Below are 71,509 nucleotides of genomic sequence, written 5' to 3' on the forward strand. Positions count from 1 at the left end.
CGCACTTTTTGTAATTCACACACATATATTCAGTCGACCGCCTCAGGGCTCCGAGACGTAGGGTTGTTACTTCCTCTGAGAAGGGCCTGAAGTCGTAAAACTCGTGTGTACAACTCCTCCATAGCTAGGATCTTGCCTCTACATTCCTACCCCCCTATTCTACTATCAGTCTTAGAACCACGACAGTTGGCGCCCACCGTGAGGCAGGTGTCTTAGCGACTTGTTGGAGAAGTTGCAATTTTTCCGATCCCCTTCATCATGGTTTTAGGCGGAGGTTTGGCTGAGGGCCGCGAGATCTGTCTCGGCGCGCTCGTGTTTGTCGCCGATGACTCCTCTTGGCTTCAGGAGGCTCCACTCGACGTCGACGTGCTCCCCGCTCACGGGGCGACGCACTTTCGCGCGTGCATCCACGGCGTCCTTCTGCGGCAACCGTCGACCCAGTATCAGTCGACTCCATCAGCTTTCCCCCTCCCTGCGGCTCGCCGGAGCAAACGCTTCGGTCGGTCGAGACTTCAGTGGTGGGCGAGGCATGCGGTGGCCTGCCAGTCGGCCACCCCTCAAGTCATGGAGATCAAGCCCGACGAAACTCTCTACGGCCTGTTCGATCTGTCGACTGGCTTCGTAGAGACCGCATCCGAGTGCGACAGCAGCGACCCAGCGGCTGAAGTTCTGATGGTCAATGGACCATGCAGCCCTCCTGGCTTCACCGTGAAGACGGAGGCGACGGGAACGGCGATCCGTCACGCGTTCACGAGGAGTACCGCCCCAAACCCCTCTCCTCGCAGCAGAGGAAGGAACTTCGCCGCCGGAACATGGATGCATTGCATACTCCTATAGTCGGAGAAACCCCTGAGGCCCAGGCCTTGGAGCAGGCGCGCTTGGCCAACCTGGCTGAGCACACTCAACTAGAGAACCTCCAGCGCGCACTCGACGATCGCGCTCGGCAGCGCGCTCCCGAATCTAGTCGATGCCAGCTTTTTCCTCCTCCGACTCAGGTATACCGAACCCCGATCCAGAATCTGGCTGCTGCTGCCCGGATAGCGGAGTCGATCCAACCCTCCCAGTCAGAAGCTGGTCGAGGTCTGGTGCAGATTCGAGCCTTGCTCCGGGCGGCGGGAGAACAAAATATGATTGTATCTTAGTCGTGGGATAGGATCCACAGCAGATCAGTGATGGCAACACAGTTCAGTCGGCCCATAGCCCAAGATTGCCTCTGAGGCATGAGGGACGTGGAGATCGACGAGATCAGTACATAAACTAAGAGCAGTATGATTGCCGAGTCGATTGTGAGGATCGCCGTCGAGTGCCCACACCTCCCCCAAGGAGCGGGTCATACGTGCCTCGGCAGCATGAAGACAGACGCCCTCATAGTGTTGGGCGAGGTATTCCAATCAACCCTAGGGAGCCAGGTTTTGATGCGGGATCTATTCTCGTGCAGGGCTTGGTCGACAGAAACAGAGCTCACCGAGAGGGCCATGATAGAGATCCACAAACCAGCAACAGGGTGCATGTCTCTGGTCCAGAGTGCTTCAGCAGAGCTATCAGAGCTGCGGTGATTCCCCCAACTTCAGGTTGGCGTCTGGAGTTAGTAAGTTCACCGGAGAGTCCAAGCCTGACACTTGGCTTGAAGACTACCGAGTGGCTGTCCAGATTGGTGGCGGCAATGATGAAGTGGCCATGAAACACCTTCCTCTGATGCTGGAGGGCTCAGCTAGAGCATGGCTGAATCAGTTAGCGCCTGGTAGCATCTATACTTGGGAAGATCTCGCCCGAGTGTTTGTCAGAACATTCGAGGGCACTTGCAAACGGCCGGCAGGTTTGACAGAGTTACAGTGTTGTGTTCAGAAGCCGAATGAAACTTTGAGGGATTATATCCAGAGATGGATCACCCTACACCACACGGTAGAAGATGTGTCAGATCATCAGGCAATTTGTGCCTTTAAGGAAGGCGTCAGGTATCGAGAGTTGAATATGAAGTTCGGCCGGACAGGAAATATGACTCTGGCTCGGATGATGGAAATTGCCACCAAGTATGCCAATGGTGAAGAAGAAGAGCGACTCCGGAGCGGCAAGCACAAAGCAGTCGCCCACGAAGCCGGAGGAGGAAACTCCGGTCGGAAACAGAAGCGCAAGGCCGAGCCAGCTGCTCCGGGTGAAGCCTTGGCTGTGGTTCAAGGAAAGTTCAAGGGGAAGCCCAAAGGGCCGTGGAACCCCAAGAAAGTAAAAGATCAAGATGGGAATGACGTGTTGGATCTGCCGTGCCATATCCACACCAAAAAAGATGAAGAAGGTAATTTCATTTACCCGAAGCACACCACTCGGCAGTGTCGGCTCCTAATCCAGCAGTTCCGAGAGAAACAACCCAAGGAAAAGGAGAAAGAAGCAGACAAGGCTGAGGATGAGGAAGAGGATGATGATGGTTATCCCCACGTGAATTCCACTCTGATGATTTTTGCTGACGTTGAGAGCAAAAGTCGATTGAAAGTCATCAACAGGGAAGTGAACATGGTCGCTCCGGTGACACCCAGTTACTTGAAGTGGTCACAGACTGCCATTACATTCGACCAGTCTGACCATCCAGCGCACATAGCCACCCCTGGGAGGCAAGCACTGGTGGTCGACCCGGTGGTCGAAGGCACTCGACTGACAAAGGTCCTGATGGACGGTGGCAGTGGCCTGAACATACTGTATGCAGAGACGTTGAAGGGAATGGGCATTCCGATGTCCAGACTCAGCGAAAGCCATATGAGTTTCCATGGGGTCATTCCAGGCAAGAAGGCTGCATCCCTCGGTCAGATTGCACTCGACGTGGTTTTCGGTGATTCCAAAAATTACCGCAAAGAAAAGTTGACATTTGAAGTTGTGGATTTCCAGAGTGCTTATCATGCAATTCTGGGCAGGCCAGCTTATGCACGGTTTATGGCTCGACCATGTTACGTGTACCTCAAACTGAAGATGCCTGCACCCAGAGGAGTGACCACTACCTCTGGTAATCGGAAGAAGGCAGAAGAGTGCTTCCAGAAGGGCTCAAAGATCGCCGATGCCCAGATGGCCGTGGTAGAATTGCAAGAATACCAGAAAAATGCAGATCCGAGTGACTTGCTGCGAGCCAAGAAGCCAACCACAGATTCAGCATTCCAGTCGTCTGGTGAAACGAAGTCGATTCACATTCACCCGACAGATCCCAATGCAGCTCCAACTCACATTTCAACTACACTTGACTCCAAATAGGAAGAAGCGCTCATCCAGTTCCTCCGTGAGAACTGGGACATCTTTGCATGGAAGCCTTCTGACATGCCGGGTGTTCCCAAGGGACTGGCTAAGCATCAATTGCGAGTCGACCCGAAGGTGAAACCAGTCAAAGAGAATCTTCGAAGGTCCACCGTCCAGAAAAGAAAGGCAATCGGCGAAGAGGTGGCTCGGCTTTTGGCAGCTGAGTTTATCCGAGAGATTTACCACTCCGAGTGGTTAGCCAATGTTGTCATGGTCCCAAAGAAAGACAACTCACTTCGTATGTGTATTGATTTCAAGCATATCAATCGGGTCTAGCCAAAAGACCACTTCCCTCTCCCTCGCATCGATCAGATAGTCGACTCGACTGTAGGGTGCGAGCGTTTTTCCTTTTTGGACGCCTACTCCGGGTACCACCAGATCCGTCTGTACGGACCCGACGAAATAAAGACAGCTTTTATCACCCCGTTTGGGTGCTTCTGTTATGTCACAATGCCATTCAGTTTGAAGAACGCCGGAGTCACATTCCTGCGGATGATTCAGAAGTGCTTGCTCACTCAGATCAGTCGGAATATGGAAGCATACATGGATGACATTGTGGTCAAGTCACGTAAAGGTTCCGACCTACTGACTGACCTTGCTGAAACCTTTGCCAACCTCAGAAGGTATGATATCAAGCTCAATCCATCAAAGTGCACGTTTGGAGTTCCAGGCGGAAAGTTACTCGGTTTTCTTGTTTCCGAACGAGGAATCGATGCTAACCCAGAGAAAGTAGGCGCTATACTCCGAATGAAACGCCCTGTGTGTGCATGATGTCCAGAATCTTACTAGTTGCTTGGCCGCCCTAAGTCGATTCATTTCTCGCCTCAGTGAAAAGGCGCTGCCTCTTTACCGACTGATGAAGAAATCAGACAAGTTCGAGTGGACCCCAGAAGCTGATGCAGCATTTGCAGAGCTAAAAGCCCTGCTTTCCACCCAGCCGGTGCTTGCTGCTCCAATCAGCAAAGAGCCTCTACTGCTTTATATAGCAGCCACTGGACAAGTCGTCAGTACAGTACTTACGGTCGAGCGGGAAGAAGAAGGAAAAGCTTATAAGGTTCAACGCCCAGTTTATTATATTTCTGAAGTCCTGACCCCGTCAAAGCAGAGATATCCTCATTATCAGAAGCTTGTCTATGGGATTTACATGACCACGAAGAAGGTTGCACACTATTTCTCGGATCACTCTGTTACAGTCGTCAGCGACGCTCCATTGTCAGAGATTCTGCACAACAGAGATGCAACTGGTCGAGTGGCCAAATGGGCGATTGAACTCCTTCCCTTGGATATCAAGTTTGAGGCAAAGAAAGCTATCAAGTCCCAAGCAATAGCAGATTTCCTCGCCGAGTGGATCGAACAGCAACTGCCGACTCAAGTTCACTCTGAGCACTGGACCATGTTCTTTGACGGATCCAAGATGCTGAACGGTTCTGGTGCTGGAGTAGTTCTGGTATCCCCCCGAGGAGACAGGCTCAGATATGTCCTCCAGATTCACTTTGATTCCTCCAACAATGAAGCAGAATATGAAGCACTCCTGTATGGGTTGCGCATGGCCATCTCACTCGGCGTCCGTCGCCTCATGGTCTATGGCGACTCAGATTTGGTAGTTAATCAAGTGATGAAGGAGTGGGACGTCAGAAGCCCAGCCATGACTGGTTACTGCAACGCGGTGAGAAAGCTTGAGAAGAAGTTTGAGGGGTTAGAACTCCACCACATACCCCGACTGAAAAATCAAGCAGCCGACGATTTGGCAAAGATAGGTTCCAAGAGAGAAGCCATTCCCAGCAATGTGTTTTTGGAGCATATTCACTCGCCGACAGTTCAGGAAGATCCTTTTACTGAAGAGCCCCCGCAACCTAAGAGCGCCACAGATCCGACTGAAGTCGAGGTCCCAGCCGTGGTCGACCTGATCATGGAGGTTCTGGCCATTACTCCCGACTGGACGGTGCCCTACATTGCGTACATCCTCAGGAAAGAACTCCCAGAGGATGAAGAAGAGGCTCGACAGATCGTCCGTCGATCCAAGGCCTTTACTGTGATAAGAGGGCAGCTGTTCAGGGAAAGCGTGACTGGAGTCGGTCAGAAATGCATAACACCAGAAGAAGGTCGAATGATCCTCAATGACATCCACTCGGGGACCTGTGGTCATCATGCGTCCTCTCGGGCCATCGTGGCTAAAGCATACCGAGCTGGATTCTATTGGCCACGAGCAAATGAAATGGCGAAAGATATAGTCGACAGATGTGAAGGCTGCCAGTTTTACTCCGACATGTCTCACAAGCCAGCGTCAGCCCTGAAGACCATCCCCCTCATCTGGCCCTTTGCTGTTTGGGGACTGGATATGGTTGGACCACTGAGAACTGGCAGGAGCGGCTTCACTCATGTGCTCGTTGCAGTCGACAAGTTTACCAAATGGATCGAAGCTAAACCTATCAAGAACCTTGATGCTAGCACCGCTGTCAGTTTTATCAGAGAATTGACATTCAGATATGGAGTCCCACACAGCATCATCACGGACAACGGATCGAACTTCGATTCCGATGAGTTCAGAGCTTTCTGCGCCTCTCAGGGCACTCGAGTCGACTATGCTTCTGTCGCTCACCCGCAGTCGAACGGACAAGCAGAAAGAGCCAATGGCCTAATTCTCAAAGGACTGAAACCCCGACTGATGCGTGATCTCAAACACGCAGCAGGCGCTTGGGTTGATGAACTTCCGTCAGTTCTGTGGGGTTTGAGGACAACTCCTAATCGGTCGACCGGACGAACTCCTTTCTTCTTAGTCTATGGAGTCGAAGTTGTTCTGCCAAGTGATCTGCTCCACAATGCACCCCGAGTTGAGCTCTTCTCCGAAGAGGAAGCAGAGCAGGCCCGACAAGATTCAGTCGATCTCTTAGAGGAGGAAAGAGAGATGGCCTTGATCCTCTCGACCATTTATCAGCAAGACCTGCGTCGATTCCACGCCAGAAATGTGAGGGGTCGAGCCTTTCAAGAAGGAGACCTGGTTCTTTGAGTGGATCAACAGAAACCACACAAGCTTCCCCCGACTTGGGAGGGCCCCTTCATCATCACCAAAGTTCTCCACAACAAAGCATACCATCTTTACAGTATTGAGCATCAGAAAGACGAGCCACGAGCTTGGAACACGGAGCTGCTCCGTCCCTTTTATACTTAAGCACTCATTCGAATAAAATGTAATAAGAAACACCTATGTAATTTGTTTATCAAAGACAAGAGCTTATGGTCCTATCATTCGATTGTTACGTTCTTATTTACTTCTGAAATCCCCCAGTGGGTGGGCTTAGTCGCCAATCCGTTTCTCCTAAGTTCGAAAGAAAAAATCCTACCGAGTGGAGAGCAATCCTCCCACTCGGGGGCTTAGCTGCAGTCCAGCACTCGCCTAAGTTCTCTCACTAGGAGACTTAGCTGCAGTCCAGTACTCGCCTAAGTTCGAAAAAATCCTACCGAGTGGAGAGCAACCCTCCCACTCGGGGGCTTAGCTGCAATCCAGCACTCGCCTAAGTTTTCTCACTAGGAGACTTAGCTGCAGTCCAGTACTCGCCTAAGTTTGAAAAAATCCTACCAAGTGGAGAGCAATCCTCCCACTCGGGGGCTTAGCTGCAGTCCAGCACTCGCCTAAGTTCTCTCACTAGGAGACTTAGCTGCAGTCCAGTACTCGCCTAAGTTCGAAAAAATCCTACCGAGTGGAGAGCAACCCTCCCACTCGGGGGCTTAGCTGCAGTCCAACACTCGCCTAAGTTTTCTCACTAGGAGACTTAGTTGCAGTCTAGTACTCGCCTAAGTTTGAAAAAATCCTACCAAGTGGAGAGCAATCCTCCCACTCGGGGGCTTAGCTGCAGTCCAGCACTCGCCTAAGTTCTCTCACTACGAGACTTAGCTGCAGTCCAGTACTCGCCTAAGTTCGAAAAAATCCTACCCAGTTGAGAGCAACCCTCCCACTCGGGGGCTTAGCTGCAATCCAGTACTCGCCTAAAGTTTTCTCACTAGGAGACTTAGCTGCAGTCCAGTACTCGTCTAAGTTTGAAAAAATCCTACCGAGTGGAGAGCAGCCCTCTCACTCGAGGGTCTTAGCTGCAGTCCAGTACTCGCCTAAGTCCGAAACATATCCCTATCGACGAGGACGACGAAGTGCAGGTCGACTGCAACCTTCCTCTTCGGAGCTACGGCACAAGTACAACATCCATCCCATCCCTATCTGCAAGGACGCGGAGATGCAGGTCGACTGCAACCTTCTCCTTCGGAGCTACGGCACAAGTACAACATCCGCTCCATCCCTATCCGCAAGGACGACGAGGTGCAGGTCGACTGCAACCTTCTCCTTCGGAGCTACGGCACAAATACAACGTCCGCTCCATACCTATCCGCAAGGACGATGAGGTGCAGGTCTACTGCAACCTTCTCCTTCAAAGCTACGGCACAAGTACAACGTCTGCTCCATCCCTATCCGCAAGGACGACGAAGCGTAGGTCGACTGGAGCCGCCACCTCAGAGCTGCGTCTCCAGCGCAAAGACTATTCCAAGCAGTGAGCAAAGTCCATTCGAAGGCAAACGCAAGCACATTAGGAAATAAACCAAATTCAGATAAATCCTAAAAAGTCCAAGCAGCAAATCAAAAGTACTCAAGCATCAAGCCCGAAGGAGTTCAACGGTTACAGCAATCACTCGGCATTCCGAGGCAAATTTAAAGCAGATTCAAGTTTCATAAGTTTGTTCACTCGACCGGAGGAGGGCTGGCAGGCTCCACGAATGAGTCCAGGTCGATCCCATCAGCTATCCGAGTGGCGGCAACAATGAAAGTCTCCATGAAGGACTGGAAGTCATGCTTTTTGGTGTTAGCGACTTTGATCGCAGCCAGCTTGTCTTCACGAACTTTCTTGCAATGGACTCGCACCAAGGACAGCGCCACATCAGCACCACACCAGGCGGAGGATTTCTTCCATTCTTGCACTCGGTCAGGGATTTCGTTCAGTCGAGTCATCAGGGATTCCAGGTCATTCTGAAGCATCGCCTCCGGCCAAAGCGATGAGTCGATTCGGGAGACTACCTCCTTCAGGCGCGCGAGGTAGCTTGTGGCGCTGGTGATACGGGACTCCAGTCGGAGCATGTTCATTGCAGTTTCGTCGTAGACAGGGGAAGCCATAGGGTCCAGACCCGCCTCGACCCTTCCAGTTTCCTTGTCGAAGTCTTGGAAGAATTCTACAGCCAAAAATTAGTCAATCGACCGAGCAAGATCTGATCACAAGCATCAACACAGTCGGATTAAAAGAAATACCTTCCAGCGTGAGATAAAGCTTCTTGGCAAGAGTCCTCAGATAAGCTTCTATGTCATTCCTCTTGCGGATCGCAGACTCCAGCTTTTCATTCAGGGCGACCTTGTCCTTCTTCAGACTGGTCACTTCGCGGTTAGCTTCATTAAGACAAGATTTCAGTTTGGTCACCTCTCCTTCTAGCGTTCCGATTGAAGCAAGCTTCTGGTCTGCGAGCACAGTTTTTATCTTGGGCTGCTTTTTGCGCGGCGGCAAGGTCCGAGTCCTTCTTCTCCAGAGCCAACTTCATTTTCTCTGCAAAAGAAACAATCGAATCAAAGAAGAGATCAAAGAAATATATTGAAAATCAGTCGACAGTCAGTTACCTTCCATACCAGCGGCTTCGTCCTGAGCTTTCTTCAGATTCTGCTGGGCTAATTCCAAGTCGAGGTTGAGTTGCCTCTACTTCTCCTCAAGTTCAGCAAACTTAGAAATAAGAGTACAAGACTTCTGCAGAAGGCAAAAGATGGATCATTCGATAAGATCAAAGGTTGTTTACTTCCGAGTGAATAAAACCTAAAGAAGTTCGCTTAGACCCCAGCCGACTGCACATAGTCAACTGTGGTCTCAGGGGCTACACCCAGCGGGTGCACTTGGCGTGCCCCCGCTGACCAAAAAAAAGCTGTTCAGACCCCAGTCGACTGCCAGCAGTCGACTGCGGTCTCGGAGACTACACCCAGTGGGTGCACTTGGCGTGCCCCCACCGGTTCAGATCCCACTCGCCCAGACCGAGTGGAAGAACGAAACTACTTGACCGGTCTGCCTGAGTCGAGTGTAAGGAGTAGAAAAGAAAGGAAATAAGAACTCAGACCCCAGTCGACTGCCAGCAGTCAACCGCGGTCTCAGGGACTACACCCAGTGGGTGCACTTAGCGTGCCCCCACCGGTTCTGATCCCACTCGCCCAGACCGAGTAGAAGAGCGAAACTACCAAAATCAACAAAACACCCAGTGGGTGCTCTAATTCGACGCAAACAACAGGAAATTGTGTAGAAGAAGATTTTTCGAGTAACAGTTCCTCATAGAGAAAAACAGAAGGAAAATCTACTCACCTGGACAATGGCCCGAAGAGCAACGCTGGCGTCGTAGGCAGCCTGGCTGTTCTCATGCACAGTCTTCACCCGCTCCATCATCATGTTAGCTTGTCGGATGGCTTCCGCAGTCGCTTCCGACTGGTTGTCCGGGACGGGGTAGCTGGTGAAAAAGTGAGCAGACGACCCAGGTGCGGCGGCTTGGAGCTCCGTGGCGTGGACTTGGACAGCTGAAGGAATCACAGGTGTAGTCGACGGTGCGGGATGCCCACTCGACAAGGGTGCAGCGAAGGTCACAGAGGCCTTGCCCGCATCTTCAGGTTGACGGACGGGAGGTGTTGTAGTTGGTTCTTGCCGAGCCATCCTGCCAACTGCTACCTTCTTTCTCTTCCTGGGCTTAAGAGCCACATCTTCATCGTCATCTGGAAGATCAATGATGTTGGGTGGAGCTGCAAGGTAGATCATTCGACCCCAAGTGAACCACTAGAACACAATCGACCAAAGAATCAAGAACAAAATCGCAAGAGTTGATACTGTTGGAAATATGCCCTAGAGGCAATAATAAAAGTATTATTATATTTCATTGTTCATGATAATTGTCTTTTATTCATGCTATAACTGTATTATCTGGAAATCATAATACACGTGTGAATACATAGACCACAATATGTCCCTAGTGAGCCTCTAGTTGACTAGCTCGTTGTGATCAACAGATAGTCATGGTTTCCTGGCTATGGACATTGGATGTCGTTGATAACGGGATCACGTCATTAGGAGAATGATGTGATGGACAAGACCCAATCCTAAGCATAGCACAAAGATCGTGTAGTTCGTTTGCTAGAGCTTTGCCAATGTCAAGTATCTCTTCCTTTGACCATCAGAGCGTGTAACTCCTGGATACCGTAGGGGTGCTTTGGGTGTATCAAACGTCACAACGTAACTGGGTGACTATAAAGGTGCACTACAGGTATCTCCGAAAGTATCTATTGTTTTATGCGGATCGAGACTGGGATTTGTCACTCCGTGTGACGGAGAGGTATCTCTGGGCCCACTCGGTAATGCATCATCATAATGAGCTCAAGGTGACCAATGTGTTGGCCACGGGATCATGCATTACGGTACGAGTAAAGTGACTTGCCGGTAACGAGACTGAACAAGGTATTGGGATACCGACGATCGAGTCTCGGGCAAGTAACGTATCGATTGACAAAGGGAATTGTATACAGGGTTTGATCGAATCCTCGACATCGTGGTTCAACCGATGAATTCATCGAGGAGCGTGTGGGAGCCAACATGGGTATCCAGACCCCGCTGTTGGTTATTGCCCGAGAGTGGTCTCGGTCATGTCTGCATGTCTCCCGAGCCCGTAGGGTCTACACACTTAAGGTTCGGTGACGCTAGGGTTATTAGGAAGACTAGTATGTGACTACCGAATGTTGTTCGGAGTCCCGGATGAGATCCCGGACGTCACGAGGAGTTCCGGAATGGTCCGGAGGTAAAGTTTTATATATGGGAAGTTGTTAAACGGGCACCGGAAAGTTTCGGGGTTATACCGGTATTGTACCGGGACCACCGGAAGGGTTCCGGGGGTCCACCGGGAGGGGCCACCCCTCCCGGGGGGGAACTTGGGCTGCGTGGGGATAGCAGCCAGCCCCTAGTGGGCTTGGTGCGCCCCCCTCCTTGGGCCCATGCGCCTAGGGGTGGGGGGAAACCTAAAGGGGGCGCACCCCCTTTGCTTGGGGGGCAAGCCCCCCACCCCTTGGCCGCCCCCCCCCCTAGGGTTTTCCCTAGAGGGCCGGCCCCCCTTGCCCTTTCCCCTATATATAGAGGGGTGAGGGGAGGGCTGCAACACACCGTAACTCAAGGCGCAGCCCCTCCCCTCCCCAACACATCTCCTCCTCCGTACGTGCTTGGCGAAGCCCTGTCGGAATACTGCCGCGTCAACTGCACCACGCCGTCGTGCTGCCGTTGGAGCTGCCTTCCTCAACCTCTCCTTCCTCCTTGCTGGATCAAGACGGAGGAGACGTCTCCCGTCCCGTACGTGTGTTGAACGCGGAGGTGCTGTCCGTTCAGCACTAGGACATCGGTGATCCGAATCACGTTCGAGTACAACTCCATCATCACCATCTCCTTGGCAAGCTTCCGCTCATGATCTACAAGTGGTATGTAGATGCAAACTCTCTCCCTTGACTCGTTGCTTAGATGAACTCATAGATGGATCTTGGTGAAACCGTAGGAAAAAATTTTAATTTTCTGCAACGTTCCCCAACAGTGGCATCATGAGCCAGGTTTATGCGTAGTTCTCTTTGCACGAGTAGAACACAATTTTGTTGTGGGCGTGGATCTTGTCATCTTACTTGCCTCTACTAGTCTTTTCTTGCTTCGGCGGTATTGTGGGATGAAGCGGCCCGGACCAACCTTACACGTACGCTTACGTGAGACCGGTTCCACCGACTAACATGCACTAGTTGCATAAGGTGGCTGGCGGGTGTCTGTCTCTCCCACTTTAGTTGGAGCGGATTCGATGAAAAGGGCCCTTATGAAGGGTAAATAGAAGTTGACAAAATCACGTTGTGGTTATTCGTAGGTAAGAAAACGTTCTTGCTAGAACCCAATTGCAGCCACGTAAAAGATGCAACAACAATTAGAGGACGTCTAACTTGTTTTTGCAGCGATTGATCAAGTGATGTGATATGGCCAGAAGTTGTGATGAATGATGAATTGTGATGTATGAGATCATGTTATTTGTAATAGGATTCACGACTTGCATGTCAATGAGTATGACAACCGGCAGGAGCCATAGGAGTTGTCTTTATTTTGTATGACCTGCGTGTCATTGAAGAACGCCATGTAACTTACTTTACTTCATTGCTAAACGCGTTAGTCATAGAAGTAGAAGTAGTCGTTGGCGTGACAACTTCATGAAGACACGATGATGGAGATCATGATGATGGAGATCATGGTGTCAAGCCGGTGACAAGATGATCATGGAGCCCCGAAGATGGAGATCAATGGAGCTATATGATATTGGCCATATCATGTCACAACTATATAATTGCATGTGATGTTTATTATGTTTATGCATCTTGTTTACTTAGGACGATGATAGTAAATAAGATGATCCCTTACAAAAATTTCAAGAAGTGTTCTCCCCTAACTGTGCATCGTTGCTACAGTTCGTCGCTTCTAAGCACCACGTGATGATCGGGTGTGATGGATTCTTACGTTCACATACAACGGGTGTAAGACAGTTTTACACAGCGAAAACACTTAGGGTTAACTTGACGAGCCTAGCATGTGCAGACATGGCCTCGGAACACGGAGACCGAAAGGTCGAACACGAGTCGTATGGAAGATACGATCAACATGAGAATGTTCACCGACGATGACTAGTCCGTCTCACGTGATGACCGGACACGGCCTAGTCGACTCGGATCGTGTAACACTTAGATGACTAGAGGGATGTCTAATCTAAGTGGGAGTTCATAATTTGATTAGAACTTAATTATCATGAACTTAGTCTAAAACCTTTGCAAATATGTCTTGTAGATCAAATGGCCAACGCTCATGTCAACATGAACTTCAACGCGTTCCTAGAGAAAACCAAGCTGAAAGATGATGGCAGCAACTATACGGACTGGGTCCGGAACCTGAGGATCATCCTCATAGCTGCCAGGAAACAATATGTCCTAGAAGGACCGCTAGGTGACGCTCCCGTCCCAGAGAACCAAGACATTATGAATGCTTGGCAGTCTCGTGCTGATGATTACTCCCTCGTTCAGTGCGGCATGCTTTACAGCTTAGAACCGGGGCTCCAAAAGCGTTTTGAGCATCACGGAGCATATGAGATGTTCGAAGAGCTGAAACTAGTTTTCCAAGCTCATGCCGGGTCGAGAGATATGATGTCTCCGACAAGTTCTACAGTTGTAAGATGGAGGAAAACAGTTCTGTCAGTGAACACATCCCGAAGATGTCTGGGTTGCACAACCGTATGACCCAGCTGAACATTAACCTCCCAGATGAGGCGGTCATTGACAGAATCCTCCAGTCGCTCCCACCAAGCTACAAGAGCTTTGTGATGAACTACAACATGCAGGGGATGGAAAAGACCATCCCTGAAGTGTTCTCAATGCTGAAGTCAGCAGAGGCTGAAATCAAGAAAGAACATCAAGTGTTGATGGTCAATAAGACCACTAAGTTCAAGAAGGGCAAGGGTAAGAAGAACTTCAAGAAGGACGGCAAGGAAGTTGCCGCGCCTGGTAAGCCAGTTACCGGGAAGAAGTCAAAGAATGGACCCAAGCCTGAGACTGAGTGCTTTTATTGCAAGGGGAAGGGTCACTGGAAGCGGAACTGCCCCAAATACTTAGCGGATAAGAAGGCCGGCAACACCAAAGGTATATTTGATATACATGTAATTGATGTGTACCTTACCAGTACTCGTAGTAACTCCTGGGTATTTGATACCGGTGCCGTTGCTCATGTTTGTAACTCACAGCAGGAGCCACGGAATAAACGGAGGCTGGGGAAGGACGAGGTGACGATGCGTGTCGGGAATGGTTCCAGAGTCGATGTGATCGCCGTCGGCACGCTGCCTCTACATTTACCTACGGGATTAGTTTTGAACCTTAATAATTGTTATTTAGTGCCAAGTTTGAGCATGAACATTGTATCTGGATCTCGTTTAATACGAGATGGCTACTCATTTAAGTCCGAGAATAATGGTTGTTCGATTTATATGAGAGATATGTTTTATGGTCATGCTCCGATGGTCAATGGTTTATTCTTAATGAATCTCGAGCGTAATATTACACATGTTCATAGTGTAGATGCCAAAAGATGTAAAGTTGATAACGATAGTCCCACATACTTGTGGCACTGCCGCCTTGGTCACATTGGTGTCAAGCGCATGAAGAAGCTCCATGCTGATGGACTTTTGGAGTCTCTTGATTATGAATCATTTGACACATGCGAACCATGCCTCATGGGCAAAATGACCAAGACTCCGTTCTCCGGAACAATGGAGCGAGCAACCAACTTGTTGGAAATCATACATACCGATGTGTGCGGTCCAATGAGCGTTGAGGCTCGCGGAGGATATCTTTATGTTCTCACTCTCACTGACGACTTAAGTAGATATGGGTATGTCTACTTAATGAAACACAAGTCTGAGACCTTTGAAAAATTCAAGGAATTTCAGAATGAGGTGGAGAATCAACGTGACCGAAAGATAAAGTTCCTACGATCAGATCGTGGAGGAGAATATTTAAGTCACGAATTTGGCACACACTTAAGGAAATGTGGAATCGTTTCACAACTCACGCCGCCTGGAACACCTCAGCGAAACGGTGTGTCCGAACGTCGTAATCGCACTCTATTGGATATGGTGCGGTCTATGATGTCTCTTACCGATTTACCGCTATCATTTTGGGGATACGCTCTAGAGACAGCTACATTCACTTTAAATAGGGCACCGTCTAAATCCATTGAGACGACACCGTATGAATTATTGTTTGGGAAGAAACCTAAGCTGTCGTTTCTCAAAGTTTGGGGATGCGATGCTTATGTCAAGAAACTTCAACCTGAAAAGCTCGAACCCAAATCGGAAAAATGCGTCTTCATAGGATACCCTAAGGAAACTGTAGGGTATACCTTCTACTTAAGATCCGAGGGCAAGATCTTTGTTGCCAAGAACGGATGCTTTCTGGAAAAAGAGTTTCTCTCGAAAGAAGTAAGTGGGAGGAAAGTAGAACTCGATGAAGTACTACCTCTCGAACGGGAAAGTGGTGCAGCTCAGGAAAATGTTCCTGTGATGCCCACACCAACTGAAGAGGAAACCAATGATGATGATCAAGGTACTTTGGATCAAGTTGCTACTGAACTTCGTAGGTCCACAAGGACACGTTCCGCACCAGAGTGGTACGGCAACCCTGTCCTGGAAATCATGTTGTTAGACAACGGTGAACCTTCGAACTATGAAGAAGTGATGGCGGGCCCAGATTCCAACAAATGGCTAGAAGCCATGAAATCCGAGATAGAATCCATGTATGAAAACAAAGTATGGACTTTGACTGACTTGCCCGATGATTGGCGAGCAATAGAAAACAAATGGATCTTTAAGAAGAAGACGGACGCGGATGGAAATGTTACCATCTATAAAGCTCGACTTGTCGCTAAGGGTTATCGACAAGTTCAAGGGATTGACTACGACGAGACATTCTCTCCCGTAGCGAAGCTTAAGTCCGTCCGAATCATGTTAGCAATTGTCGCATACTATGATTATGAGATATGGCAGATGGACGTCAAAACGGCATTCCTTAACGGGCATCTTAAGGAAGAGCTGTATATGATGCAGCCAGAAGGTTTTGTCGATCCTAAGAACTCTAACAAAGTATGCAAGCTCCAGCGATCCATTTATGGGCTGGTGCAAGCATCTCGGAGTTGGAATATTCACTTTGATGAGATGATCAAAGCGTTTGGGTTTATGCAGACTTATGGAGAAGCCTGCGTTTACAAGAAAGTGAGTGGGAGCTCTGTAGCATTTCTCATATTATATGTGGATGACATACTCTTGATGGGAAATAATATAGAATTTCTGGACAGCATTAAGGCCTACTTGAACAAATGTTTTTCAATGAAGGACCTTGGAGAAGCTGCTTATATATTAGGCATCAAAATCTATAGAGATAGATCGAGATGCCTCATAGGTCTTTCACAAAGCACATACCTTGATAAGATTTTGAAAAAGTTCAAAATGGATGAGTCCAAGAAAGGGTTCTTGCCTATGTTACAAGGTGTGAGATTGAGCTCAGCTCAGTCACCGACCACGGCAAAAGATAAAGAAGAGATGAGTGTCATCCCCTATGCTTCAGCCATAGGATTTATTATGTATGCCATGCTGTGTACCAGACCTGATGTAAACCTTGTCGTAAGTTTGGTAGCAAGATACCAGAGTAATCCCGGCAAGGAACACTGGACAGCGGTCAAGAATATCCTGAAGTACCTGAAAAGGACAAAGGACATGTTTCTCGTTTATGGAGGTGACGAAGAGCTCGTCGTAAAGGGTTACGTCGACGCTAGCTTCAACACAGATCTGGATGACTCTAAGTCACAAACCGGATACGTGTATATGTTGAATGGTGGAGCAGTAAGCTGGTGCAGCTGCAAGCAGAGCGTCGTGGCGGGATCTACATGTGAAGCGGAGTACATGGCAGCCTCGGAGGCAGCGCATGAAGCTATTTGGGTGAAGGAGTTCATCACCGACCTAGGAGTCATACCCAATGCATCGGGGCCAATCAAACTCTTCTGTGACAACACTGGAGCTATTGCCCTTGCTAAGGAGCCCAGGTTTCACAAGAAGACCAGGCACATCAAGTGTCGTTTCAACTCCATCCGTGAAAATGTTCAAGATGGAGACATAGAAATTTGCAAAGTACATACGGATCTGAATGTCGCTGATCCGTTGACTAAACCTCTCTCACGAGCTAAACATGATCAACACCAAAACTCTATGGGTGTTCGATTCATCACAATGTAACTAGATTGGTGACTCTAGTGCAAGTGGGAGACTGTTGGAAATATGCCCTAGAGGCAATAATAAAAGTATTATTATATTTCATTGTTCATGATAATTGTCTTTTATTCATGCTATAACTGTATTATCCGGAAATCATAATACACGTGTGAATACATAGACCACAATATGTCCCTAGTGAGCCTCTAGTTGACTAGCTCGTTGTGATCAACAGATAGTCATGGTTTCCTGGCTATGGACATTGGATGTCGTTGATAACGGGATCACGTCATTAGGAGAATGATGTGATGGACAAGACCCAATCCTAAGCATAGCACAAAGATCGTGTAGTTCGTTTGCTAGAGCTTTGCCAATGTCAAGTATCTCTTCCTTTGACCATGAGAGCGTGTAACTCCTGGATACCGTAGGGGTGCTTTGGGTGTATCAAACGTCACAACGTAACTGGGTGACTATAAAGGTGCACTATAGGTATCTCCGAAAGTATCTATTATTTTATGCGGATCGAGACTGGGATTTGTCACTCCGTATGACGGAGAGCTATCTCTGGGCCCACTCGGTAATGCATCATCATAATGAGCTCAAGGTGACCAATGTGTTGGCCACGGGATCATGCATTACGGTATGAGTAAAGTGACTTGCCGGTAACGAGACTGAACAAGGTATTGGGATACCGACGATCGAGTCTCGGGCAAGTAACGTACCGATTGACAAAGGGAATTGTATACAGGGTTTGATCGAATCCTCGACATCGTGGTTCAACCGATGAATTCATCGAGGAGCGTGTGGGAGCCAACATGGGTATCCAGACCCCGTTGTTGGTTATTGCCCGAGAGTGGTCTCAGTCATGTCTGCATGTCTCCCGAGCCCGTAGGGTCTACACACTTAAGGTTCGGTGACGCTAGGGTTATTAGGAAGACTAGTATGTGACTACCGAATGTTGTTCGGAGTCCCGAATGAGATCCCGGACGTCACAAGGAGTTCCGGAATGGTCCGGAGGTAAAGTTTTATATATGGGAAGTTGTTAAACGGGCACCGGAAAGTTTCGGGGTTATACCGGTATTGTACCGGGACCACCGGAAGGGTTCCGGGGGTCCACCGGGAGGGGCCACCCCTCCTGGGGGGCCACTTGGGCTGCGTGGGGATAGCAGCCAGCCCCTAGTGGGCTTGGCTCGCCCCCCTCCTTGGGCCCATGCACCTAGGGGTGGGGGGAAACCCTAAAGGGGGCGCACCCCCTTTGCTTGGGGGGCAAGCCCCCCACCCCTTGGCCGCCGCCCCCCCCCCCCTAGGGTTTTCCCTAGAGGGCCGGCCCCCCTTGCCCTTTCCCCTATATATAGAGGGGTGAGGGGAGGGCTGCAACACACCATAACTCAAGGCGCAGCCCCTCCCCTCCCCAACACATCTCCTCCTCCGTACGTGCTTGGCGAAGCCCTGTCGGAATACTGCCGCGTCAACTGCACCACGCCGTCGTGCTGCCGTTGGAGCTGCCTTCCTCAACCTCTCCTTCCTCCTTGCTGGATCAAGACGGAGGAGACGTCTCCCGTCCCGTACGTGTGTTGAACGCGGAGGTGCTGTCCGTTCAGCACTAGGATATCGGTGATCCGAATCACGTTCGAGTACGACTCCATCATCACCATCTCCTTGGCAAGCTTCCGCTCGTGATCTACAAGTGGTATGTAGATGCAAACTCTCTCCCTTGACTCGTTGCTTAGATGAACTCATAGATGGATCTTGGTGAAACCGTAGGAAAAAATTTTAATTTTCTGCAACGTTCCCCAACAGATACCTGGGTTGGAGGTTACCGCATCTTCCATTTCCTCGTCCCGGTACTGGAAAGAAGAGGTTCCTGACATGGCAGCACTGCAAAGACCCGCATTCAATCGGTTACGTTCGATTAACCGAGTCGACGAAAAGGACAAGTTAGATGGTTACCCGGAGATAGTAGGAACGGTCACTTTGATCCTGGGAAAATCTTTTGGCGGTTTGGAGGAGGTGGCTTTCAGCGCTTTCGGCGCTGGGGGCGGCGCAACTTTGGACTGCTTTGGAGCCTTCTCAGTCGGCGTTGGGGAAGACGTCCTGGGACGCTTCGAAGACTGATCAATCACCGGGTCATGAGCGTGTTTGGATCTCCTCTCCCTGCGAGGAGGCGAGTCGACCTCTTCGTCATCAGTCGATTCGTCGCTCTCCTCTTCCTCCTCGGCATCCGAGTGCTCCTCGCCGCTCTCGCCACAGCTCGCTTCTTCCTCGGCGTCTTGGTCCTGCACTTCGTTGGCCATTGAGTACATGTCGATGAGGGCCTGAAAGGACAATGATCAAAGGAAATTCAATCGACCATAAACAAGATATCACTCGGTGAATCGGAAAGATACTTGATAAGACAGAATTATACCTGCTCCGGCTGGTGCAAGTTGTCGAATGGAATCACCCTCCTAGACCCCCGAGGGTTGTCTTTGTTGCTGGTGATCCCCATCAACCACTTCTCCAAGGTATCCTCACTGACGTCCTCCGGGTGGATCCGAGTGGAATCCTCGAGCCCAGAGTACATCCACATTGGATGATCACGCGCCTGAAGAGGTTGGATGCGTCGACCGAGAAAGACCTCCAGCAGGTCCATCCCGGTCACCCCGTCGCGAACAAGCTGGACGACCCACTCGACCAGCACCTTGACCTGCGCCTTCTCTTCTGGAACTACCTTCAGGGGGGCGGGCTTCTCCACTCGAGCCAAGGGAAAGGGAGGAAGTCCAGTCGACTGACCCAGGGTCGGCTGATCCTTGCAGTAGAACCAAGTCGACTGCCAGCCCCGGACCGAGTCGGGAAGAATCATGGCTGGGAAAGTACTCTTGCTCCTCATCTGATCCCCAGACCCCCGCACATCTGGATCACTTGTGTCTTCTCGTCACTCGACTTGGCCTTTTTGACCAACTGGGAGCAGCAGGTGAAGATGTGTTTGAAAAGACTCCAGTGCGGTCGACAGCCCAAGAAGTTTTCACACATCGACATGAAAGCGGCCAGATAGACTATGGTATTTGGAGTGAAATGGTGGAGTTGAGCCCCAAAGAAGTTCAAAAAACCCCAGAAGAAAGGATGGGGAGGCAGTGAGAATCTGTGATCTACGTGGGTGGCGAGGAGAACACACTCACCCTCCCTTGGCTGCGGCTTGGTTTCGTTCCCCGAGAGCCGCGCCGACTTGTGGGGGATCAGTCCCCCCTCCACCAGGTCGTCGAGGTCATCCTGGGTGATTGTCGAGCGGATCCAGTCGCCCTGGATCCAGCCCACCGGCAGGCCAGACCTCGACGAGGATCCGCCCCGGCTGGTCCGCTTGCCCTTCGCCTTCGCTGTCGCCTTCTTCGCGCGTTCCAGCACCACCGTCCTCTCCTTCCCCATGGCGACGGGTCGAGCTCGAGCAAAGGTCCGGCGACGAGGGCGAAAGCGAGCGTGGCAGAGAGATTGGGAGAAGAAGAAGAGAGAATGGGAGCGCACGGGGCAGAGGCCTGGTCCGGGGCCTTTTATAAGGTCGTCACCCGAGTGACTGACTGGTGGACCCAGGCGATCTAAACAAATCCTGCAACAGTCACGCGCGCAGTACGTGGCGAAAAAGATGGCACGGGGATCGAGGAGACTTGCCTAATCCGTCCCGATAACCTCGGTTCCGTCTGTCTGGCGCACTTCCCAAAATTCGAATCCCGCGAGATCGCGGAGAGCAGAACAACCTGTCAGACTGAAGACAAACATCCTCCACATCATCATTCGTAATTCTACCGTGAAAATTCACTCGACAAAAAACCAAGAATGGACCAAGGCGACTGAGAAAGGAGTCGACGTCGTCACCTCAACTCATTGTTCCAGAACAGGATATACTCATAGCACAAAGAATGGGTCGGAAGTGTTCCCAACTCCTTCCCCACTCAAACCCTGATCCATTCGGGGGGCTAATGATGAAGTTATGTACCTAGGATAGGGTCATGGATCTGTCCGACATACCCTCCCCAAGGACATCTCTACAAAGAATCAGAAACAGTCGAAGAGAAACCATCATCCACTCGACCATGAAGATGTGCTCACTCGACCACCAGAAGATGAGAAGCCCTCCACTCTGTAACGGTCAGAACATAAACCATAGATTTATGGGCATTTACACCATTTTATTGCAGACGTTACCAGTAATGCTCCTCCTTTATGAGCATTGAACCTTGTGTAATGGAGGGGAGCTGGGGTCCTCGCGTACTCTATATAAGCCACCCCCTCCTCTGGGACAAGGGTTCGCACTTTTTGTAATTCACACACATATATTCAATCGACCGCCTCCGGGCTCCGAGACGTAGGGTTGTTACTTTCTCCGAGAAGGGTCTGAACTCGTAAAACTCGTGTGTACAACTCCTCCATAGCTAGGATCTTGCCTCTACATTCCTACCCCCTATTCTACTGTCAGTCTTAGAACCACGACAAGAGCAACTCTAGCAGGCCCCGCAAAAAGCTCTGACCCATAAAATAACCGTCAAAATGCGGGTCGGTGCGGAAAATCTCATTCGAACAGACCCCGCAAAGGCGGCTGGCTCGTAAAAAATTTTGATGGGCGTGGCAAAATCTCGGCCCCAACCTGCGAATACGCAGATTTCCCCCTCACCGCTGTGGTGCCTTACATATAAGCGGAAGCGGTTGGTGGGGGGACATTTCAGCCCGCGCTTTCCCCATCAACCACCTCCCCTCCCCCCTCGCCCGGCCGCTGGGCCGCCGCCCAAAATTCCGGCAAAAGCAGCCGGCGGGAGCATGCCGAAAGGCCGTCACACGCACGAGGCCTCCCCTCTCCCCCCATCCTACGTCGGCGGGTCGAAAAGAGTGCGGATCTGCGGCCCTTCATCGCGGGCCGTCGGTGGCTGCGCCAAGCGATGGAATGGTCGAGGAGCATCTCCCGTGGCCCCGGCAAGGTCGCATCGCCGCATGCAGGTACGGGTTCGTCCTCCTGCCGCCGGCGACGATTTGCGGGCATGGATTCGTCCAGCCGTCCACCAGGCTCGGCGCTCGTGCAGCGGCTCTGTGGCTCGCCGATGCCGCTCATACAATGCGACGACCGTACGCGGACGGTGCTGTGGCTAACTTCGGGCACGCCGAAGCACCCTGGATGGGTGTTATTCAAATGCGAAAACAATGGGGTACGTGCTGTTTTCGTTTGGCTCATTTTTGATAGCTCATTCTTTGGTTCAATTGCAGTAGCTCATGTCGAACATCATCATGTGTGTAGGAAGATGGATGCTTATTTTGATTTTGGGAAGGCGAATACATTGATTTATTTATAGGAAGAACCTTAATAGACGTTGACACACTTCTTAAAAAAACGAAGGCAATGATGCGGCTACATGTGCAATTAGAGGGGAAGCAACGTCTACTTTTTTGAACCAAAGATGAAGAAAGAAGAATGCAAAGCAAGAATCCACAGATCAACAACGAATGCATGGAGAAGATATTAATCCAACTAGTGAGAGCAGTTATGAAAGTTGGAAATCTTCTAAAATGCATACTTGTGGTTCTTATTTTCTTTCGTCTTGCTATTCTAGCAAAGATTTAGAGATGGCTTATGTATCCAATGTTGTTGAAAAGACAAAGAAATGCATTATGTTGGATCAAATTAAGTTGTAAATTTAGATTTTTCGGGTTGGTAGGAGCTGCGTCAGATTAGACCCTGCAAAACCGACCTGTACGGGTCTATTATACGGAGTCTGCATCTGCGACCGTCCGTGCCGGCCCGCAAAGCCGTTTTTTTGCGAACTGCAAACACGTTTTACGGGCCGACCGAATACGGGGTCTGTTAGAGATGTTCGGCGAGAACCCTGTAAACTCGGGTCCCTAACTACTGACCGCTGTGAGCATGCCCAATTTTTCAACTTGGCAATGCCATGCGTCCAGCCCACGGATAAAAGCCTTTTTTCTTGCTATATTTTATCAAAAAGGAGATTATTCTTCGGCCTCATGCATGCGGCTATTTTATTAAAAAAATAAACAGTTCAACAAAGTCTTCAAGTCCCCAAAAGTAAAAAGGCTCTCAAAGAGAAAAAAAAAGGCAGGATAGCCACAACCGACAAAAAATTAAACATTCAATATAAAAGAACATATATTCTATTACATGACCGACATCCAAATAAATTAAAGATAATATATGCTCTCAACAAATAGATCCAGTAACCATAGGTTTCATGACATCCGTTGGAGTGAGTAGCCATCACATATACTCACCGTAAACACGGGGCCGAAGTGAACAACCGGAGACCGGCAGGCAGCATCAGCATCTATCGGACGTATCCACGGGAGGCATGGGAGAGGGGAAGGAGATACGTACCGGCCGGCGTCGGCGAGCGGCAGGCCTGGTGTCCAGGGCGAACTGGCCGGCTCTCTAGCCGAGCCATGCTCACGCCGCCACCTCGGTTTCTCCACGTCGACAGCGCGCGCGGCACCAAACCTACATGCACGCGCGCCTTCCTCGATCCGGCCGGCGAACCATCACGGTCCGGCACGCGTACGTGCGTGCGTCTCCACCGACTCCCGCCGTCCGGTTCTCTCTGTTTTATCCGCGGCACCGCTGTACGGACCTAGGCGAGGCGACACGGCCGCGTGCGCCGTCCTCGGGTGAAAGAACGGCGGTGGGGAAGGTACGTGTCCCCATGGGCGATCGACATGCATGCCTCCGCCCTCAAACCGCGTCCCGGAGACGAGAAGCTTTAGTCCGAGCGGCGAATCGCCGGGCTAGCTCTAGGTGCAAGGCGCTTGCCAACGGAAAATGTGTGTGCTACGCCGCGCCATGGACCATGGTGGCCTTTTTCACTATGTAGCCCGGCACCCTTTTTCGACACTACTAGTAATCGCCTAATTGGTACTACTACTTGAGACACTAATAATAACTCCAAGATGAAGAAAATCTATTTTTTGCAATTAGATGCACACAATATTAGACTCTTAGTTGCGCCCTCAATCTACGGGTTGTGATGGATCGTGAGTGTTCCTCTCTTCGGATCCGATGATTGTTGTTGGCGGCTCATCGATTGCAGGATGTAGCCAAAGGACTCCTGTGTGAGTTTTAACTGCTCTCACTCTAACTAGTTCATCTTCGACAGTAAGATGCAATCTATGCACTAACACAGAGGGTATAGTTGTGCAACGATGCGGTGGAACTTTTGACCCACCGCATTTAGCTGCTGGGATCGAGTAAAGTGACGGCGACAACACTTGATTGTCTCTGATTTGATGATGCTTCTCGAGTACCCAGTCTAGAGCTCCACGCTGAAAACCCTAGACATGAACCGAGTTGGTTTTGCCTAACAATGGCAATGTTTTTGGGTGAAAACCTTGAATCTTTCCATTGATAGTTGGATCTGGTAACGACAACGCTTCAGCGTCGCTCCCTTCACGATGTTATTGTTGTTGAATACCTTTCTGAATCGTACTTGGCGTTAAAAAATGATTAGTGCGGATATGATCATTGATACACCTTGTGGATCGTTGTTTTTGTTGCTTCTGATTTTTTTTCACGCTTAGACATAACTTTGATCTTATATATGATTTTGTGATTTGCCGATGTGTTTATATGTATATGCTTTGATGTTGGTTGTGTGTATTTTAGCTATTTAGAGGCCAGATATACACTCTTTGTACTTGTATTCCTTTAATGCTTCACTTTTAAGTTAATAAAATTATCTCCCACAAAAAAAAGTTAATAAAATTCATTCCCTGTGGAAGAAAAAGATGTGAGGACACTTTGCCTGAAAGGTGTAAGAGCATCTACAACCGCCTACATCAAATTAGGCCCCTCACACATCCGCAAGCGGCGATTGGTCACCCTTAAATTTTTGTTTCCACGGTCATGTCCCTCACTTTTCCCCTATACATCCAGTTACATGCATATGATTGGTGGAGATGTAGAGAGAAAAACCAGAAAGAATAAATAAAAAGAACAAATGATCCGTGATGGGTCAATTCTATGTGGTGAACGCTGGACCACTGACCGGACATGCCCGAACACTCCTCATATTGCCCCATATATGGGTTGAGTATGAGGAGTGCTGGACAACCGAGCGTTCAAGGAGTCTTTGCAAAGTCTGGTTGGGTTAAATTTTTCTCTCTCATATCCGGTCAATTTGGGGAGTCATTCAGGCTCCCAAAACCATCCTATACGCCTGAGCGAACGGTTCAGTCGCTGACTGGTAACAAACCGACCCAGACGAAAATCTTATACCAGCCCTATACATTCGGGCTGACCTGCACCTCTCATATCTAGCCCAAATCTAGGATGAATATGGGAAGGACCGGACACATCTGTCACTTCGAATCAGGCGCACGCTGGCCCACTTCGACCCCACATATGTTCGTCCTCATCCACTCTCCGGACGAAACCCTAACCACTTCACTCCACTCTGCCTCCAAGCCCCATTTCAGCGATCTCCGGTATGGCAGGTAGTGGATCCGAGTCCTCGGTCACCCGATCCATGGACTGGGAGCTCTTTCATGTGGGCCCGAGGAGGAGATGGTTGTCCACATTACGCTCCGCCGCTCACGGGAGGAGTCCGCTTGACAGCGGTCGGACTCGACCCGACGGGAATCCGTAACTCCCGCCCAAATGATGCTTGAATCCGGCGCGAGGAATGTTGCCGCTGCCTCGCCAGAGGCGGTATGGTCCGTCTGGCATCCCAACGTCGTGGCGGAGGCGCAACCCCTTCATTGGTGCGCCGAGTCGAAGGTAAACACTCGCACTTATGGCACGTCTGATGGGGAGAGGCTAATATGGCGCAGCGTCTCTGTCGTGTGAGCCAGAGGGCGTGAGAGGCCCTCGCGGCAGATGTCGGCGAGGCGGAGTCGCACGCCATGACGCCGCTACGGGTGACCAACAACCCCTAGCGCCGCAATTGCGTCATGCTGGACGTGTCGGCCTCCCACCACGACATATCTATCGTGGACCTCACATCGCCCGGCGACGTGTAGGTCACGGGCTTCGATGAGGAAGAGTAGATCATGAAAGATAGCGGTGCCTCGACTCCCGCGAGCTGGTCCGCCCATGTCCTACTCTACCTCGTCGGCGAGAGCACCATCACTCCAAGAGGCTCAGCCGGTCGCCGGACATGGACACGGCCTTGGAATCGGACGAGGGCCGTGGAAGATATAGATTAGATTTTACATTGCATGTAATTATATGGATTTAAAAATTCATAATTGGAGTATTCGGTTGTGGAAACGAAAATTTAAGATGTGAGAGCAACTCCAATGAGGCGACCCATTTTGTCCGCGGCCGTCCGTTTGGGTCGGCGTGGAAACAAAAGCCGGCCCAACGCGCCGACCCAAACGGATGCGTCCGCTTTCGTCCGCCTGCCGACCCATTACCGGCCCATTTTTTTAGCCTGATTTGCGTCGGCGCGAACACAAGACGGGCGCACGCGCTCGCCCTCTTTTCTCACCGGGCCCGCTGGTCGGTGGCATATTGGATTCACACCCTCGCCCGCTTGCTACGTCGCCGGCCATTTTTTAGATAAAAATGGATACATAGATAATTCCGAAGCGCCCAGGCGGCGGATCGACATGGTGGCGCAGAGGCGGCGAGAGTGGGCGGCGGACAGAGTGTGGAGGGAGTGCCTTCTTATAACGAGCGCCGGCCGCGGCGCGCGCGCGAACCTTTCCCGCGCGCTGGAGCGCCAAAACCAACGAGTGCTAGGCCGCTTTCCCCCGCGCGTGCGAACCTTTCCCGCGTGCTGGTGCGCCAAAACCAGGGCGACGGCATGATCTAAAACGCGCGCGATCATAAAATGGGTCGGCCCGTTGAGCGCACTGCCGACCCGAAACTAAAAGAGTACGGACGACGGGCGGACGGCCGACCCAAATAGATAAAAAACGGACAAAAACGCCGTCCATTTAGATCGGTCCGTTGAAGTTGCTCTGATCAGTAGACACACCTGTGCGTGTCCGCGGACATGTGAGAGGCCGGACGTGGTGTATCCGGATGCTCTAATACTGGTTGTGTGCACCGTAGGCTGTACCTGATCGACGGCGTACCTAGCAGCATGCGGTTCTACGTATCCGGAGAACACCGAGGGGATCATCCGCACAAAGAAAAGCCAATGGCCATGTGCCGTACTGCTGCGCGTCTGAAAAGGCAACGTTCCCGAAGCAGCAGCCGGGGCGCGCGTCAAAGGCTCAAAGCTTGTTCCCAGGCAAGGAAAAACCGGTGGTCAAAAGCCTAATCACCCTTCTGATGGCGCTGGACTCTTGTTCCCACGGAGGCTGCAGTGCCCCAGGCGATCCATGTGATCCTCGCTTTCGATCCATGAACCCCTTTTGGTTTGCTCTTGGACTCTTGGTAGTACTTACAGCAAGTTGCAAAGCTGGACCGGTGTGAATCGTGCTGCTGCTCGCGCTCCTCTCGGTGGTTTCGCGGTAAATGCAGTAAAAAGTACTAGCAGCAGCGTTCACTGCGTGTTTTCCTCCTCCTCGTGATCGAGTTACCTAGTGCTGATATGGGAGATCTCTCAGCCTGAAACTCTTGAAAAGTAAAAATGGCATTTATACTTTTCTCTTCTATTCAGCAGATGGGAGGTTTAATAGTGTGTAGAATGGTGGTGCGTTGCACTTCCTTGCTCTGTCGCAAAGGGGCTGGAAGTGAGCGACCAGAAAAACAGGACTAAAATTAATCATGCAATGTAACAAACGCCGTTGTTGAGCTGAGCTTGTAAAGAGGTGATATACCTAGTATTACTTCCTCCGTCCCATAATATAAGAGTGTTTTTGGTACTAGTGTAGTGTCAAAAACGTTTTTATATTATTGGACGGAGGGAGTATATTGATACTGATAGGGTGTAGAGGAGAGCTATGAAGACCTTTAATTTAAGTGTCTCGTGAGCAGTTGAGCATTTCAAAAAACACGCACAAATATATGGCCGCTTCTTGTATCTGATAGGCTGTTAGCACAGCACGCGCGCTCATACTGTTCAAACTTTAAGCAGAATGCCATCTGATGCGACATCCCTGATCCCCTCAGAAGATTCAAAATACTATCCGCACGAATGGATATGGACCATATTATCATCACCGCAATGCAACAGTCGCTGATAGCAATCTTTAGCATTTGCTTATATGTCATCTTTGGGGCAGAACCAATATTCTGAACGTTCGTCAAACAGTGCATTTGCCTGCATGTCGTCTTCTGAGAGGTGCTAGTTACAAACTGCCGATCCATAGAGCGTTGGCGAATGTGATCCATCGTGAGGAAGCGCGCGCATGAAAACTGCACCAATCGAACGGCCATAGAGACAATCAATCAATATAGCAAACATATGCTGCTCAGTGGGCTCGTCTGGTTCCATTACGATTGAGATGTTACAGTAGTGCATGATCACTCCTCACTTACAGGGGAAATAACCAGGACTTCACCAAACGAATCCACATTACTACAGTACCTTCTTACAAAAGTGTAACTGAAAGATGAACACTGCTAGTGCTACCATAATAACTGCGTAAGTATATATCCTAAATTAATCAAGCTAGTAGTAATAACATTTGGTCAGGGGGCAAAATTTGCGTGCACAGATGGATCTGCACGCCGGACGCATACATACACACACATACTACTAAAGAAGTAAGAAGGAGGATTAGGGGAGCTGAGAGCTTCTTCTCGATCGCTAGCTGAATCCAGAGCTTCCCCTGCTAACACATTTGAGCAGACGGTCGCTGCTGAAGGAGCCAGAGCCCGGAGACAAGAGGCTTTCTTCTAGCTAGCTATAGCTGAATCAGTTGTGCTTGGGCGTGCGGCGCTTGACGCGGGTGTAGTCCATGGTCATGTAGGACCTCATCTGCATCCTCTCCTCCGCCCACTGCTCCCCGTGCGTCCTTCTGTCGTGCAGCCTGATAGCACCTTCACCATCCACAAGAACAAAACAAGTTTCAGAGCACACTCATCACCAAGCAAATCGCAAACATCAACACTTCAGAATCCAGCAAAAGAAAGTATGACAGATGACTTACCAACTCCCACCGCCTGGTGAACCGACGAACCGACGACCAACATCAACACCAGAGCAACAAGCCTCACAATCCCACCTAGCAACCTCATGCCTTCTCCACACCCGTTGCGCGCTCTGCTCCTCTCAACTGATTCTCACCTCAATCCAGCTAACCTGCTGCACCTGAGTGTCTATGTATGTTCGGTGCATATATATAGCCGATCAAGGGCATTGGAGCGAAGACAGCTCGCAGGTCAAAGGACAGGAGATTTACACGGCTCTGAATTTTAATACCTGCGTCCGTCCTGTCCCCCTCCCTCCTCCTCCTCCTTGCCTTGGTCCTCGCATGGCATCCCACGGGAAGAATCTATAGTTCCTGGAGCTCCCGGCCTTGTTTAACCTCCCCTCCCTGCCTTTCTTTCTGGGGCCGTGAGCTGATGATCAGCTAGTTTAATGGCGCCTCACGTGAGCTCCACTCGGCCGCGCCACATGGGATTTGTTTAACCAGCTCGGTCACGCGAATACCGAAGCCGCGATTAACTAGTGATTGGTACTACTAAGTACTAACTACATGGAGTAGTGGAGTGGTGGGTGTGGTTTTGAATGAAACCATGAAAGGTGTTGCTAAGCATGGGTTTTGTTTAGTTAGCACTATTTGAACTTGATTCTTCAGTAGCCTCATGGCCTCTGGGCCTAGCTAGCTAGGTAGCCTGAATATCATCTGCTCAAGATTCCCATGCTGATTTGCCAAGCCTCACTGGGATTTGAAATTGCATTTGTTGTGCATGCCATTGGTTGATTGCTGTGCTAACGCTAGCTTAGCCTCATGGGATTGGGTGTCCTCAGGGCAGTTTTTAAGCCGAAAAAGAGGCGGCGGCTACTGCCTACTGAATGCTGACGCCGCTTTAAGTACCCTGATAGTTCGTGAAAGTGGCCACCTAGAGCTAGTAGCTAGATTGACAGTGATGGTTAGGAAGGATGGATCATGCCTTGATCGAGGGCAAACATTTTTTGGGGATTTGGTTTCCTTGGCCTTTCTTTACCTTGTCGTCAAGATCGGCATGGCACTCATGAACGCGGGCATCATTGGGTAGCTACTCTCTGTAGCTTCGTGTATTGTAGCTGGATTAGCCGTGCTCGCCTTGTCTTTAGCTGAAACCGGGGTAGAGTTGTTGCTGCCTATGGACACTTTGGTGCCCTCCTACTTTGCAAAAGCGAGTGAAATGGGTTTGTGATGGGGATTGTCTGAGTGGATATGGCATGATACTGTCGCCATTTGCTGTATCAGAATCTCGAGATCATCTACTAGTACTGTGATACGGAGTACTAATTATCATTACCATGCCCATCATGGGTACCCATAGCCCTGTTTACAGAACATCCCCAGATTTCCAGGGTACAACAGTTACTATAGTGAAGTTTTCAAATGAAAAACTTTGCGGTAAAACCATGACATTTAGTGCCGGCAGCAGATTTTGAGTTACTGTACCATAACATAATTTTGACTGTTCAATACATGATTATTAATGTTGAGACCTGATTATTAATATTGTGAATATAGCACGACAGTGGCTCGAATGTACTCCCCCATTTCTAAATACATGTCTTTTTAAAGATTTCAACAGAAACTACATACAGATGTATATAGACATATTTTAAAGCATAGATTCACTCATTTTGCTCTGTATATAGTCCCTTAGGAATCTCCAAAAAGACTTATATTTAGGATCGGAGGGAGTACATTAGTGAGTTGGTTGGAGGTTGAAATGCAGAACAATGCTATTGGTAGAATAACTGTGACTGGGTTCTGTGTATTAGTTCTAAATGCATTTCCAGAAGGTTCAAATTTCAAAAAAGGCTGAAAGAAGGGAATGCGTTAAGCAATATATTTACCTGGCAAAGAATTAATCAGTTACGCCCAGTCTTATTTTGAGCTCAGTGAACTCTGTCACAATGTGCCATGCAAAAGAATTCAATTGCATGGAATAATCTGTTGCTACATTGTTTGGACTAATATACATTCAAAGTTTTGGTTCAGCGCCAAATTTCCAGATTTTGTTGCAACGCTCTGCAGAAGTACAATCTGAAGCGAACCTAAACTGTCCCGACAGGCTTGTACTTCATGGAGCCCATCTCAAGGGAAACTAACCTGTCCCACAGGCTTGAACTTCGTAGAGCTCATCTGAAAGGACACAAAAATCTCTCAACAGCTTGCACTTCATGGAGCCCTATCAAACGGGCGTGTGTCGTTGTAGCATATATTCCACACAGCCTCAATTGCATCTTTTGCAGCTGTCTCTGAACAGTAAGGGTTGTTCTTGACAGATTCCAGCGAACGTCTTTTAACACATTCCTTCAGAAATGCAGATAAGGTCACAGCAGACATAAACATTCAATTGGAAAATTTAAAATAAAAATAGGAAAAGTACGCTCATTAGCTAACAAGTTGAGAACCACATGGAAACTGTAGAAAATACCAATAATGGTTATCTATATTTAATTATTCAAAGTCTGTAACTTGCTAATAGAAGTTCGATTGAACTGAATAGGCTGTACACAAAGATGATGGATGTATGGAACTTGGAAGCTGCAGAGACACTAGAGAACGCAGGATTCGCATAGCAAAGAGAGAATCAATGTCATTATGTGGTATGAGCTCAATAACAAAAAGACAGCAAAAGGCAGTTTTGCTTTCTGTAAAAAAAACTTACTGGCTCATGCCCCCTTATCTTCAGGAAGCCTTTCATCAGTTCACGTTTGTAATGGCAATTGCCACTAAGATGATTAGCTCGAATCTAAGAATGAACAATACAGTGTAAGCCAATTAATTACCAATAGCTCACAACAAAACATAAGTTTATGTGGCACAGTAACATGCCAATAAATTCCATTTATATGACAAGTACTTCGATACCTCAGAGCAAGCATGGTGAGCGCAGTTCGTCCAGTCCATGTTCTTGCCAACACAGTCATCATAAGCATGTATTAACTCATGAGTTATGGTCTGAGTTATCTGATCGGGATATTCCATGTGATTACAGCAAACTTCTATCTGGACATAAATAACTGGAAATTATTATAGCAGTTCTCTCGTCAGTAGTTCACTTGAAAAAGAATCCACAAGGAAAGATGTAAGGCCAATCGAAGAATTTTGAGGAAAATAATATACTCCCTCCGATCCATATTAATTGTTGCTGATTTAGTACGACAACTAATACAAAGAAAAAAAAATACCATTGAGGGAAAACAACAAGACTGCTATAATGGTTAGCCGACAACTTGGTCCATACAATCTTAGTTAAGGGATAACCATACAATACATAATGGGAAAATATACCACGCGAACATTTGTTGTGGCTTATAGCGTGGTGCACGGCGGAGAAGGAATGGTGAAGTAGGACGAAGAAGCGAGGGGGGAGGGGCTGCCCAGCGTTAACCTCAACGGCAACGAGGTGGCTGATATCGGGGCATGGTGGCTCCCCCGACTTGCACCGCTGGAGGTGGCGGGGACAGACGGTGGACAGCAGTGCCGGCTGGCATTAGAAAAATGGAGGAGAGAGAAGTGGGAGAGGGCAAGGGTGAAGGGAAGAGTAGCACATGTTAAGCTTCATGCACTAGTGATGGAAAGGGCTAGGCAATCCACATAAACATTTCAACGGCACTGTCCTGCATGAGGCCAGAAACGGACCAAGTAGGCATGAGGCATGAAGACTAAGGGAGACATGTTTAAGGTGATAGCATGAACGCTGCCAATATAACTGAAGTTTCATTGATCCAATACACTACAACATACACATAAAGCATGCAATTTTAAGTAGGCAAAGAACATATAGCAAATAAATCTAGAAACATAGCATCCGGTCAACCTGTACTGATAACATCAATACGGGAACCAGCTCGCTCTACCTTTGTCGAAATATTGCTGGCAGAGATGCAAACGTAAACTTTAAATAAAATTTTAAGACAAAACTCCAACAAACTACATAAAGCAGATCAACCTATCTTTTACCTATAGTACTAAGAGCATCTCCAACAGTTAGTGTATAATAGGGCGCTCAAAAGCCTCTGAGTGTCCTGAGCATTGGGTGCTCTCAAATACTCTAGACGAACACTTCAACCACTGCCTTTGCAAATTTCATGACACACAAGATTGAAGTGCTCTCTCCTATTACCAAGTGATCATCAATGAAATCTGCCGGAACACCATATGTCATCATGCATAATGATATAGTCACCTTCTGGATAGTGCTATGTCCAAGATCTCCGCCGCAATTACTCTACAACAACAACAACAACAACAACAACAAAGCCTTGAGTCCCAAACAAGTTGGGGTAGGCTAGAGGTGAAACCCATAAGATCTCGCAACCAACTCATGGCTCTGGCACATGGATAGCAAGCTTCCACGCACCCCTGTCCATAGCTAGCTCTTTGGTGATACTCCAATCCTTCAGGTCTCTCTTAACGGACTCCTCCCATGTCAAATTCGGTCTACCCCGCCCTCTCTTGACATTCTCCGCACGCTTTAGCCGTCCGCTATGCACTGGAGCTTCTGGAGGCCTGCGCTGAATATGCCCAAACCATCTCAGACGATGTTGGACAAGCTTCTCCTCAATTGGTGCTACCCCAACTCTATCTCGTATATCATCATTCCGGACTCGATCCTTCCTCGTGTGGCCACACATCCATCTCAACATACGCATCTCCGCCACACCTAACTGTTGAACATGTCGCCTTTTAGTCGGCCAACACTCCGCGCCATACTCTCAAAAAAAAAAGATCTCCGCCGCAATTCCTCCTCGAATCACCATGCTTCGGCCTCTTGTTCTTATGCATGTACATCATCCTGATCAAAGCAATGTCCTCGTCTTCATTCATATCATATTCTACGGAGGAGAAACATCCCAAGGAGAGGACTCGAACGAACTCATTTACAACACAATACTTCCCATTACAGTCTACTCCTGTATCACGACAAAAAAACAATTTTTTTTACCTTTGAGGCTTTTGGTCTAACACCTAGTGCGCAAGGAGGAGAAATCCAGCCGGCTGCTTGTCAGGGCCGAGGTTGTCGCCGCGCCGGCTAGGAATGGCCAAGGGTTGGTCTTCTCGAGCCTCCGTCGCTGCCGCACCATCCGAAAGCCAAAAGGTCCAGGCGGTCAAGTGGCGGTCGAGGCAGCCGCTAATCAATCTCAACTGTGAGCAGTGGTGCTGCAGTGACCATTAAGGGCAGCGAAGGGGTGGCAAATGGCCAGAATCAGCGCAATCCGAGGCGGCGGCGGATCCCGAATCGACAACAGTGGCAGGGCTGTTGCGGCCGTCCGGAATGGTGGGATTGGGCGGCGGAGTTACGGCTGAGCCCAGCGAGGACGGCGGGCTCGCAGCTGTGCGGCTGTGGCGTGGAATGGCGAGATCCCGCCGGCGGCGGTTGTGTGGGAGAGGTGGGTGCGGCGGCGGGAACTTTAAGCGTGACAGTTGGCCTGCACGCAGCTGCTGACGTACTTTGCGGCAGCCGGATGGAGTGCTGCAAATATGCAGCACTTGGTGCCAAAATATGGAGCTGCCCAAAAAAATTGCAGCACCATTTGCAGATACATCATCTGCTGCAGCACTGTTTTTGGGTCCAAATGGCCTAAAAAGCAGTTTTTTGGGCACTTGCCCTATTGTGCATCATCTGTTGGAGATACTAACACCTGAGAAAAATTCACAATTTTGGTTGTTCTTCCAAGTGAATGCTCTCAAGATTCAGTCAGGACAATTATCTCCTCAACCAAACCTTGACAACCAAACAATATCCTAGTTAATCCTTTGCTAAAACATGTATCCAAACAACAAAAGCGCTGTAATTTACAAAATCAGAGACCATAGTACGCCAGTTTGCACGAATTGTTATGACTTGTCAACAACCGCAGACATTTTCTATCTCCAACATAGCGGCAATGCAAATTATTAGATTGCCAACATGAACCCTTGTAAGAGTGAGTGCCAACCATAAAGCAACGATAGTAAGGGGAGGAGGGAATGAAAGAACAGCGTACCCCCTCGCGGCTTGCGTAGCCCCCGGCAGAGGCGCAGGTGGCCGCCCGGATCAGCATCGGCCACACGGTGCAGCCGGCTTTCTCCATCCTCTCCCTCAGGAACCGCACCGTCGGATCTACCCACCAAAATCGACAAGGCGAGTCAGGGGATGGAGTTCACAGACACGTCGAGAGGAAGGAAGAAGCGGCGGTGGGTGAGTAGAGGCGTAAGCAAGCGCGTACCTTTGAGAGCCGAGCGGACGCCGGCGACGCACTCCTCGTGCGGCATGATATGCCGGGGTACGGGCGGGTCAGAGGCGGAAGGTGCCTCCCCTCTGGTAGTTTTCTGCGGGACGCTGCCGCCGTCACCCGCGGCGGCCGCCATTGTTTTCTACCTCTGCCGGCGGCTGCGTCGTGGGCTCCCGAGGCCGAGAAGACAGAGGGGGTTTAGGTCTTCAGAAAGTTCGGATCTCTAGCGAATTTTTTTTTGTTTTTTGAGGGAAACGATCTCTAGCGACTGATCCCTTCGGGACGTGCAAAACTAGATGGGCCGGAAGGTAATTGGGCTAAGCAAGAAAGCTAATGCTGGGCTGCGCGATGTAGGGAGGCGTTGGCCCTCCTTGCTAGCGATTTATCTCTCCATCACTAAAAAAATGAGACTGTCTCAAAAAAAACTAAAAAAAGAGCCGCTATTTGTAGGTCGCCTGATTTTTCTAGGTGCAAGTCAATTTTTTTTGGCCGTGGACTGCTAGCATACTTTGCTTTGAGCTCGTCCGGCATATAGGTTGTGTTCGTTTAGTTTCACATTCACAGAACCTATTTTATCGGTATATTGACCTAAATTTGGAAGTTAAGCTTAAATGTTATAATTTTCTAATCACCTTCCTCATTTTCGTCGACCTCTCGATCCTTTCGGATGCTCTGCGTCATTGTGGCAGTTCGAGACAAAGCTCATGAGGCATGCCGACATCTACACATGTATCCAAAGGGTCTTGTTGCAATTTTCTGTTTTGTTTGTGGCATATGTTGTAAAGTGAACTGTACTCTGTTGAGCCTTCTTTTTCGAATGTTAGCTGGAGACCTGCCAAATCCATTGATTAGAAGAGGAGTATTACAAGTAACAACCTGGTACGAGGAACGCACTGCATAATGCAAGTGCCAAAAAAAAGAAGAAAAAGGTTGATCAGTTTATTCAGGAATACTGAGTGAAAACTTAAACATCACCTAGCTTGACTAGGCCAAAAACAGCACAATAATATGACACGCCAAAGGCAAACAGCCCACTACACACCCATGTCGGGCACTGAAGCACCTTCACTGCTGCCAGAGTGCACACCGAAAATGTTGTATCAATCCAGGCTGGACAAGCATATCCATGAAACCCAATGACATTCAAGAAGAAAGCTATGTCCGATGGAGCAAACATACGACAATCTAATCCCATGAGGTGGCCACGTAACCCACCTGGCGCTGCTTGCATGTGGAGGGTACTCCTGATGCCTCCACGGAGATGTCACACTAGCCACAACCGACCACCTCCGCGAGCCCCAAGTCCAACTACAAGACGATGCCCAGAAACACAACGCCTCGCAAAGCCAATAGCGACATCATCATCCGACCTAGGAGACCAGATCTAGGGATTCTCCATAGCATACTATTCCCTCCGTTCCGAATTACTTGTCGCAAGTATGGATGTATCTAGATGTATTTTAGTTCTAGATACATCCATTTCTACGACGAGTAATTTGAAACGAAGGGAGTAAAAAAGTTAAAGAAAGAACTGCAACATCGATGCCTCCAGAGAGGAAACAGTGCCTGTATCATCGTCGACTATTTTGGTCGCCAACAGCATCACCTGCCCAAACCCATGACCCAGCGAGCCCATCCTACCTTCCACCTTCACAACGCGGAAGCAGCACATCACTCTCGCCCTTGCGCAGCCCAAAGATGGCATGCAACAAGGACCCCGACAACGCACCATTGCACGCAGTAGCTCAGGCCCGATCGCTGACGCACTACACCGACACGTCCTCTTCTCACCAGGTCTGAGCAACCCAAGGCGTTGCCCAGGCATCTAGGCACCAATTCCAGGCTGCCTGAACACCCAACGAGCCAACACAACGCCTCCCTGCACATCCATGCCGCACCACCACACGCCCTCGCATGCCCACACAGGGCACACAAGCCAACCGACGCCACATTGTCAGCATCCCTGTAGTTCTAAATGCATTTCCAAAGGGCTGAAATTTCAAAAGGGAAGAAAAAAGGGAATATCTTAAGTAATATTTAGCTGGTATAAAGAATTAATCATTCACAGCCACTCTTATTTATAGCTCAGTCAGCTGTCACTATATGCCATGTAAAACAATTGCATTACATGGAATAATCTGTTAGATTGTCTGGACTAATGTCATGGCATTCAAAGTTTTGCTCCAGCACCAAATTTCCAGATTTTGTTGCAACGCTTTGCTAAGTACTTCATGGAGCCCGTCTGAAGAGAGACTAGACTGTCCCACAGGATACACTTGATAGAACCCGGCTGAAAGTTAACAAAACTGCCCTGGCAGCTTTCACTTCATAGAGCCTTATCAAACGGGCGTGGGTCGTTGTAGCACATATCCCACACCTTCTCAACTGCAGCTTCTGCAGCCTTTTCTGAACAGTGCGGGTTGTTCTTGACAGAAAGCAGCGCACGTCTTTTGACACATTCCTTCAGAAATGCAGAAAACGTCACAGCAGGCATAAACATTCGATTGGCAAAATAAAAATGAAAATAGGAAAATCACGCTCATTAGCTAACAAGTCAAGAACCACAGTGAAGCTGTAAACAATTCCAATAGTCACCAATAGTGATTCACTATATTTAACTATTCAAAGTTTGTAGCTTGCTAACAGAGAACCAATGCCATATGTGGTGTGAGCTCAATAACAGGACTACAAAAAGGCTGTTTTGCTTTTGCTAAAAAAAATACTTACTGGCTCATGCCCCTTTATCTTCAGGAAGCCTTTCATCAGTTCACGTTTGTAATGGCAATTGCCACTAAGATGATTAGCTCGAATCTAAGAATAAATAACACAATGTAAGCCAATTACAATAACTCACAACAGAACATAAGTTTTAGTGGCACAGTAACATGCCAATAACTTCCATTTATATGACAAGTATTTCACTACCTCAGAGCAAGCCTGGTGAGCGCAGTTTTTCCAGTCGATGTTCTTGACAACACAGTCATCATAAGCATGTACTAACTCATGAATTATGACCTGATTTATCTCATCTTGCCTTCGCATGTGATTACAGCAAACTTGTACCTGAACATAAATAAGTGGAAAATATTAGAGCAGCTCTCTCATTAATAGTTCACTTGAAATAGAATCCACAAGGAAAAAGGCCAATCAAAGAATTTTGAGAAACTAATGTAATAGGTCAGGCAATTGCACTGGCTTATACTAGTTGCTAAAGAGCATCTCCAACAGCAGCCCTATAATAGAGCAGAAAAAAATTGGTTGGAATAAAATTTGGGGCACCAAAAAGTTGTTTTTAGAGCACCAGAAAATGTTCATCTCCAACAGCTGCCCTCAAATTGGTGCCCTAAGATACATCACGTCAGTCTTTTTGTGGGTGTCCTATTTTAGGGCAGCTGTTGGAGCAGCTTTTTTGGCACACAGTGATGTAAAACAGCTGCTTTTTTATCGTCCTGCATGGCCCCCCACTGCCCTAAAATTTTGTGGCAGCCACGGCTGCTGTATATTTGCAGCACTTGGTGTTGTATTTTAGGGCTGCCCAAAATTTTTTGGAGAAAATTTTACAAATAGGGCAGCAGCAAATCCTGTCAACATGTACCGATAACAAGAAAACAGGAACCAGCTCGGCCTACCGTTGCCGTAAATGTTGCTGACTGAGGTGCAAACGTGAATTTTACATACATTTCAAAGAAAAATTCCATTCATGTACATAAAACAGATGAACCTATCTTTTGAACACTTCAGTTCAAATATTTAACACCCAGGTAGAATTCACAACTTTGGTTGTCCTACCAAGTGAATGCTTTCAGGATTCATACAAGACAATTATCTCCTCACCCATATCTTGACAACCCAATATTATCCTAGTTAATCTTTTGCTAAAACATGTCCCCAAACAACAAAAGCACTATAATTTAGAAAAGTAAACAGACCATAGTACACTCTGGTTTGCATGGAATTGTTATGATTTGTGACAACCGCAGACACTTCATGACTCCAAACATAGCGGCGACGCAAATTATTAGATTGCGATTGTAAGAAACTGGTAACCAAAAGAAAGAAGAGTAGACTACCACTTGCCCATAATCGCTCTCTCAACACCTGTTGCCTCCTCACCACCTACCCCTATCCACCCCGCCTAGCTCACCGTGCTTCTCCCCGCTCCAATGAAATCCACCATACGTCCTCTCAGGCGTTCTCTCGCCTACCTTGACATACCCTCTCGCCTCGCTGAGTCGGTCTCGGGGTTGCGCTTGGTGTGTCTCCTGCGAGATATGGTGATTTGAACCTGGGCTCGCCAAGTGACCCCCAGGGAGAATCTATGGATCCGCATGGGAGGGGGGGGGGGCAACTGAAGGGTCAGGAGCTCTTAGCGCTGATGGACGCGGTAGCTTGCGCAGATCGAGCGGCGGAGAAGATCAGGCTCAAGCTGGCTTCACGGATTCTAGACAGGACTACAATGGAGTCTGGAGTGAAGTCGCTTGTTCCAACAGGGCAAAGCACTGACACCGGAGCAGCTTCTGACGTGGGCTACGGCAGAGGCCATGTCGACATTCAGAGTTCAGCAAGCACGAGGGAGGTTGTTCAGGTTAGATTATGCGTCTTGGATTTGCCACCATGTTCTCTCCTCTACCTCGGCATACCCTAACACCTCGTTCAAGATTGGGTCTCGGGGTTGTGCTTGGCGTGTCTCCTGATTTAAATCCTGGGCTCCCTAAGTGGTCCCGAGGGAGAATCTATGGATCCGCATGGGAGGGGGAGGCAACTGACGGGTCAGGAGCTCTTAGCGCTGATGGACGCGGTAGCTCGCGCAGATCGAGCATTGGAGAAGATCAGGCTCAAGCTGGCTTTGTGGATTCTGGACAGGATTACAGTGGAGCGAGGTCGCTTGTTCCAACAAGGCAAAGCACTGACAGCGGAGCAGATTCTAGCGTGGGCTGCAGAATAGGCCACCTCAACATTCAAAGTTCAGCAAGCACGATGGAGGTTGTTCAGATTAGATTAGGCGTCGTGGATTTGCCGTCGGGGACGATGGAGGGTGCATTTGGGTTCTAAGTCAATTCCTACAGAGGATAGTGCTGCAATCTCCAGGTGCTCGACATATTGCTGGTCTTGTTGGGATCATGTTTGCGGATTCGCCATTGTTGGTCCTTGATGACTCAGTCGGTTTCCAATTCAAGGGTTGCTGGCGCGGACGAGGAGAACGCTACCGTGAGGGTTTCTAGGGTTGGGGTGCGTTGGATCCGGCTGTCAGCGTCTGCGGTGGGGTTAGACCATTTTGGACAGTTGTGGGAGCCTTTTTCCCCAATCACTCCTTCACCCCTGCCAAAACCGAGAGAAGTCACAGGTGGCGGTGTGGATCCAGCAAGATTTGTTTGTTGCATTGTGATCAAGGATTGCTTTCCTTCTGGGATCTGGGACAAGGAATTCGGTGAGAATGTGAGTTCAGCTGCTCGTGATCATCTGGGACAAGGAATTCGGTGATAAGGTGAGTTTCAGCTGCTTGCGAACATCTTGGGTTGGGAGCGCCTTGATTTCCAGCTTCTGCTGCTTAGGGTTATGATAGCTAAGGGGAACAGAGGTAGAGGAGGAAGGGAGAGGGGGACACGCGTCTACAGCAGCTGCCTCCTCCTTCGCAGTTTGATTACCTGATGGTTCTTATCCTCAGTACCCACCTCCTGTGTTTCCGCAAGGCAATCAGTGGGTACCTCTTGGTCAGCCTCAACATCAGCAACAGCAGAGCTAGGAAGGGCATCTTGGGTTGGGAGCGCCTTGATTTCCAGCTTCTGCTGCTTAGGGTTATGATAGCTAAGGGGAACAGAGGTAGAGGAGGAAGGGAGAGGGGGACACGCGTCTACAGCAGCCGCCTCCTCCTTCGCAGTTTGATTACCTGATGGTTCTTATCCTCAGTACCCACCTCCTGTGTTTCCGCAAGGCAATCAGTGGGTACCTCTTGGTCAGCCTCAACATCAGCAACAGCAGAGCTAGGAAGGGCAGCCCAAGGATGCTCATAAGGAGAACCCCGAAAAACCATCCCAGATGGCTGCAGGAAACCCCAATGGTGCTGGTACTGGCAGAGAGGTTGGAGAGGAGTTTACTGAGTATGCTCAGGTGATGTGTTTCAATTGTGATAACCCAAAACATCACAAAACCCATGTGTAAGAGACCTAAAATCTGTTTCATATGCAAATCAAGTGCACACCAGGTGGATAGCTAAGCTAGGTTTTAGCACATAGAAGTGCAGGAGATGGGTAACCTTGCAATTGGGTCTTTCAAGAATTGTGGAGTTGCATATACTGAGTCTGGTGAGATTTCTAAGGATGAACTTGCCAAAGAGTTCTCTGTAATATATAAAACCAATTGGCCTTGGCAGATTAGAGAGCTTGATCAGTGGTCCTTCTTAGTTAAGTTCACTCCTCATATTCAAGTTGAACAGGTGGCTGGCTATCCCTGTTTGGGGCTGTCAAAGGAAGACGTGACTGTCAGAGTTGCAGTTTGGAAGGAAGAATTAGAAAATTTTGAGGAATTAACTGAAACTTGGATCCAGCTTAGAGGTTTATTATTGCCTAAATGGTGTGAATGATCCATCCTTGATCAAGTAGTGTCTGCTTTTGGTCTGCTGTTGAATGTAGATAGGCAGAAAATGTTCCATAGTTTATTTGAAGTGGTCATGGTGAAAATTAAATGCAGGGATACTAGTAAGATACCATATGAAAGATTGTTCGAGTTAGAAGGGAAGATGTCTCAGACCAGAATTACTGTGGAATTACCATTAATGGGACAAGTTGAGAAGGTTACCAGTGAAAGTGGATCCGATGATGGTAATGATGGCAACCAACAGTCCAAAGAAGGTGATATGGAAACTGACAAAGGAAATGCTGGGTCTGATAGAATGTCAAATGAGAGTAATGCTAATTCTAGGAGTAGCAACAAGAGTGGAGGTAGCTTCACTGGTGGTGGTTCTCAGAGAGGTGGAGGTGCCAAGGATAACATCCAAGGAAGTTGCTGAGGATGACACACCAATTTACAAGAGGGGTGACTTGCTTTCGAACAAGGTTGCTCTGGGGACAACAAGTCGGTTAGCGTTATGGCATCTGATGATGGGGTCGCTATGCCTGCTGAACATCCTGTTAAGGAGATTAGTAGGTTCCTTCTTACTGAAATGGAGCAAGCCAGTGATGAGGAAGAACAAAAATATTCAGTTTATGCAGCACAAGAGGAAGGTGGCACAGGATCTAATGCAGATGAGGGTGTTCAAGCAGAGCAACAATATAGCTTGAACATTGACTTACCTGATGATATTATGCCTGTTTTTGAGAGCCTGGAGGTTGGTGACAGGGACCAGACTCTGGAAGACAAGCAAGAAGATCAGGATGGGAAGAAACAAAAGAAATAGAAGCTCTGGGGGCCTATTCAACCTGCCAGGAAAAGTGTTGAGTAACTGGCAGCCAGCATGTGATGGAAAAGGCCAAGCTGCTCAAAATGCAACAGAATCTGGCAATTCTAAACAAAAAAATCAAAGGTATAATTAGCTCAAATCCTTTAATTGTTTTACCAGTTGATGATATCCTTGAAAGATTTAGTAACATTTGTATACAGATCAAAGGAAACTTAGGAACTGCGGTAGATGATCATGTAGTTTGCGATAATGGATTTGTTGTCTTACAGGCCAGCTGTTGGCTGGTTCTGCTAGTGTTGATTCAGAGTACGTGGAGAATGGACTCATGTTGGGAGACATAGGCAGGGCAAGCACCCTCAGAAAATAGTTTTAAAATGAATTTATCTTTTGGAGTGCTAGAGGGGTGTCTGCAACTGGTAGAAAGAAACGCATAGATGATACAACAATCCCGCATAATCCTGCATGTGTGGGATTCCAGGAGACTAAAAAGGAAAGTTTCTCTAATTCCTTAAAAACCTTTTAGGTAATAGGACCATTGATGCTGGTGGCATCCTGGTGGGAATAGATTTAGATGTTTTAAATATTGTTAGCTGGAAAATTTCACAATTTCTTGTTAGTGTAGTCCTTCGTGATAAGAGCACTAATATTATTTCTAGAATAACTACTGTGTATGGCTCTGCCTATGAGGAAGGCAAGCAAGAGTTCATCTCTGAGTTGCGTAAGCTCTTTTTAAATTGGGATGGCCCTGCTATTGTTCAATTTCATTAGGAAACAGTCAGACAAAAGGAATAGTATAGTTGATTTTAAACGGGTAGATAAATTTAACAGTTGGTAGATTTTCGGTCCTGATAGAAATTGGTATGTCTAGTAGAAATTATACTTGGGTTAATAATCAAGAGGATTTGATCATGTCAAAAGCAGATAGGGTTTTCTGCTCTACTGAGTTTGATAACCTCTGTCCTTTAGCTAGTGCTACTGTCTTACCTAGAGTTGGAAGTGACCACACTCCGATTGTGTTGTGTGGGATTCTGGAACTGGGCAAAACCTTAGAAAATCTAGCTTTAAATTTGAAAAATGGTGGCAGACTAGACCTGACTTTAAGGATTTAGTTACCAATAGCTCTAATGTAGTGAATGTTTGGCAGCATAAAGTCATATTTCAGGAAGTTGGCTATGGTTGGAGTGCTAACATAGAGGCTTTCCTTAGGAAGCACAAAAAACAGTTGATGGAGCAATATGATAAGCTGGATATTGGTGCTGAGAATCATTCAGTCTCGGATGGAGAGAGGAATAGTTGTAGATTATTATAAAGATCTTTTTAGAGCAGAACCTAGACCTCAGATTTCTCTCGGAAATGATTTTTTAATGTAGACGAACAAGTCTCTAGTACAGAGAATGTCTTGTTAGAAGCTATTTCTAATGAGGAAGAAATTACATAGGCAGTTTTTGGTTCATATGTTGATGGTGCACCTGCCCTGATGGCCTTCCTTGTGTTTTCGTTCAATCCTTTTGGGATATAGTTAAGCAGGATTTGATTAATATGTTTAAGGCTTACTATGATCACTTTATTCCCCAGAGAAAGCAATGCTAGAACTATGAAGAAATTTAGACCGTTTGTTTACTTAATTGTTGTTTCAAGATCTTTACTGAGGTCTTTGTTAGAGTTGTATATATTTCCCGCGTAATATCCCCATTGTATAAAGGGTTTCCACCATATTTACCAAACATGTACATGTAAATATATTGACCCATGGCCACCTGGAAATACAAGTTGCATATGTCCCAACATGGTATTAGAGCCCTTGGTTATTTCTTTCACACACACAACTGTCCCCGATTCAATCTCGTGCTGTCATCATCCTCTCTGGCCGGCTCTTACTCTTGATCCAATTCACGTCGCCTTTGTTGACTTCTCAAGGACACCTATCTTCAGATCGCGTCTGGGAGATCCTCACGATCGTTGCTGCCATCTCCCTCCTCAAGCTAGTGCGCCTCCTCCAAATCAAAGCCCGATGCACCTCCAGATCGACAACCGCGGCCCTCCTCCTAGCCCGCCGCCACCACGCCCTCCTGCCCTGCCACCACCAATAGCGAACATCCGGTTGCCGACCGTCCGGTGACCTCCCGCCAGTCAACTTCTCAATCGCGCGCTCGGACTCTGTTTCCTTTTGATTCAAGGTTGTCTATTCGGTTGACTTGACCGATTACCCAAAAAAAACAGGTGCAATGTCTTCGTCGTCGGGCTATGTCGCCATCCCTCCTTGCTCGGTGATTTTTCATGGTACTAACTACACACAGTTTGTTGCCTTTATGGGCATTCATGTGTGGCATTTGTCTCGAGGGCGTTCTTTCCGGCAAGGTCACATGTCCGCCGCGCGTTCTTTCCGGCAAGGTCACATGTCCGCCGCGCCAGGTTTCTCCTATGGCTCCTACCCCGTTGACGCCACCAGATCTTGTTGCGGATGCTTCTTAGGCTAATAAGGATGCAGCTAAGGTTGTTGATGATGTTGTCGTTCATGCTTATGTGGAGGCTCTTCCCACTTACCGTGATGCCATGTCTGCTTACACTTAGTGATTTGATGACAATGCTCATGCCGCAGCTATTCTCGCTTCTACTGTTCTACCTCAGTTTGTCTCTTAGTTTATGGGCCTCATTATCATCTTCGAGATGTGGACCCATCTTCACTAGTGCATGTCTATGGTCCGCCAAGAGCAGGCTCTTCAACAGGGTGACTCCACGGTTGATGATTTCTATGCAAAGAGTTCTGCTACCTAGCCCCAGCTAGACTCTTCGCATTGCTGGTTGTGGTACTTGCTAGCGTTGCCAAGTTGTGCGGTCAGACTTGAGAGTTTCAGCACGTATACGAGTTCTTGTCTCGGCTCCATAATGAGTTTGAGCCGCGGTGTGCATCCCTATTTGCTTGTGGTCGTGTTTCCGTTTTGGAGGCGCTTTATGAGAATTGTGTTAAGGAGACTTGTCTGCATGTCGCTGATTCACTTGAGGTTCCCTTTGTGCTCTCCTGCAACGCCGCCTGCTGCACCCGCTCTAGTGCTCCGCCGCTCATGTTCACTACTTGTGGTGAGGGTCGCTCGTACTCATTGTAGTTACTGCAACAAGGATGGTCACCCCGAGTCTGATTGCTTCAAGAAGCGACACATGCACAATAAGGAGCACACATCTTCTAGGACTCATGCTTCTACTTTGACACCCTCAGTTGTCTCCTTGACTGAGTAAGATATTGTGAGATTTAAGCATCTGCTTGCTGCTTCAGGGTTTTTTTTTGACGAGTGTTGCATGTTCTGCAACTGATGCTTCTAGCACTAAGCGACCACCGTCTACATAGTCAAGTACATCCCCGTGGGTTCTGGATTCTGGAGCTTCCTTTGATATGTCTTCTGATTCTTCAACCTTGTCCTCTCTTAGATCTCACGATTTTCCTATTCATGTTCTCACAGCTAATGGTACACCTCTTTCTGTTGCTAGTCGAGGTACTCTTACCGCTTCTTTTTCTCTTCCTGGTGTTGCTCATGTTCCTCTTACCATGAACCTTTTTTCTGCTGGTCAGCTTACTGGTTATCATGTAATTCTTGACATTGATTCTTGTTCGGTTCAGGACCGTCGCACACTTTTGGTTGGGGCTAGCCCTCGCCTTCATTACTCTCAGGGTCTTTGGAAGTTAGACTGGCTTCATGTTCCTTCTGCTGCCACAGCTACCACCAGTCCCTTTGCTTCTGTCGCTTCAGCTATTGGCTCCTTCCAACAGTGGCATCATCGACTTGGTCCTCTTTGTGGCTCTTGTCTGTTATCTTTAATTCATTGAGGTCTTCTGGGATCTGTCTCAAGATATGTCTCTTTGGAGTGTCATGGTTGTAGGCTTGGCAAATAGATTCAGTAACCTTATCATACTAGTGAGTCAGTGTCTCAATGTCCTTCTGATTTAGTTCATTCCGATGTATGGGGTTCAACTCCCTTTGCTTTACAAGGGGCATCAAGATATATTATATCAATAGATGATTTCTATATTTTATGTCTTCTCGCAGTGAGGTTGCCTATCCATGCGTTTTGTGCTAACCCTTGCTGGAGAGTGTATCTTCAAGACGGTGTGTGTTGTCTTTGTTGAGCAGGGTACTCTTGCTCAGTTTTCTTGTCCTGGTGCTCATGCTCGGAATGGTGTGGCTAAGGCTAAGCATCACCATCTTCTTGAGACGACTCATGCGTTGATGATCTTGCCTCTTCCGCCTCACGTTTGGGTTGAGGTTGTTTCCAGTTCTACTTATCTCATCAATATCCAGCCATCCGCTGCTCTGCAAGGTGGCATTCCTTTCGAGTGTCTTCTTTATCGTTCTCCTGATTATTCGGTGCTTCGTTTGTTTGGTTGTGTTTACTATATTCCTCTTGCCCCCTGAGAATGCACCAAACTGACCGTTCAGTCTATTGAATGCGTCTTCTTGGGATACAATGATGAGCATAAGGGCTATCGTTGTTGGGACCCTATCAGTCGTTGAATGCATATTTCTCGGGATGTGACTTTTGAGGAGTCCCATCCCTTCTACTCACGTCCATCTTCCCCCACCTTTTCAATGGTGGACACCTCTTTCCTCACTTTTCCCGACACACTTATCACTCTTGTTGAGCCCTTGTGTACGCATCCCACTACTCCTGCTTCTCACACTATTGCAGATCCGACGACACCATCTCCTATGGTTTCCTCACCTCACTTATCACATATTCACAGGATTATGGACCGCCATCCTTGGTGGCATCCCCGTCTCCATCACTTGAATCTATCACGATGGTTCCTCCTCGTATTTGTCCCTCTTTTTGTCACTATTACACTCGTCGTACACGTGTTGTTGATGAGTTGAGTTTATTGATGAGCCATCTACTTCTCATGTTCCATCTTCCTCGTCTTAGCCTACCTATGGCTTACATCATCGCCCGCTTTCACCTGTCGATTGCTATGGTTTTTAAGTGCTAGCGTTGTTGTTCTTGAGCCGACTTCTTATCGTGATGTTGTTCATCACAAATGGCAGCTTATCATGCAGAGATTGCTACTCTTGAGCGCACATGCACGTGGGATCTTGTTTCTCTTCCTCCCCGGGTTCATCCCATCACTTGTAAGTGGGTCTACCAGGTTAAGTGATGAGGAACAATAGATGAGAGAAAAAGAAGAAAAACACATGCCAGATCTGTTTGGCTACTTCTAGAGTTCTAGATGCTTCCACTCCAGTGTAGTATTTCTTTTTTGTTCTTTTCTACCCTACCCACTGTCTTCTAGAGTCTTCTAGTTGTGAGTAGCTGTGAGTAGAATGGTGGAACTTAAATAATGTTTTCTAGAGTATTCTAGCTATAAGTAGAAGTATGTGAAGGCTTCCCAAAGCCCTATAAATAGAGGTCCTTACCTCTACTTTGTACCTAGACTATGCACCCACTACCTATAATAGAACTGGTTGTTCTTATCTAAGATCTTGGAGTAGATCTTGTGCCCTGGGAGTTCTGGATCGAACTCTTGCTGCCCTATCGGCCTACATTCGCCTCTAGAGCGATATCTAACACAGCACGTTGAAGCTGTTCCTTCAACACTTGTGCTGTACACATTATAGCAGCAAGGTGGAGTTGCTCCTCCACAACCTTTGTGCTGCTTCATTAAGACTTGCTTCGCTGATTCTCTTGAGCACTACAAAGTTCGTCTTGTGGCTCGTGGCTTTCAGCAGGGGCATGGTCTTAATTACGATAAGACTTTTGCTCTAGTGACCCATATGACCACTACTCGCACACTTCTTGCTGTGGCTTATGTTCATCATTGGTCTGTATCTCAGCTTGATGTTAAGAATACCTTTCTTAATAGTGAGTTGTGCGAGGAGGTTTACATGCAGTCACAACCTGAGTATTCTGTCCCTGATGGCATGATCTGTTGCCTTCATCGCTCTCTATATGGCCCTAAGCAAGCCCCTCATGCCCGGTTTGACCGTTTCGCCTCTGTGGTGATTGTTGTTGGGTTTTTTGGCGAGTGCTCATGATCTTGCAATGTTTGCCCACCTTTCTGCTCATGGCCTGACTCTTCTTTTATATGTTGATGACATGATCAACACTGGTGACTACCCTGTTTACATTGCCTTTGTGAAGGCACATCTTAGTGAGCAGTTTCTTATGTCTGGTCTTGGCCCTCTTCATTGTTTTCTTGGGATTGAGGTTTCTTCTACCTCTGATAGCTTCTTTGTTTCCCAAGATAAGTATATCTAGGATCTTCTTGCCCGTGTTGCTCTTACTGATATGCGCAATGTTAAGACTACCATGGAGCTCAATGTTCACCTATGTGCTTTTGATTGTGACCCCTTGTTTGGTCCGGCGTGTTATCGTCTTGTTGAGAGTCTTGTCTATCTAGTTGTCACTCGTCCAGATATCTCCTATCATGTCCATATTTTGAGTCAGTTTGTTTCTGCTTCCACTTCAGTTCATTATAGTCACCTTCTTCGTGTTCTATGATATCTTCATGGCACGACTTCTCCCCGTCCTTTCTTTCCCCGCTCCAGTTCATTACAGCTTCAGGCCTATTCTACGTGGGCTAGTGGTCCCTTTTGTTCACTTTCTACTTACTGTGTTTGGTGGTTCTCTCATTGCCTGGAAAACGAAGAAACATACTACAGTTTCCTATTCGAGTACAGAGGCTGAGTTGCAAACTATGACTGTTTTGACGGCATAGGTGACTTGGTTACGATGGTTACTTAAGGAGTTTGGCGTTTCTGTTACTACACCTACTCCCCTCTTGTTAAAGGGTACATGTGCTATAAGTATTGTGTGTAACCCTATGAAGCATAAGCTCATCAAACATATTGGTGTTTATGCTCCTTTTGTGAGCGTTGGTGTGCATGATCAAATCATTGCTCTTATTAGCTACAATGCATGGACACGGCAAAAGTTGCCGAATCCCCATGCTGACACGGCGGGACACGGGGACACGCGGGGAAACGCGTATCCCGCCGTATTTCCCGAATTAAGAATTAAAAGAAAGAAAGAAAAGGGAGGACACGGCTGGGACACGGAAGGGATACGAGGCAACGCTGGATCTGGAGCACCCTCCCGCCGCAGCGCTGCTGCTGCTGCGCCCTCGCCGTCGTGCTGCTGCTGTGCCCTCGCTGCTGCGCCCGCGACGCCGCCGCCGCCGCTGCATCCCCCACTGCAGCGCTGGCCGCTGCTGCTTCGGCAGCAAGAGGAGCACGCTAGGAGGAGAGCGGTGGCGAGAGCTGCTGGCCTGCTGCGGGGTAGATGAGAGATCCATCGCTGGGAGGAGAGTGGCGGCTTGGTCAAAGCGTTAGGGCAGAGAGAGATAGGGTTTGAGTTTTTGACGGTGCAAATTAATCTGTAGCATCCGCTTGCTCTTGAAATGGCCCAACTACTAATGGATCATCTTCTTTGTGGCCCAGTTACTGCTGAATGGGGCAATCTCTTTCTCGTTATTTTTTTGTCTTTAACTCTATATTACATGGCATATTTTTATTTATTTTTATATATACTTGCCGTGTCCCCGATGGGCTGTTTATGGAAAATGTCGTATCCCGTGTCCCCGTATGCGTGTCGCCGTGTCCATGTCCCCATATCCGTGCTTTTTAGCTTATTAGAGTTACAGTTGGCAGATTTCTTTATGAAGGCCCAAACTAGAGCATAGCATCTCTCCAAACTTAGTGTTGTTGATCCACCCTGAGTTTGAGGGGGGTGTTAGAGTTGTATATATTTGTCATGTAATATCCCCATTGTATAAGGGGTTTCCTGCATATTTACCACACCCGTACATGTATATATATTAGCCCATGGCCACCTGGAAATACAGATTGCATATTTCCTAACAGCTCTGATTATTAGTAGGATGATCTCGGAACACTAGTCTGCTTCCATTAGAGGTAGATACATCTTAAAGAGTGTAGTGACTGCACATGAAATTGTTCATGTGTGTCCAATCTTCTAGTGATAAAGGGCTAGTGTTTATAAGGGTCTGTTTGGATAGTGTCCACACTGAATCGTGCCTGGCTTGGAGCCTCCCTGAACTGTGCCTGGACAGTGTTTGGTTGCTGTCCTGCAAAAGTTGTTGCTAGCCTGGCCTGGTTACCTGACATTTTGCTTAGCATGGAATTTGACCCAGGCAGTCCGCTTAGCCTGGACCAGGCACTCAAAAAAGGATGCCTGGGTAGCTGCCTGGGCAATGTTTCCCTGCCTCGTTGAGCTTATGGGCGTTCAATCTCCATCAATCATGCTAGTAAATTATTTAAATATTTCACCAGGCCAGGCCACCAACAAAACACATGATGTCCAGGCAGCCACACCATGCATAAAAGCAAGGGAGTACCAGGCGGATGACAGACAGCCTCTTTTACCAGGCATGAAGCCCAGGCCAACAACCAAACATGCCCTAAAATTGACTATGAGAAGGCCTATGACAAGGTTAACTATTCAAGGTTTTGGTAGTAAGTGGATTAACTGGATTGACATGATTGCTCAAAATGGTACCATAGGAGGCAAGATTAATGGGGAGAGTGTTCTTTACTACTAGTAGAGGGCTTAGGCAAGGGCACCCTCTTTCTCCCTTGTTTAATCTCGTTCTGGTTATTTTTGACGAAATGCTAGTTAAAGGTGGAAAGTAGGGCTCATTAGAGGTCTTTGTCCAAACTTTATTCCTGGGGGTGCTTGTTTAGAATATGCTGATGATACTTTCCTATGAAATATTTAGGATTACCTTTACACTTTGAGCAGTTGAGGAGAGAGGATCTTCAACCTTTAGTGGATTTTATGTTAGCTAGAATAGCTGATGGAAAGGCAAGTTACGTTCTATGTTGGGCAAAGTGACTTCAATTAGGTCTTGTTTATTCAGTATTCCAAATTACATGCTTTCCTTCTTAAAATTCCCTAAGTGGGCTATAGCTTTAGTGAATTCTCAAATGGCCAAATGCATGTGGAGTAATAGTGAAGGAAATTAAAAAAATCATCTTGCAAACTGGCCATCTCTCTCCATAAGGAGTACGGGGGTTATGGGAGTGCCAAATATCCAAGGCCTTAACATGATCATGAGGAAGGAATATGGGGGTACGGGAGTGCCAAATATCCAAAAGGTATATTGCAAGGGAAGGAACATTGTGGAGAAAAGTTATAGATGCTAAGTATAATACTAGAAATCCTAATGTGCTCTGCTGCCATGACTCTCACCCCTCTCAGTTCTGTTAAATCTGGATACAAGTGGCATGTAGGTAATGGCAGATCAGTTCGTTTTGGGGAAGACATTTGGTTTGGCAACTCTCCTCTGGCCACACAATTTTGGGATATCTATTGTGTGGTCAATGAGACAAATAAGACTGTTTGAGCTCTGGGATGGGATTCAGTTGAAGTGCACCTTTAGGAGGACCTTCACTGAAGATCTCATGGTCATGTGGATAGACTTAGAATCTGTTGTATTTGTAGAGCAGGAGGAAAGCTTAGTTTGGTAGTATGAGTCTAAAGGGGTATGTTCCTATAAATCCCTATATGCAATTGTGAACTTGAGAGGGGTCCAACCTGTCCTGTTACCGGCTGTCTAGCAACTTAAAGTCCCCCCTACGATTCAGGGGTTCTTGTGGCTCTTATCACCTGTGATAGCCTGAGGAGGAGCAGCATGACAAAACCTCTGGAATGTAGACATTGTGGTGAAATTGAGTCAGTGTACCATCTGAACATTGAATGTTTGAATGTATTGTTGCTAAATCCATTTAGAATGATGCTGAGCTTATATTTGGTGTTAGCATTGTAGATTTTAGATCTTTAGCTGTTCACTGGCTTTAAATAAAATAAGAAAACTAAATTATGTTTCTTATGCTGTCCTGTGGGGACTTTGGAACTGCAGAAATGGCTTAGTTTTTTACCAAATGCACCTGGATCTCTGTGAAAAAACAGGTGTGGCATCTGACAGTAGGGTTCCTGGGAGACTGTCTTTAACAAATGCACCTGGATCCCTATGAAACAGGTGTGGCATCTGATAGTGGGGTTTCTGGGGGACTGGGCAAAATCCCTCAAAGAACCATTTGGGGAAAAGGCCGTCTTTTTTCAGGGAATTGATGCTCAGGAAACTGAGCGTCAATCCTGGGCTGAAGCTGTTGTTAGTGTTGAGCATGGAGGGCGTGCTTCTCTGAGCCCCTGTAAGTGGAGTGCCAACATGAACCGGGGGCGAGGCTCCTTTTGATCGATTTTTTTTTATTAGATTGCCAACGTGAACCCCTGTAAGTGGAGCGCCAGCCATAAAGCACCGATAATGAGGGGAGAGGGAATGGAGAACAGCATACCCCCACGCCGCTTGCGTAGTTCCCGCTGGACGTGCAGATGGCCGCCCGGAAAAGCGTCGGCCATACGGTGCACCCGGCTTTCTCGATCTGCTCCCTCAGGAACACCACCTTCGGATCTATCATCAATTGACAACGCGAGTCAGGAGATGGGAGGAAGAAAAGAAAGGGCGATGGGTGAGTAGAGGCGTAAGCAAGCGCGTACCTTTGAGAGCCAATTGAACGCCGGCGACGCATTTCTGCCACGGCATGGCATTGCGGGTCACGTGCGGCCGAGAAGCGGGAGGCGCCTCCGCTATTGGGGTCTTCGGCGGGACGCTGCCGCCGTCGCCTGCGGCGGCCGCCATTGTTCTGTACCTCTGGCGGCAGCTGCGTCGTGGGTTCCAGAGGCCGAAAAGTCGAAGCGAGATTGGTCTTCAGGGTCGCTAGGGTAAAGTTGGGATCTCTGGGCCGGAAGGTGATTGGGCTCAGTTATCAGAAGACCACCACGGGCTGTGTTGGCCCTCCATCATTGAAAAAGCAAATGAAATCGGATGCCTCAAAAAAAAGTGAAATCGGATTGCCTAAAAAAAGAAAATGAAATCGGAAAAAAAACAGGACTCTAAAAGCACAGAATCGAAAAAAAGCCTAGTGAAAAATGAAGAAGACACCAAAGACCCAAAAAGAAAAGGCGAAAGAGGGTTGATTGAAGTACGGTTTTTGTGTGGTTTTTTTTGTGAAATCTTCTCATCTATTTATCTTCAATTATGATAGTACAACGAACATCAGAAATAATAAAATACCCACTCCGTCCGTCCGAAAAAGAAGGTCGATGTGGCAATTTTTTGAAAACCCCCCTCCGCAAATTGCCGACACAACCAGCACTCCCCGCTCTTCTCCCCTGCGTCGGCTGCTCGACTCACACGTGCAGCTTCCCCGGGCTTCGTCGGAGCTCCCCCGCCCCACGCCTCCATCGCATTGGTTCACCATCCTTTGCCGCGTTGTTTCCCTGGGTGAGGAGAAGGCTCGTTTTTTTTTTTTTTGATCTGCTCTCCAACGGATGCATCCTTCCACCATTGTGGCGAGCGGGAGCTGGCCCTGCCCATCGTCAATCTCATATACGTCGCTGCTAACCTCATCCATCTTGCCATCAACCTCGTCCATGAAGCCGGTCCACGCAGATCGACCGATGGGAGGCAGGAGGCTCATGGAGTTGTACAAGCCGGATCCCAGCCAGCGCCTCACGTACCACAACGGCAGCATGCTCAGCGATGACATCCCGTGTGCATTACCACATCAAGACTGAATTTCACTCCATCTGTCCCCAAACATATGTCCCCAAACTGTCAAAACTGGATTTTGCTCACTGAAAATTTGATAGTGAAGTACTGTTAAAACTGTACTACTCATTGAAAACAGTGGAGTGTACACTGTCTAAATTTCATTGCAGTCAAATTTTATGAAGTTGGGAGCTTGATAGATATACTCTGATGCTTTATGATGTACTCAAATTTTTGTGTCCTGATGCTTTATAAAAGCAGAGGGGAAGCTCAATTTTTCGTATCCTGATGCTTACAGTTTTGTAACCTGTAGATGTCATGCTCAATTTTTTGGTAAAGCTACTGGAGTTGCCGGCAAATTATACTTTCATTCTTATTCTTACTGTCAAAATTCAGAGGAAATTCAAGCGTGTTTGTACTGCTTGTGGCTATAGCTAAGCAGAGGTCTTCGAGCAAAGCAGCAAAGATCTCGGGAACAGTCGAGTACGAGCAGACCGTTTTATAACTGTTGCGCGGCGTCGTGCGTGCACGGACAGCACGGTGCGGTGCCATGCACGGTTGCCGCAGGTGGTTCCAGATCGACAGGAATAGGAATCCAAGCCTTCCCGTCGCTCAAGAATCCAAGGGAGGCCGTGCGGCGTGTAAAAATAATGGCCGCTCACACCTCACTAGTTCCTGTTTGGTCGACTGACTCGACGTGACATGCTTTGACCACTCCACAGGTCGAGCTCCTTCCAAGAATCACTTGCAGTTGATGCGCACTATTAGTTTCGTGTATATGTATGCTTAGCAAAATGCTTTGCCTCAACTATTCGATTAATTAAGAAGAAAAGAATTGTCCAGTTAATTTACGAAAAATCGGACGAAAACCAGTACAAGCAGAGCATGGGCTAACTCTTCACACGGCAAGAAATCTCACAACTTTACAGGCGGCCCCAACCAGACTCTTCGAATACACAACACCTACAAACCCCGACATTGCTACTACGTCAAAAGACCCCCGACAAAAACACCTCAATACAAGACATCATGCACCTCCCAATCCTCAAAGACAACACAATCAAACCGGACCGGCCGAGAGATCGAAGGTCATCCATCAAGCAGCGAGATACGTCTTGCTCATGGCGCCACTCTCTCCTTTGGCCACCCAAAAGACATGCTTTGACCACTTTGCATTCACATTTTTTCATGGTTCTTTTTTCCCTTCCTCCCGGGTCGCATGCGCGTGCGGCTCCGGAGGACCTCCAAACCCTAGAAAAAAGAGGGCCCCAATCTCCTTCCCTTGGTCGCTGTCGCCGCCGGCGCCGTCGCTGGCGGCTGAGCCCGGCCGTCGAAGGCGGCGGGTGCTGGCGGCGCGCCTCGACAGCCCCCCTTCGCGCGGAGGCGGGACGTCACAGGGGTTGCGGTGATGTGGCCGGAGGCGCGAGATCTCGGTGGAGCTCGGCAGCGCACGGCGGGAGCGCGCAAGAGCGGCGGTGCCCGGCGGGGTAGGCATCAGAGAGGAGGAGCAGGGTGGTCTGTCAGCGCGAACTAGTGGCGGCGGCGTGTGCTCACGGCAATGGAGGCGGCGGCGCTGAGGAGGCCCAGCCAGGAAGGAGATCCTGGTGGGCAACTGGCCGTCTTGATACGTCTCCGTTGTATCTATAATTTTTGATTGTTTGATGCCAATATTATACAACTTTCACATTTTTTGGTAACTTTTTATATGATTTATTGGACTAACCTATTGATCCAGTGCCCAGTGCAAGTTCCTGTTTTCTGCATGTTTTTTGTATCACAGAGTATTCATATCAAACGATGTCCAAATGCAATAAAATTTTACGGAGAACTATTTTGGAATATATGTGATTTTTGGGAGTTGGAATCACCGCAAACGGAGGCCCACACAACCCACACGACACCAGGGCGCGCCAAAGGCCCCTGGCGCGTGGTGGTGGGTTGTGCCTTCCTCGAATGTCGGTTGGAGCTCTACTTCGGGCGCAAGGAAGCTTATATCCGGAAAAAAAATCATGTTAAAATCTCAGCGCAATCGGAGTTACGGATCTCCCGGAATATAAGAAATAGTTTTCGGTCAGATTAGGGAAACGCGAAACAGAAGAGAACAGAGAGGGAGAACCAATCTCGGAGGGGCTCCCGCCCCTCCTCCGCCATAGGAGACCATGGACCAGAGGGGGAATTCTCCTCCCCATCTAGGGGGAGGCCAATGAAGAAGAAGAAGAAGTAAGGGGGCTCTCTCCCCCTCGCCTCCGGTGGCGCCAGAGTGCCGCCGGGGCAACGATCGGGACGACGATCTACATCAACAATCTTGCTACCGTCAACACCAACTCTCTCCCCCTCTATGCAGCGGTATAACACCTCTTCTCCCCGCTGTAATCTCTACTTAAACATGGTGCTCAACTCCATATATTATTTCCCAATAATCTATGGTTATCCTGTGATGTTTCAGTAGATCTATTTTGTCCTTTGGGTTAATCGTGATCTTTCTTGGTATGATTGTATATTTTATTTATGGTGATGTCCTACGGTGCCCTCCGTTCTCGCGCAAACGTGGGGGGGGGGCGCTGTAGGGTGTTGCAATATGTTCATGGTTCGCTTATGGTGGGTTGCGAGAGTGACATAAGCTTAAACCCGAGTAGGTGGGCTATGACGTATGGGATAAAGAGGACTTGATACTTAATGCTATGGTTGGGTTTCACGACCTTGATGATCTTTAGTAGTTGCAGATGCTTGCTAGAGTTCCAATCATAAGTGCATATGATCCAAGTAGAGAAAGTATGTTAGCTCATGCCTCTCCCTCATATAGAATTGCAAGAATGATTACTGGTACTTGTTATCGATTGCCTAGGGACAAATAACTTTCTTGTTGACACAAACTTTTTTTCTGAACACCTAAATTTTATTATCTTGCAAAGTAATTCTAGTTTTATTCTTGCAAAGTAGTTCTAGCATCACACCTACAAAATAGTTTCATACCTTTTTCCAGTAAAGCAAACGTCAAGTGTGCGTAGAGTTGTATCGGTGGTCGATAGAACTTGAGAGAATATTTGTTCTGCCTTTAGCTCCTCGTTGGGTTTAACACTCTTATTTATCGAAAAAGGCTACAAAAGATCCCCTATACTTGTGGGTTATCAAGACCTTTTTCTGGCACCGTTGCCGGGGAGTTATAGTGTGGGGTGAATATTCTCGTGTGTGCTTGTTTGCTTTATCACCAAGTAGTTTTTATTTCTTACCCTAAGTTGTTCTCTATCTTTAGTTATGGATATGGAACATGAAACACCAAAAACATTAGTTGTACCTGCTACTCATGGAGATGGGGAACCTCCTAAAACCCTCGATGATCATTATGTGAAAGATATTATGCACTACTTTGATAATCCTAAGAAAACCCCATTCAACTACATAATGGGAGTAATGTTGGATCAATGTGAATACTTTAGGGTTATCGCTTGACTCACAAAGGGAAATTGTTATGGGATCAAATTCATATATTGGAGTGGTATGCTTGGAACCTATGCTCTAGATATGATTATACTTGTTGCTCTAGGATGAATGCTCCACATCTTCCCTTTTCATGCAAATTTAATGATAATGAAACCTTAGCTTCTTATGCTAATGGTATATATGATTACTATGATGTGGAACGAATAGAAGAATTTGTTGCTTTTAAGGGTGCATATGAAATTGAATCTTTGTTTGAAAAGTTTGAAGATTTTGATGATGTAGCGACCAGACCTCAAACAGTCTGATCTCTGTGCTTTAGTGTCATCCCTGGATCAGTAATGCTGACACGCACAGTACTTGAAGGATTTATAACAGAGTAGCAATCACACACTTATTACATCGAGTGTCTCAAAAGAGAACTTATTGCAAATAATATGGCTTAAGGCCATCTAATAACGATAACAGCGGAAGGCTTGGAAGATAAGTGAGTCCATCAACTCTAACGGCATCACTGAGTATAGAACCATGACCTAAGGCTCCTTATTCGTTGTCTGAAAAGTCAGCAACATGAACGTTGCAGCCCGAAAACGGGTCACCACATGGGATATGCTGTCAATGTAACACATAGAGAGTAGTGAACATAAACAGGCTATACTACATGCATATATGGCTGGTGGAAAGCTCTATGGTTACAGTTTTGCGTAAAGCCAATTTTTCCCTACTGCAAAGGAATAAATTTTATTTAACTATCATGGTGGTTGTTAAACATTGATCGTGCAGACACCCTCTCAATCCCAAATAAACATCATTATTAAAACCCAACAAAATTAATTAAAGTCACATGATGAGATTCACATGATAATCCAAGTACTAGATACTCAAAATTGTCCATAACCGGGGACACGGCTAACCATGATTAGTTTATACACTCTGCAGAGGTTTGCACACTTTTCCCCACAAGACTCGATCTCCTCCGTTGGGATTCTCGCACTACATGGTGTTTGAGAAACGGATGACCGAGACATAGTCTTTCGGAAGCGCTATCACCTTACGATCGAGTAGACCGTTACACCTAATTTCCCCTACATCTGATAGTCTACCACTGTAAGAGTTCGCATGACTTAATCAACTATGCTAGAGCCCATAGTAGCTTGTGGCTGCACACCGAAATTTTTAGCATGAATAATCTCATGATCCCTTTGAGCCTGGGTGACGGTCCATAAAGAAAAACAGGCAATCACTAGAATACCTAGGTGCCTCAATCCACCCAGATGTGTATTTAAGTTGCCACCTTAAGTTTAACTATTAATTAAACAATCTCTCATCTGTCATGAATACTCTCAAACCCAACCCATGTCTACAAGCATAGCATGGCATAAGCAAACGTAGAAGTAACTCCCAAAGGTTTGATAATAAAACAGGTAATAGGTACTACCTTAACTACTTCCCAAAACCCACGTATTAATCAGATCCTATTCATGCAATTTTTTGAGGATTGATCTAATGCAATAAAACTTGGTAGTAAGAGGTATGATCAAAGTGTTACTTTCCTTGATGATGATCCGTGAAACCTAGAGATTCGAAGTAGCAAGCAACGCACTCCGGGTACTCTATCGCAAACAAACAAGCACACAATAAGCACTCATCTAACGCATAGGTAAAACTCAAATAAGAGATCTAACCAGAAAGTTCAACTTAAGAACTCCGGTTTGCAAAAAGAAACAAATCGAACGAAACAACAAAAGTCAAACAGCGAAAGAAACAAGCTTCGATTACTAATCGGGACCTAAGTCAAATTTTACAGAAGCAAAAACTCGTTTGAGTTGGTTAAACGGAAAGAGGGTTTCGAGACGAAACTCTAGGCGCTTGAATCGTCCGATTCCGATAAACGAGCAAAAAGTTAAACTAAAACAAAAATCGGATCAGAAATCGCGATCAGAAATAATCACGGAAAATCCGAGAAAAAGAAAAAAAACTGACGAACAGATTAACTCTAACGGCATCACTGAGTATAGATACGGTGAACTCATCCGTTAAAACGAACGAATGAGCGAACGCTCGCTAAATAAGTGAACCGATAAAACCGATGTAATAAAATAAAAAATAAAATAAAACCTGGGGTTTTCAAAAAAACTGAATCGGTTTTCTTCAGAAAACCAGCGGCGGACGGCGCGGCTACCTCGTCGGACTCCGGCGGGACTCGGGGCTCCGGCGGGGTGGGGTGGCGTCGGCGGCGGCACACGGCGGCCAGCGGCGGCTACGGGAGGCGGGGCGGGTCGAGGTGGCGGGGTGAGGTGGCGGCGAGGGGGGGTATTTAAGAGAGGGGGGGCGGCGCGGCTTGGGGAAGGGGGCGTCGGGTCGGGGTCGGCCTCGGGAGGCGTGCCCCGGCCGGACTCGGCGGCGGCGGCGGGTCGGTCTCCCGCGGCGGAAGGCAGCGGCGGCTTGGGCCTGTCCTGGCTCGGCTGGGCCTTCGGCCCAGTCGAGCACGCGGTACTTTTTTTTAACAAATTCCGCTGAAACTAAGAAAAATTCTAGAAAATAAAATAAAACTCTAAAAATGCCAAAATAAATTTTCACCGCCTAAATAAAATATTTAGAACGAGATGACCATTTTCTTGGCCCTAAAATGCAGTTTTGAAAAACATGCAATTTTTCCTAAATTCAAATAAACTAGCCAAAAACTCCGAAATAAAATCTTATTTGATTTTTTATTAAATCCTCAATATTTCTTTATTTTGGGAAAGTCATTTTATTCCCTCTCTCATATTTTTATAATAGAAATAATTGAAGATAAAATAAATAAAATCAAATCATCCTATTTTCAAAATTTGAGAAAACTCAAATATGAAAATAACGAAATCCCCAACTCTCTCCGTGGGTCCTTGAGTTGCGTAGAATTTCTGGATCAGGACAAAAGCAAATAAAATATGATATGCAGTGATGATCTAATTTATAACCTTCCAAATTGAACATTTGGGATGTTACAAACCTGCCCCCCATAAGATGAATCTCGCCCTCGAGATTCGGGTTGGCTAGAAAATAGGTGAGGGTGGTCCTTCAGCAGATCTTCCTCTCGCTCCCAGGTGGCTTCATCCTCGGTGTGGTGGCTTCACTGAACTTTGCAAAACTTGATAACCTTGCTGCGGGTGACTCGGCTGGCATACTCGAGAATCTTAACTGGTTTCTCCTCATAGGTCAAATCACTATCCAACTGAATCGCTTCCAGCGGCACTGTATCTCTCAATGGTATATCCGCCATCTCTGCGTGGCACTTCTTCAACTGGGAAACGTGGAACACGTCGTGAACTCCCGACAATCCCTTAGGCAATTCCAACTTATAAGCAACTTCTCCCATGCGTTCCAAAACTTTGTATGGTCCCACAAAACGTGGTGCTAACTTTCCCTTAACTCCAAAGCGCTTAACTCCTCGAAGTGGAGATACACAAAGATAAACTCTATCTCCGACTTCGTAAACTGTCTCCTTGCATTTAGAATCTACATAGCTCTTCTGCCTGGACTGGGCTACCTTGAGCCTATCGCGAATCAATTTCACCTTCTGTTCAGACTCTTTAATCAAATCTGGTCCAAACAACTGGCGGTCTCCAACTTCATCCCACGACAATGGTGTTCTGCACCTTCTTCCGTACAAGGCTTCAAAAGGGGCCATCTTCAAACTGGATTGATAACTGTTGTTGTAAGAGAACTCCGCATATGGAAAGTTGTCATCCCAACTAAATCCATAATCTAGCGCACAAGCTCTTAGCATATCCTCCAAAATCTGATTGACTCTCTCGGTCTATCCATCGGTCTGCGGATGAAAAGCTGTACTGAACTCTAGTCTAGTACCCAAAGTTTCGTGTAACTGATTCCAGAACTTTGAGGTAAACTGGGTTCCTCTATCTGATACAATGCTCCTCGGAACTCCATGCAGACATACGATCCTGGTCATGTATATCTTTGCCAACTTAGCACTGGTGTAAGTGGTCTTCACTGGGATGAAATGAGCTACCTTCGTCAAGCGATCGACTACAACACATATCGAGTCATAGCCTGAACGGGTCCTGGGCAATCCTGTGATAAAATCCATACCTAGCTTATCCCACTTCCATTCGGGTATCGACAATGGCTGTAGCAATCCTGCTGGCTTCTGATGCTCTGCCTTCACTCTCAGACATACATCACAAACTGCTACATACTCCGCAATATCCCTCTTCATTCCGGTCCACCAGAAAGTGTCTTTCAAATCCAAATACATCTTGGTATTTCCTGGGTGAATCGAGTACGACGAATCATGGGCCTCTTGCAAAATTAGCTTCCTGATCTCCGGGTCATTAGGCATATAAACGCGGTCCTCAAACCATAAGGTATCGTGTTCATCCTCACGAAATCCTTTAACTTTTCCCTTGCTCACCTTCTCCTTTATGGTGGCAATATCCTTGTCGGTCTTCTGTGCTTCTCTGATCTTATCCATCAGAGTAGACTGAATCTCCAATGCTGCTACATAGCCTCTCGGAACTATCTCCAAACATAGCTCACAAAGATCCTCGGCTAACTCCTTTGGTAACTCTCCGGTCATTAATGTGTTGACATGGCTCTTGCGGCTCAATGCGTCAGCTACTACGTTAGCCTTTCCGGGATGATAATGCAATCTCATATCATAATCCTTGATGAGCTCCAACCATCTCCTTTGCCTGAGATTCAACTCCTTCTGCGTGAAGAGGTACTTCAAACTCTTATGATCCGTGTACACCTCACAATGGTTCCTGATGAGAAAATGTCTCCACGTCTTCAAAGTGTGCACTACGGCTGCTAACTCCAAGTCACGTGTAGCATAATTCAACTCATGGGCCTTAAGCTGTCGTGAGGCATATGAAACAACTCTTCCCTCCTGCATAAGCACTGCTCCAAGTCCTCGACGTGAAGCGTCGCAATATACCTCATAATCCTTGCGCTGATCTGGCAGAATCTGAAGGAAATATGCCCTAGAGGCAATAATAAAGTTATTATTTATTTCCTTATATCATGATAAATGTTTATTATTCATGCTAGAATTGTATTAACCGAAAACATAATACATGTGTGAATAGATAGACAAACGGAGTGTCACTAGTATGCCTCTACTTGACTAGCTCGTTAATCAAAGATGGTTATGTTTCCTAACCATGAACAAAGAGTTGTTATTTGATTAACGGGATCACATCATTAGGTGAATGATTTGATTGACATGACCCATTCCATTAGCTTAGCACCCGATCGTTTAGTATGTTGCTATTGCTTTCTTCATGACTTATACATGTTCCTATGACTATGAGATTATGCAACTTCCGTTTGCCGGAGGAACACTTTGTGTGCTACCAAACATCACAATGTAAATGGGTGATTATAAAGGTACTCTACATGTGTCTCCAAAGGTACATGTTGGGTTGGCGTATTTCGAGATTAGGATTTGTCACTCCGATTGTCGGAGAGGTATCTCTGGGCCCTCTCGGTAATGCACATCACATAAGCCTTGCAAGCATTGCAACTAATGAGTTAGTTGCGAGATGATGTATTACGGAACGAGTAAAGAGACTTGCCGGTAACGAGATTGAACTAGGTATTGAGATACCGACGATCGAATCTCGGGCAAGTAACATACCGATGACAAAGGGAACAACGTATGTTGTTATGCGGTCTGACCGATAAAGATCTTCGTAGAATATGTAGGAGCCAATATGAGCATCCAGGTTCCGCTATTGGTTATTGACCGAAGACGTGTCTCGGTCATGTCTACATTGTTCTCGAACCCGTAGGGTCCGCACGCTTAAGGTTTCGATGACAGTTATATTATGAGTTTATGAGTTTTGATGTACCGAAGTTAGTTCGGAGTCCCGGATGTGATCACGGACATGACGAGGAGTCTCGAAATGGTCGAGACATAAAGATTGATATATTGGACGGCTATATTCGGACACCGGAAGTGTTCCGGGTGATTTCGGAGAAAACCGGAGAGCCGGAGGGTTACCGGAACCCCCCCGGGAGAAGTAATGGGCCATATGGGCCTTAGTGGAGAGAGAGAGGGGCAGCCAAAGGTGGGCCGCGCGCCTCCTCCCCTGGTCTGAATTGGACTAGGAGAGGGGGGGGCGGCGCCCCCCTTTCCTTCTCCCTCCCCACTTATTTCCCCCTCCTAGTAGGAGTCCTACTCCTACTAGGAGGAGGACTCCTTCTTGGCGCGCCATAGGGGCCGGCCGGCCTCCTCCCCTTGATCCTTTATATACGGGGGCAGGGGGCACCCCTAGACACACAAGTTGATCCACGTGATCATATTCTTAGCCGTGTGCGGTGCCCCCTTCCACCATAATCCTCGATTATATTGTAGCGGTGCTTAGGCGAAGCCCTGCGACGATAGTACATCAAGATCGTCACCACGCCATCGTGCTGACGGAACTCTTCCCCGACACTTTGTTGGATTGGAGTCCGGGGATCGTCATTGAGCCAAACGTGTGCTAAAACTCGGAGGTGCCGTAGTTTCGGTGCTTAATCGGTCGGGCCGTGAAGACGTACGACTACATCAACCGCGTTGTGCTAACGCTTTCGTTGTCGGTCTACAAGGGTACGTAGATCACACTCTCCCCTCTCATTGCTATGCATCACCATGATCTTGCGTGTGCGTAGGAATTTTTTTGAAATTACTACGTTCCCCAACAGTGGCACCCGAGCCTAGGTTTTATATGTTGATGTTATATGCACGAGTAGAACAGAAGTGAGTTGTGGGCGATATAAGTCGTACTGCTTACCAGCATGTCATACTTTGGTTTGGCGGTATTGTTGGACAAAGCGGCCCGGACCGACATTACGCGTACGCTTACGCGAGACCGGTTCTCCCGACGTGCTTTGCACATAGGTGGCTTGCGGGTGACAGTTTCTCCAACTTTAGTTGAACCGAGTGTGGCTACGCCCGGTCCTTGCGAAGGTTAAAACAGCACCAACTTGACAAACTAACGTTGTGGTTTTGATGCGTAGGTAAGATTGGTTCTTTCTTAAGCCTGTAGCAGCCACGTAAAACTTGCAACAACAAAGTAGAGGACGTCTAACTTGTTTTTGCAGGGCATGTTGTGATGTGATATGGTCAAGACATGATGCTAAATTTTATTGTATGAGATGATCATGTTTTGTAACCGAGTTATCGGCAACTGGCAGGAGCCATATGGTTGTCGCTTTATTGTATGCAATGCAATCGCGCTGTAATGCTTTACTTTATCACTAAGCGGTAGCGATAGTCGTGGAAGCATAAGATTGGCGAGACGACAATGATGCTACGATGGAGATCAAGGTGTCGCACCAGTGACGATGGTGATCACGATGGTGCTTCGAAGATGGAATCACAAGCACAAGATGATGATGGCCATATCATATCACTTATATTGATTGCATGTGATGTTTATCTTTTATGCATTTTATCTTGCTTTGATTGACGGTAGCATTATAAGATGATCTCTCACTAATTATCAAGAAGTGTTCTCCCTGAGTATGCACCGTTGCGAAAGTTCTTCGTGCTGAGACACCACGTGATGATCGGATGTGATAGGCTCTACGTTCAAATACAACGGGTGCAAAACAGTTGCACACGCGGAATACTCAGGTTATACTTGACGAGCCAAGTATATACAGATATGGCCTCGGAACACGGAGACCGAAAGGTCGAGCGTGAATCATATAGTAGATATGATCAACATAGTGATGTTCACCAATGAAACTACTCCATCTCACGTGATGATCGGACATGGTTTAGTTGATTTGGATCACGTAATCACTTAGAGGATTAGAGGGATTTCTATCTAAGTGGGAGTTCTTTAAGTAAATTAATTGAACCTAAATTTATCATGAAACTTAGTACCTGATAGTATCTTGCTTGTTTATGCTTGATAGATGGCTCGTGCTGTTGTTCCGTTGAATTTTAATGCGTTCCTTGAGAAAGCAAAGTTGAAAGATGATGGTAGCAATTACACGGACTGGGTCCGTAACTTGAGGATTATCCTCATTGCTGCATAGAAGAATTACGTCCTGGAAGCACCGCTAGGTGCCAGGCCTGCTGCTGGAGCAACACCAGATGTTATGAACGTCTGGCAGAGCAAAGCTGATGACTACTCGATAGTTCAGTGTGCCATGCTTTACGGCTTAGAATCGGGACTTCAACGACGTTTTGAACGTCATGGAGCATATGAGATGTTCCAGGAGTTGAAGTTAATATTTCAAGCAAATGCCCGGATTGAGAGATATGAAGTCTCCAATAAGTTCTATAGCTGCAAGATGGAGGAGAACAGTTCTGTCAGTGAGCATATACTCAAAATGCCTGGGTATAATAATCACTTGATTCAATTGGGAGTTAATCTTCCAGATGATTGCGTCATTGACAGAATTCTCCAATCACTGCCACCAAGCTACAAGAGCTTCGTGATGAACTATAATATGCAAGGGATGAATAAGACTATTCCCGAGCTCTTCGCAATGCTGAAAGCTGCGGAGGTAGAAATCAAGAAGGAGCATCAAGTGTTGATGGTCAACAAGACCACTAGTTTCAAGAAAAAGGACAAAGGGAAGAAGAAGGGGAACTTCAAAAAGAACAGAAAGCAAGTTGCTACTCAAGAGAAGAAACCCAAACCTGGACCTAAGCCTGAAACTGAGTGCTTCTACTGCAAGCAGACTGGTCACTGGAAGCAGAACTGCCCCAAGTATTTGGCGGATAAGAAGGATGGCAAGGTGAACAAAGGTATATGTGATATACATGTTATTGATGTGTACCTTACTAATGCTCGCAGTAGCACCTGAGTATTTGATACTGGTTCTGTTGCTAATATTTGCAACTCGAAAAAGGGACTACGGATTAAGCGAAGATTGGCTAAGGACGAGGTGACGATGCGCGTGGGAAACGGTTCCAAAGTCGATGTGATCGCAGTCGGCACGCTACCTCTACATCTACCTTCGGGATTAATATTAGACCTAAATAATTGTTATTTGGTGCCAGCGTTAAGCATGAACATTATATCTGGATCTTGTTTGATGCGAGACGGTTATTCATTTAAATCTGAGAATAATGGTTGTTCTATTTATATGAGTAATATCTTTTATGGTCATGCACCCTTAAAGAGTGGTCTATTTTTATTGAATCTCGATAGTAGTGACACACATATCATAGTGTTGAAGCCAAAAGATGCAGAGTTGATAATGATAGTGCAACTTATTTGTGGCACTGCCGTTTAGGTCATATCGGTGTAAAACACATGAAGAAACTCCATACTAATGGACTTTTGGAACCACTTGATTATGAATCACTTGGTACTTGCGAACCGTGCCTCATGGGCAAGATGACTAAAACACTGTTCTCCGGTACTATGGAGAGAGCAACAGATTTGTTGGAAATCATACATACAGATGTATGTGGTCCGATGAATATTGAGGCTCGTGGCGGATATCGTTATTTTCTCACCTTCACAGATGACTTTTGGAAATGCATCCGGAAAATCCTTTACCACCGGTACCTCCTCCTGTACAACTCCTAAAGGAATTTACTTGAGTCCTATTCGGCACATGCCGTGATACATACTTGATCCTTCTTCCCTCTAGGGTGGTAAGCAAAATCGACTTACTGGCACAATCGATGTTTCCTCCATACATCGATAGCCAATCCATACCTAGAATTACATCCAAACCTTGCGATTCCAAAATGATCAAATCCGAGGGAAACACATGCCTACCTATACTCAATGGCACTGGAAAACATCCTCTACTGGCCATATACTCTGCTCCTGGTGAGCTTACTAACATAGGTGTTCTAAGAACCTTGGTGGGCAGTTTATACTTATCCACAAATCCCCTTGATATGTATGAATGTGATGCACCAGTATCAAAAAGAACGATTGCAGTAAATGACTTAACCAAAAACTTACCTATTACTGCATCTGGCTGGGCTTCAACCTCCTCCACGTTAACGTGGTTCACTTGTCCCCTGTTGAAAGGGTTAGGCTTCTTCCCAGAGCTTCCATTGCCATTTCCATTCTGGGCTTCAGGACATTCATTGGCATAATGTCCGCTCTTCTGACACTTATAACAAGTGACTTGGCTCAGGTCTCTCTTGGCTGGGGTTGATGGGTTGGTACGGTTCTGACCGTTGCTTCCCCCATTCCCATTACCATTCTTGGGGCCATTATGATTATGCGAACTCCCTCCTCCATGGGTATGCTGAAAATGTCCTCCCAATTTCGGGGTAAAACGTGGCTTCTACTGAGCTCCTGAATTGTATTTCCCTTGTCCATACTTCCTCTTGCGGTTCTCAATCTGTTGCCGCTTCCCTTCAATCATAAGAGCACGATCTACCAACTCCTGGTAGTTGTTGAAAGTTGCTCCCATCAACTGCATGCTCAACTCATCATTCAGTCCTTCTAGAAACTTCTCCTGCTTAGCTGCATCCGTAGCAACGTCATCCGGGGCATAACGTGCTAACTTACTAAAGTCATCCACGTATTGGCCAACTGTCCGTCCTCCTTGGCGCAAGTCGCGAAACTCACGCTTCTTCATGGCCATAGCTCCTGCTGAAACATGGGCCGTACGGAAAAGCCTGCTGAAACTGATCCCATGTGACAGTGTCGATGGGATAAGTGGCTGTGAAATTCTCCCACCATGATGCTGCGGGTCCTTCAAGCTGATGTGCGGCAAAACGCACCTTTTCCACATCTGTGTATCCTGTTGTGGTCAATTCCCTCCCTGTCTTGCGGAGCCAATCATCTGCCACTATCGGCTCGGTGCTACTGGAGAACACCGGCAGATTCATTCTAAGGAAACGGGTTAAGTGATCAACAGGTGGTGGTGGTGGTGGTGGGTTGTTGTTGTTGTTCCCCTGATTCTAATTCTAGACTAGCAACTGCATCAATGCATTCTGCTGCTGGATCAACTGAGTGAGCTCCGGTGGGAAAGCAAATCCATTGTCACGTCTCGGAGGCATTTGAGGGTTTAGAAAAGATGAGAATATAGAATAGATTGAGGTCTAGAGAGAAAACACTACCCATATGCACATGAGGCAAAAGCAAACAAAATCACTTCATTCAATTCAAACAAGGGCATACAATCGGTCTAGAACTATCATTACAAAAGTTCTCGGACTATGCTATATACATGGTGGAATTCTACTACTGTTATGGTGGTCTACTAGAAAAACTGCTCCGATGAAGACTCCATGATATCCGCTCCAGTTTCATCAATATAGTTATCATCGCTGTCGTCTGGGTCCGAGTCGGTGTCGTCGATGATGATGTAGTTCTCTGGGCAAGTGGAATCGTCATCTTCTCCTCCTGGCGCGGGATCTCCCATGAAAACTCCTAGCTTCCTGGTCAGGTCTTCATTCTTATCCACTAATACTTCGATTTCCTCCATATAATCTTCGCGTGTAGCCTTGAGTTCTTCCTCCAGCTCCGTGATTCTTGTCATCGCCTTCTTCAGATCTATCATGCATGCGCACATCTGGTTCTCCTGACATCGAATGTGCTGGTTTAACTCCTGGATAAAAGCTACGTTTGATCTATCCTTCCTGGTGTTGATCATCTCCCATTGCTCATCTCGTCGCCCGCAAATCTAGTAGATAGTATCCTTGAGATCATTGCGGTAAACTTCTCCAATACGTCCCATGGTGATGTGGGCTGCCATGCTCTTTCCTAGACTCTAGGTTGGTGCATCAAAGGAAAACTCTATGGGCTCGGTGACTGGCGCGAACGTCCTTCCTGGAACTTGAACTTGAATCATCCAGCGCTCCTCTTCGGGTAAAGTGGCGTTATAGGTCCCGGTGAAGCTTGGTACTCCGATGTTCAGGTACTTAATGACTTCCTTCAGGTGGCGTCCAAAGGGTGTATCTTCATCCGGTTGCGTGAACTTGTTCCTTGCATCCGCCATCCTAAAAGAGTAGAAAAGATGAGAAGTCAGCATGAGAAGAGAGTGGTGATCTAGGTCTTTATCTTAGTGGCTGTGTCCTACAATCAGCGTGTGCTCTGATACCATCTTGTAGCGACCAGACCTCAAACAGTTTGATCTCTGTGCTTCAGTGTCATCCCTGGATCAGTAATGCTGACATGCACAGTACTTGAAGGATTTATAACAGAGTAGCAATCACACACTTATTACATCGAGTGTCTCAAAAGAGAACTTGTTACAAATAATATGGCTTAAGGCCATCTAATAACGATAACAGCGGAAAGCTTGGAAGATAAGTGAGTCCATCAACTCCAACGGCATCACTGAGTATAGAACCACGACCTAAGGCTCCTTATTCATCGTCTGAAAAGTCTGCAACATGAAAATTGCAGCTCGAAAATGGGTCAGCACATGGAGTATGCTGGCAATGTAACACATAGAGAGTAGTGAACAGAAACAGGCTATACTACATGCATATATGGCTGGTGGAAAGCTCTATGGTTATAGTTTTGCGTAAAGCCAAGTTTTCCCTACTGCAAAGGAATAGATTTTATTTAACTATCATGGTGGTTGTTAAACATTGAGAGTGTAGACACCATCTCAATCCCAAATAAACATCATTATTAAAACCCAACAAAATTAATTAAAGTCACATGATGAGATTCACATGATAATCCAAGTACTAGATACTCAAAATTGTCCATAACCGGGGACACGGCTAACCATGATTAGTTTATACACTCTGTAGAGGTTTGCGCACTTTTCCCCATAAGACTCGATCTCCTCCGTTGGGATTCTCGCACTACATGGTGTTTGAGAAACGGATGACCGAGACATAGTCTTTCGGAAGCGCTAGCACCTTACGATCGGGTAGACCGTTACACCTACTTTCCCCTACATCTGCTAGTCTACCACTGTAAGAGTTCGCACGACTTAATCAACTATGCTAGAGCCCATAGTAGCTTGTGGCTGCACACGGAAGTTTCTAGCATGAATAATTTCATGATCCCTTTGAGCCTGGGTGGCGGTCCATAAAGAAAAACAGGCAATCACTGGAATACCCAGGTGCCTCAATCCACCCAGATGTGTATTTAAGTTGCCACCTTAAGTTTAACCATTAATTAAACAATCTCTCATCTGTCATGAATACTCTCAAACCCAACCCATGTCTACAAGCATAGCATGGCATAAGCAAACGTAGAAGTAACTCCCAAAGGTTTGATAATAAAACAGGTAATAGGTACTACCTTAACTACTTCCCAAAACCTACATATTAATCAGATCCTATTCATCCAATTGTTTGAGGATTGATCTAATGCAATGAAACTGGGTAGTAAGAGGTATGATCAAAGTGTTACTTGCCTTGCTGATGATCCGTGAAACCTAGAGATTCGAAGTAGCAAGCGGCGCACTCCGGGTACTCTATCGCAAACAAACAAGCACACAATAAGCACTCATCTAATGCACAGGTAAAACTCAAATAAGAGATCTAACCAGAAAGTTCAACTTAAGAACTCTGGTTTGCAAAAAGAAACAAATCAAATGAAATAACGAAAGTCAAACGGTGAAAGAAACAAGCTTCGATTACTAATCTCTACCTAAGTCAAATTTTATAGAAGCAAAAACTTGTTTGAGTTGGTTAAACGGAAAGAGGGTTTCGAGACGAAACTCTAGGCGCTTGAATCGCCTGATTCCGATAAACGAGCGAAAAGTTAAACTAAAACAAAAATTGGATCAGAAATCGCGATCAGAAATAATCACGAAAAATCTGAGAAAAAGAAAAAAACTGACGAA

At 47.3% G+C, this 71,509-nt stretch overlaps 3 protein-coding genes across 3 annotated transcripts; all 3 read right to left on the reverse strand.

Moving 5' to 3' along the window:
• Positions 1-28,468: 28,468 nt before the first annotated feature.
• LOC123189556 (uncharacterized) lies at positions 28,469-30,856 on the reverse strand. The gene is made up of 2 exons (XM_044601997.1): positions 29,143-30,856; positions 28,469-29,032 (listed from the first exon to the last, which is right to left on the reverse strand). The coding sequence occupies exons 1-2, from the start codon at positions 29,228-29,230 to the stop codon at positions 28,908-28,910; spliced, it is 213 nt and encodes a 70-aa protein (XP_044457932.1). The 5' UTR covers positions 29,231-30,856; the 3' UTR covers positions 28,469-28,907.
• Positions 30,857-30,984: 128 nt separating this feature from the next.
• On the reverse strand, positions 30,985-35,625 carry LOC123189555 (mitochondrial inner membrane protease ATP23). Its single transcript, XM_044601996.1, has 5 exons — positions 35,379-35,625; positions 35,157-35,272; positions 32,035-32,172; positions 31,832-31,915; positions 30,985-31,473 (listed from the first exon to the last, which is right to left on the reverse strand). The coding sequence occupies exons 1-5, from the start codon at positions 35,518-35,520 to the stop codon at positions 31,339-31,341; spliced, it is 615 nt and encodes a 204-aa protein (XP_044457931.1). The 5' UTR covers positions 35,521-35,625; the 3' UTR covers positions 30,985-31,338.
• Positions 35,626-37,406: 1,781 nt separating this feature from the next.
• LOC123189557 (mitochondrial inner membrane protease atp23) lies at positions 37,407-53,535 on the reverse strand. The gene is made up of 5 exons (XM_044601998.1): positions 53,284-53,535; positions 53,082-53,197; positions 38,310-38,447; positions 38,112-38,195; positions 37,407-37,845 (listed from the first exon to the last, which is right to left on the reverse strand). The coding sequence occupies exons 1-5, from the start codon at positions 53,423-53,425 to the stop codon at positions 37,711-37,713; spliced, it is 615 nt and encodes a 204-aa protein (XP_044457933.1). The 5' UTR covers positions 53,426-53,535; the 3' UTR covers positions 37,407-37,710.
• Positions 53,536-71,509: the final 17,974 nt, after the last annotated feature.

The sequence above is a fragment of the Triticum aestivum genome, chromosome 2A, assembly GCF_018294505.1.
Source record: "Triticum aestivum cultivar Chinese Spring chromosome 2A, IWGSC CS RefSeq v2.1, whole genome shotgun sequence".
NCBI classification, from domain to species: Eukaryota; Viridiplantae; Streptophyta; class Magnoliopsida; order Poales; family Poaceae; genus Triticum; species Triticum aestivum.

Bases quoted from the DNA above. Each gene is read 5' to 3' on its own strand.
- LOC123189556 (XM_044601997.1), bottom strand. From the start codon at position 29,230: ATGAGGTTGCTAGGTGGGATTGTGAGGCTTGTTGCTCTGGTGTTGATG. The intron at 29,033-29,142 runs GTAAGTCATCTG...TGGATGGTGAAG, and splicing joins TCACCAGGCGGTGGGAGTTG to GTGCTATCAGGCTGCACGAC.
- LOC123189555 (XM_044601996.1), bottom strand. From the start codon at position 35,520: ATGGCGGCCGCCGCGGGTGACGGCGGCAGCGTCCCGCAGAAAACTACC. The intron at 35,273-35,378 runs GTACGCGCTTGC...TTTGGTGGGTAG, and splicing joins CGTCCGCTCGGCTCTCAAAG to ATCCGACGGTGCGGTTCCTG. The intron at 32,173-35,156 runs GTACGCTGTTCT...ATTTATGTCCAG, and splicing joins GCTACGCAAGCCGCGAGGGG to ATAGAAGTTTGCTGTAATCA.
- LOC123189557 (XM_044601998.1), bottom strand. From the start codon at position 53,425: ATGGCGGCCGCCGCAGGCGACGGCGGCAGCGTCCCGCCGAAGACCCCA. The intron at 53,198-53,283 runs GTACGCGCTTGC...AATTGATGATAG, and splicing joins CGTTCAATTGGCTCTCAAAG to ATCCGAAGGTGGTGTTCCTG. The intron at 38,196-38,309 runs GTAGTGAAATAC...ATTTATTCTTAG, and splicing joins CTCACCAGGCTTGCTCTGAG to ATTCGAGCTAATCATCTTAG.